Source organism: Ceratotherium simum, chromosome 2 (genome assembly GCF_057802395.1).
Source record: "Ceratotherium simum simum isolate JZ-2026a chromosome 2, ASM5780239v1, whole genome shotgun sequence".
NCBI classification, from domain to species: Eukaryota; Metazoa; Chordata; class Mammalia; order Perissodactyla; family Rhinocerotidae; genus Ceratotherium; species Ceratotherium simum.
In genome coordinates, this window is record NC_141901.1 from 29,807,284 (window position 1) to 29,879,372 (window position 72,089).

General features: G+C 38.2%; 1 protein-coding gene across 1 annotated transcript; it reads left to right on the forward strand.

The window, feature by feature from the left end:
• The first annotated feature begins 10,915 nt into the window (after positions 1–10,915).
• Positions 10,916–39,755, forward strand: LOC147917798 (flavin-containing monooxygenase 5-like). Its single transcript, XM_087436607.1, has 9 exons — positions 10,916–10,993; positions 25,611–25,751; positions 28,341–28,529; positions 28,951–29,113; positions 31,862–32,004; positions 32,829–33,028; positions 36,414–36,763; positions 38,243–38,315; positions 39,401–39,755. Exons 1-9 carry the CDS (start codon positions 10,916–10,918, stop codon positions 39,753–39,755), a joined length of 1,692 nt encoding a protein of 563 aa, XP_087292733.1.
• Positions 39,756–72,089: the final 32,334 nt, after the last annotated feature.

The window sequence follows — 72,089 nt, forward strand, 5'->3', positions numbered from 1 at the left end:
TCTTCTTGTTCCACTTCCAGTCTTTAAATCTGTTTCTGTTACTGCCTGCAATATATGGCATTGCAATGATTGCTAGTGTTTGTCTCTCAACTAGGGCTGGGGGGTCTCTAGGGTATGGACTGTGCAGGTTAATCGCTGAACCTCCAGTGATGCCTGGATAGCAGCACATAGTAGGCCTACAATAAAGGCTTGCTGATGGATGACTGAGGGGCACTACGTGGAAGAGCCACAAAGCAAGGACTGGAGTATGTTAGAACATCTGGACAAGAGTCCAAAATCTGAAGTGACAACAGTGCCGTCAGATTTGGGTCATCACTGGCATAAGAAGAAAGGAAGGCAGCAAGCATCTCCAGGATTGAAGTGAGAGAGTGAGTCCACTCTCATATATGCCCACTCTTCTGCACTTCACTCTCAAACTCATCTCTGGGACAGAGGTACGGGATTGCCTCAAGAGATGGATCGGCTCACACTGGACTCTGTAGACTCACATGCAGAGCAGCATGAGCTACCTTCCCTCAGTGTTCCACTACTTGCCATTTAAGGCTGGGGTTGGGAAATGTAATTCTGTTTATGCAGTGAGATAGTTCTGTGGAGGCAGAAGGCTGACTGGTTCAGGTCCTTGTCTATATAATTAGAAAAATAATCTGTCTACCAATTGAGGATGTTGCAAAGGATTATTTGTGTCAGAAGGGATAAGCGAAGTCTTAACTTGTTGTCTTGGCAAGTCTCATGTCCTCCCCTTGCCTCAGCCCAAAAAGGCATTCATAGGCTCACTTATACTTCCTGGGGAATTCCCCAAATTCCATGCATGTTATGGTAAGTCTGAAGCTGGCCCTTGGGTGGACTGGGTAGAGAGTGCTTTAGCAAGCAGTCTTTTTTGTTTCTTTACTTGTGTAGGCCACCGGCCAGAAATACAGGCTAACTCCACCTGTAACGAGATAAGCCTCTTTGAGAACCTAGCCTAATCGTCTCTGAATTTTGTGGGCGATTCTGTTGCCATGATACCAATGGTGCAGCTGCTAAACTAGAACTCAAATATTAGAGAACTGCTAAACTCAATAGCCTTCTTTTCAGAGGTCAGCTTCTGGATTTCCTGGGCATTATGCAGCCTCTCAATCCATGAGTGAAACCCCATTTCTATCCTCTGCCACCCTGCCCACCATCTCTCACCTGTACCAAACACACTGTCAAGGCTTGGTCTCTATTTGGACACGTGGGACAACAGTGATCACCCTGCTGAGGTGTACAAGCTGCCTTTCTTCACTTACATTCCTCTCCCCTGTGCATGTTCTGAGGGCTGGCACTTGTCTTATTTAACCATATATCCGCAGTGCTCAGTCCAGAGTTTGGCCTCCAGAATATGCTTAATCATTGCTTGTAGAATGAATGAAGAAAACTTAAAAAGAAGAGAGAGAGAGAATAAAACATGGAGACAGTGCAGGGACAGAGTTTAGGGAATTAAGGAATGCTAAAGTAAGAATGTTTATGGAAATTATTCAGTTCAAGTTAATTATACAGATGAGGGCCATGGGAAGGAGCCTCACTTACTCTTGGTGAGATGAGAAGCCACTGGGAAGCTTTGAGCAGATGAGTGACTTATGAGTTCAGCAGGGTAACTCTGACTGCTGGGTTGTGAACAGACTGCAGGGGAAAGGGTGGAGCAGGAGACTTGATTAGGAGACTATCCCACTAATCCAGGAGCAAGAAGATGGGGGCTTGGGCAGGGTGGTGTCAGTGGAGATTTGAGAAGTGGTCAGATTCTGCATATGTTTGGAAGAGCCGGGAAGATTTCCAGATGAACTGGATGTGAGGTGTAAGAGAAAGAAAGGAGTTAAAGATGATTCCAAGATTTGGGTCTGAGCAGCTGGTAGGATGAACTTTTCATTTGGTGGGACAGAAAAGACTGTAGGAAGAACAGGTTAGGGAGGGAATATCAGGAGCTCTGGATGGACATGTTAAATTTGAAATACTTATTAGAATCCACATTTAAAAGTCTAGTTTGCACTTGGATATAAAGTTTGGAGTTTGGCAGAGAGATCTGGACTAGAGATATAAATGTAAAAGTTGTCAATGTATAACAAGTACTTAAAGCTTTCAGATAAGATCACTGAGGAGTGAGAGTAGAGAGAGAAGAGGTCCAAGGGCTTGGCACTGAGGATCTCTAGCATTCAGAGGTTGGGGAAATGAAGAGGAAGCAAGGACATTGAGAAGGGGCAGACAATGTGGTAGGAGAACCAGAACAGGCTGGTGTCCTGGAGGCAAGTAAGTAAAGTACACCAAAGGGGAGACCATGATCAACTGTGTGAGGCAAATGCTGCTGACAGGTAAAGCGAGACAAGTGCTGAGAACTGTGTTTGCATTAGCAATGAGTAGGTTCCTGATGCTCCTGACAGGAGTAGTTTATGTGGAGAAGTGGGAGCAAAAGCCTGGCGGAGTGCAGTCAAGAGAGAAGGAGAGGCGAGGAATTAGAGACAGCAACAAGTATCAACAGTACTTTTAATGAATTTAGTTGAAACAGGAGCAGAGAAAAGGGGGTGGGGTGAGTTGATGGGGGAGCAACAGATGTCAACAAAGATTTTTTGCTTTTTGTTTTATGTTCTTGTTTTGATGAGCGAAACAATAGCATATTTGTTGGCTGACGGGAGTGATCCAGTAGAGTATAGAATCCTTTGGACGTGCTTGTGAGTAAGAAGTGAGAGTCAGTTGTTTCATTCAATAAAATTCAATTCATTTCAACTCACCTAGGTTCAATTCAATTCAACAAATATTTATTGTTGGACTATACCTAGGGCAAGGCACTATTCATTATGGGATACACTTGTGTACAACAAAAACAGATATTCCTGTCATTGTCTAGCAGGGGGAGTCAAATAAACAATAGACGTAATAAGAAGTAAATTATATAGCATATTAGGAGATAATAAATACTAGGCAGTGGCCAATGTAGAACAAACTGAGGGCAATTAGGAATACCAGGCATGGGTTGCAATTTTCAACAGACTATGTCTGGGTAGGCCTTATTAAAAATGTAAGGGAGTCAGCTATGCCCATCTCATTGAGAGAGCATTCCACACAACAGGATCAGCCAGTGCACTAGCAGGAGCCACATCAGGGAGCACATCAAGATGAAAAAAAATACATAGGAAAAAGGCTCTCTCTGCCCTTTGGCTGCTAGTTGTCAAGATGAGGTCAGTCAGGAGCCAAGGAAAGAAGTCAGGTGCATGGAAGTTCAGAGTTAATTTTGCTAAACAAAGATCAAGCACACTCAAGGTCAGAGTTGGGAACTGTCAGGTAAACACTCTAATTTAGGGTCACAGGTAGGCTGAGGGTGGGGCACTTATTGGAGTGAGGTTTGGAGGTTTTAAATACCAGGCCACAAATGATAGCATCTTCTATTCTTATTCACCCAGACGCAAAGATTGATTCCTGGTGCTCCATCTGCCTGCTTCTCCAGAGGCTTCTGATACTTCCAGTCAGTAAATCATCGAATACTGTTGTATACCTACTATTCCAGGCACTGTATGGGCACCAATAAGACAATGAACAAAAGAGAGACCCTGCCCTCAAAAGAAGCATTTACACACACATATACACACACAAACACACACTCACACACAGCTTCTATACCATATACACAAATGATGAACTTGCTGGGGAAGCCCCATTGGAATGTGGGGATTGAGAAGTGAGTAGTCTCCAAAATCTTTTGCTCCTGAATTTGTCACTGACTTCACTTCCTCACTAGAAGCCAAATCTGAAAGTGGATACTTCCTTCTTGAATATGATCTTTTCCCTTCTCTGGAGCTTTTTCTTTTTTAAAAATAAGCACTGTTATTAAATCTAAATGCAAGCTTTTTTTGCAAATATAGAATTATTGCTGGCGATGTGTAAAAGCTACTGGTACTTTTTTCAGTCTTTCTTGTTTTGTTTTAGTGGCTGCTCTAGGGTTTATAAAATATATTTGTAACTTATTGAACTCTCAAATATTTCTTGTACAAATATAACCCAGTGTACTTTATTTCCCTCCTTCTGTCCCTTGTGCAATTCTTGTGATACACTTTACTTCTTTATATGTTAATCCTCAAACTATGTTGCTATTAATTTTACCTTCAACCACTCGTTATATTTTAAAGGTATTGTTTAATTACAAAAACACTTTTTATATTTATCTCCATGATTATCCCTTCTGGTGCTCTTCATTCCTTTTGTACATCTAATTTTCAATCTGGTATAGTTTTTCTTCTTCCCAGAAAAGTTTGTTGAATATTTTTTTATGGTAAAGATCTGATAGCGAGGACTGACTTCAGTTTTTGTTGGTCTGATAAAGTATTTGATCGTCATTTTGATAAGTTATTTTCACTGGATTTAAAATTCTAGGTTGATCTTTTTCTATATATGTTGGTCTTTTGCTCCATTGTCCTCTGGCTTGCATAGTTTTTGATGAGCAGGCTGTTGTCAATCTTATCTTTGTTGCTTGAATACATGTGTCATTTTTCTCTGGCTACTTTTAAGATTTTTTATATATCATGGTTTTCAGCAGTTTTGTGTCATGTACCTAGACGTGGTTTCCACTAGGCTTCTTTGGCTTGGAGTTTATGAACTAGTTGGATCTATGGGCTTATAGTTCTCATTAAATTTGGAAAGTTACTGGCCATTATTTCTTTAATGATTTTTTCTGTTCACCTCTCTCTCTATTCTCCTTATGGACTCTGATTAAACTTGTGTTAGATTGCTTGATATTTTCCCACAAGTCACTAATGCTCTGTTTATTTTTTCCTGTTTTGTGTTTTTCTTTGCCTTATTTTGGATACTATCTAATGCTATGTCTTCAAATTCACTGAGCTCTCTTTCTGCAGTATCGATTCCATTCTTAAACTGAAACATGCCTTCTTTCATTTTAGTTGTTATGTTTCTCACCTCTAGGAATATCTTCGGGCTTTTTTTAGGCCTTTCTTTTCTTTCCTCATGCTTATCTTTTCCTCTGTATTTTTTTTTTTTTTTGGCATATTCAGCTTTGTTATGATAGCTGTCTTAATTCTTTTCTTTTTATCATCTCTTCCATTTATGGCAAAAAAATTATTTTTGATTTTCCTTCTGATTATGGATCTTATTTTCCTGCATCTCAGTTTTTCTGATAATTTTGTTTTCTTTTTGGATAATGTACATTTGGATTTTATGCATTAAGATATTGGATTTTAATGCATTTCTTTACCTAAATTTTTATTTTGTTCTAAAGTGCATTGCTACTTTGAATCAATTTAATTCTTTTGAAGCTAGCTTTTAAGTTTAGTTAGCACTGATCTGGAACTGGCATTAACATAGGGCTGATTTAACCCCTCTACCCAGGTAACACCATTCTAGGGAATCTATCCAGTGCCAATGTATTACAAGGTCCTTCCTCTCTAGCTATTGGGATTGTGAACTATTCTCAGCACTGCGTGAACTCCAGGAATTTTTGGCTTCTTGCTTTCTTATGTTTATTTCCCCAGCTTCATGGAGTTTCATCCATGCATGCATGCAGGTTAATATTCAGACAAGGATTCAAGGGGATACTTTCACAGATCTGCAAAGTCCTCTTTCTGCTCAGCAAACTTCTCTAATTTTCTGGCCACAAATTGTAGCTGCCTCAAGCCTTCTTGAACTCCAATCTCTGTCTCCTCACCTCAGTGAGACCACTGGGTTCTCTTTGGTTCCCCTTCCTGCCCTGTGGCCTGGAAATTACCTTTACACCATAAGTGTAAGGTTTATCTCATTTATTTCCCTTTTCTCAGTGATCTGTTGCTCAATGGTCTGAAAATAATTGTTTCATATCTTTTGTCAGGCTTTCTAACTATTTATGGTGGGAGGGCAATTCCCACAGCAGTAAATCCTTCATGGGTGGCAGCAAAAATCTCGATATTATACTTTTAGTTTTATGACTTCCAATTGATTCTATTTTATGCAATTTACTCCTCCGGTGAAATTATTTTATTAAAAATATTATGAGTATCAACCCAATCTTTGTTTATAAATATAAAATTATGACTTGCAATATGTAAAAGATATTTACTGATACTTTGATCTCTTTTAATCCAAGTTATGTATATATAAGGCAAACATTTATTACATCCCTAAATTGATTATAAACCAAAGAGCATTTGATTTAAACTATTAACATTGAACACTGAATTGTTTATGGGTTCTACCTAAACACTGATGTCTATATTTAAAATTTTTTATAAAATTGTATTTCTTCTCCTATTAGATGTTACAGTCTGTGTAATTTCCATATTACATCCCACTAGGTCCACTAATTCATTCATATTCTCATTAATTGGGTAATTCAATTATACATGTATTAACTCATAATTTTTTGACTGTGTACTGTATGCCATCAGTATTCTAGGCCCCAAAGTCATAGACATAAAAGACGAAGCATTCATGCCCTGAAGGATCTTACTGCTGAGTGCAGAAGATAGAGGAGAAAGTATTTCATATCATCACTGCCTCATAGAGGTTGACCATGGAAAGAGGAAGAGTTGGCAGTGAAGGTTTCCTGGAGTAGGTGACACCAAAGCTGCATAGTGAAGGATAAGTAGACATTATCTGGGGATCAGGAATTCCAGGCAAAGGGAGCAACAGAGAAGTTAAAGAAACATTGGCTTCCATGAGGAGAGTGGAGAAAGATGTTTCTGGGCAGGTATATGGTGATCAATTGTTCTAGTTACCATTACCATGTAAGAAGTTACCTCCAAACTTAGAAACTTCAAATACTCATTTTTTTAGTGCTCACAGATACTGTGTTCCAGAACTCAAAAAAGGCATAATGAAAATGACAGTCTGTGCTTCATGATGTCTGGGGCATCGTCTGGAAAGACTTAGCAGTTGGGGTCTAGAAATCTGGAGGCATCTTCACTCTCATGTCTGCTGGTTAAGGCTGTTGTCAGCTGAGGTCTCTCCAAGCGTCCTGGACTTCTTCATAGTGTGGTGGCTTCTGGATCATTGGACTTCCTACATGGAAGCCAGGCCTCCAAAATGAGTGTCTCAGAGAATAAGACAAGCAACATCACTTTTTATGACCTAGCTTCAGAACTCATGCGTTCACTTTCATTGCATTCTGTCGACTACAAGTGAGTCACAAACCTACTCAGATTCAAGGAGAGGAGGCCTTGTTTTCACTTCTTAATAGGAGAAATATTAAAAATGTTGGTGGCCGTTTATTTAAAACCCTAACACCCATCATGAAAGAGGCTGATAAATCAGAGTAATGAGGAGGGATTTTGAAATTAGATAGTCATGGGTTTCTATTCCAGGTCTACCATTTACTGGATAATAAATCTGAGTCTGTTTCCTTATCTACAAAATGGAAATAAAGCTTTTTGTAATTGGGTCATTGTAAGGATTAAATTAGATTATGCTTATAAAGTGCTTGTTAAAACTATTTGGCACATAGTTAATAGTCAATAATTAATAGCTCACTCCAACCTAAATTCAATCAAAGTACTTAACCATAGTAACATATATTATAGGGTACAAGTTTGAAGTCAGATTTTAAGGAAAGTAGGAAATTTTGGAGGTATCTTGAAACAAAAATAGCAAAACTTACTAGGAGGCAGAAAATGTGCTTTATAGATTGAAGGCAGAAGAGAAGACTAAAGAAGAGGTTAATGCTATGGTCAAAGCAACACCTCCCAACCAGAGCTCTGGGCAAAGGGACAGCAAGAAAAGAGCTCCCTCTCTGACCTAGTGTACATCTCAGAGACATGGCTTTTCTTGCGGAGGCTTTTCCCAGTGTCTCGTGGGCCAGACTTCCAGACGCCACCATGTGGAAGTTGCCCTGGTATAAAGAGCCAAGCAGGGCCTCATCCCACATGAGCAGAACATTCCCACTCTCGGCAGAAATGCCTTGTAAAGTATTAGTTTTTTGTGAGTGGAAAAATACTAAAAATTTAAGCTGAAATAAGGCTAAAGAGCACATATTCAATGAGGACAAAAGAAATTGTATGTTACACCTTAAGTAAGAGTTAAAGTTAGGGCAAGGAGAACTTGATCCCCCTCACAATAAAAGCTACCTGTATTAAACAATTGGAGGTATGAGGCAGTGGAAGAAGCATGGGCTGTGAGCCCTATATTGTGCTCTCAAATTTTGGTCATTGTGCAAAATCACTTTTTGTCAAAGTGCCCATACTGTTAGGGCAATGAACATCAAATAGACATCGAGAATTTTAATTTTAATAAGGCATGAAAGGCATAATGCAATAAGAAGCCAGTACCAAAGAAAGCTGATCACATGTCTAGTGGAACATGAGACGTCTACTTCATGAGAGCATGAGGGTTAGTCAGGCAGTCACATTCTGCTCCTCCAGCATCGCACCGTAGATGGCCAGCAAAGTGACACTGACCTCCTTAGAAGGGCGCTCATGCTCTAGCCATGGCTTGTTCTCAGTTTCCAGAGTCTTAATCTTTTCAAGTGTCCTGCTAGTTTTTAGGACTAGAAATTCTGCCACGAACCTGAAAGCTGAAAACCGGTGGCAACAGTTCTGGTGTCTGACAGTCCTGGATTTCTAATGAGGTTTTCACCACTTAATAACTGTGTTGTGTGACACTGGGAGCCTTGGGCATGTCATTTAATCTTCCCTCATTTGCAAATTTGGGATAATAATACCCACATCCAGAACTCTTGTGAGGTCTAAATGAATATCAAATGTGGGAAAAGTGCCTACCTTTCAAAGTGTCTATAACATAGTATGAAATAAATAGTAGCTATTGTTTTATTGTTGATATAGATCTGTAGTAGGTTGATGGTTTAGTAAAAATATTGATTTTGGATTTCTTCCTAGGGCATTCTGATTTAGTATATCTTGGGTGAAGCCCAGACATTCACCATTTGTTTTAATTTCCTTAGTGATTCTAATGCTCAACCAGGTTAGAACCCATCAAAATAGATAACCTTCTAAGTAATAAAAACTAAATTTGTAGATTATGTTCCGTGTCTTCAAATATCTTTAGTTATAGCTCTATATCTAAACTATACCATAATTCTGTAAGGTTGGTATTCATGTATTACTATTTCTGCTTCATGGATTTTTTTGAAAGGAGGCGTTGCTCAAACTCACACAAGTAATAGCAACACATACAGAAATGAGCAATTCTTCTGACCTGTAGTTTAATGGTTTTTCTAGACACAACATTTCTAAGTGCCTTATTTTGGATATTTGCTTTCTGTTGAAGCATTCAATAGATGGATTTAGGATTAAGGTAAGAAGCATAGTATGACTATCAATTATCTACAAATGATGTAGACTTTACAGTCAAAATGTGTCTATATATGTGTATGCAAATTAACTACTTAGGATATAACACAAAAGTTAGCTTCCAGTTTTTGCCTCCTACATTCACTTCAGAAGTTCTCAGAAGAATTCAAGATCTTGATCTTAGGGACTTTACCTTCTCCATATTCTACAAAATCACTAAGCCCCTAGTTCAGAGACTTGTGACCTTGTCTGTTTTTAATTAATTATAATAACCACATTACCCGTTAAATAGACTCACTGGTTTTAATTAACTGAAGAAATATTGGCAATGATTTTAAAGGGCTAATAAGATTTAACACAAAGTCATTAAGGTGTACTGTAATGTCGCAATTCCTTATCATGAAAGAGAAGGAAACACTTTATTATATAAGCTTCCAATCTATTTTTTCATCACTCATAAAGCAAGCCTTGAGTCAGCACCTGACAACATGAATACAGGAATTTGGGGTGGATTCAAATCTTAGAACATCTCCCATTCTTAGATTGACTATAAGGCATTTCATATGCTTGTGCTTCTAACTAAGGAAACAAACCAAGATGAGATGCTGGGAACAAGACAGCTGGAGAGTTTCCCACAAATTTCAACACCCTTATTAGCATTTTCAATCACCGTGTCCTCAAACTTTTGATTGCTAAACTCTATTTCTTCACCAAATGTATGATATGAAGTGGGTCTCCACTTGATTAAATCTGAAAACAACCGTAGGTCCCTACTCTGCCTACTTCTTTCTTTCCACCCAAGGATTTGCTTCCTTTGCTTTCTGTTAATGCCCATTTTATTTCCGGGGGTTCCTTGACTGTGGAGCAGGATATTGATTCCTCAAATAAGTAAATAAGTCTTTTTTGTTTGTTTTGAGATTTTTTTTTTATTTTGCACAATGGCCAGGGAGTAACGACAATAACACAGGTGCAAGGGATTAAGAAAGCTTACCCAGGTCTCATGGTCAAGATCCCTGATCCACAGCTCCTAAGCTCATGGGGAAGTCCTAAAGCCTCCTGCTCCCTCAAGAAGGTTGGAGCTTATCAAGGTACACTGTCCTTCCCTAATTACACTTTACCTTTTATCAATTTTATGTCATCCATCAATTATCAATATTGACTGAATAAATCACCAATAAATATTTATTATCAGTGCCTATGTGGTAGCACTATGATGGGCACTGCTAGGAGGTAAAAAAAACTGCACTCTAGTGCCTTCATCTTTCAGCTATTTTGTGGTAATTTAATTTGGTCTCATTTAGGGTTCCTAAGATTTTTGTGTGTTCAGTATAAACAAGAAACTTTTAACTTTTTTGTATCTCATATCCCTTTAAGAGAGATGAAAGCTTTGGGCACTTTCCCCAGAAATACGCACACTGACTTGTGCATAACCTTTGTAAACATCCTCAGGTTTGTGGGATCTTGAAGCCCATCCATGACACCTTGAATAGCCATTGGTTTCAGATTGAGAACCATGGGCACAGGCATTTCTTATATTATTTTTTGAATCCCAAAGAAGAGTTTTGGACCAGAGAACATAGAGCGAGGGACAGAGAAGGAATGTTTGCAACAAGAAGATGAAGGATAGTTTTCTATTTGAGCTTCTGCATGCTGAACATGGCCCTGGGAGTGATTTGGCTACCATGGTGGAAGCACAGGTAGAGAACGTTTCTGTCATTGCAGAAACTCCTATTAAACAGCGCTTCTCTAGGGAATCCTGGGTTGGACACAAACTCTATGTAATGACCATCCCTTGCAATTAGTGGAAACTTGATTTCATCAGAGATGAAAATGAGAATGTATCACACACAGCATTGTGTGCCAGAAGCTAGAGGGCACAAGTCAAGGTTCAGGAAGTGTGAAGACCAGTTGGGAAAGGGTTGGTGGCAATTACTGTAAGAAATTGGAAATAAGTGCTAATGGTTTGAAATGAATATGACAAGAATGTAGTCTCAAGTTTTCTCCACCATCTTAAAAATCCATTCTTTTTGACATTTATGCCATGTGACTCTACCACTCACTCTTCCTGTTCTGTGCTATCATCTATTACCTTCTAGAGTCTAGGCACTTCACTCATTCACTGCAGCCTTTGACACCTGCATATATTTTCCTTTGCATCACAAATTTGGGATGACTTCAGTACCTAAGTGGATGATCTATACAACACCAAGGCTTCTCTGTTTCTTGAGCTTCTAACGTACAATGATGCTTTATATTTCATTTCACTCTCTGATTCCCATAGTCACTCTGAATTACTCATAGCTTTCTAAATTCCAACATAATTAATTCAGACATTTCTTTTCCTCAACAGAGCACTTACTCTTTCAGTACTCTTGTTTGCCTAAACATCACTTCCACAACTTTCCTCAAGCTCTTTGGGACTTCTAGTCCATAAAATACTACTCCACTTTCCCTTTCTGCCACCCCAAGTCTGTCTTCACTCCCTCACCCATTCTAGAGTTTGTCGTGCATCTTCTATAATTTCTTACAAATACACTAACCACCTCTGCTTCTCTATTCTTTGCTACTTCAACTCAATCTCTGTCTTTTTCCAACTTGCAACTGGGCAGAAGTGTTGCTGCAGAAAGTTGCACATCAAGGTATATTAATTCTATTATAAATTCATGGTCACAAATATCAACTGTATGTTTCTTCTTTGATTACATGTTTTACCAGTGGTCAAGGAATGTAGGTCATTTACGAAAAGAGAAGCAGTTGGATGGATGTTAGAAAAATAATAGAGACAGTTTAATTAATCATTGGAAATAGGCTTCCTAGACAAAATGCAAGATACTTAATTAAATTTGCATTTCAGATAAACAGTGAATAATATTTTAGTATAAATATCTCCCAAACATAATGTGAAACATACTTACATTAGAAGATACTGTGGTAGTTAATTTTAGCTATTAACTTGGCTGGGCTACAGTATCCTGATATTTGGTCAAACATTATTCCAGATGTTTCTGTGAAGATATTTTTTTCCAAATTAACATTTGAATGAGCGAACTTGGAGCAAACCAGATCACCCTCCATAATGCAGTTGGGCCTCATTCAGTCAACTGAAGGCCTTAACAGAAAAGACTGATCTCTCATGATGAAAATCAAATTCTGCCAATGGAGGGCATTCAGACTCAAAATGTAGCTCTTCCCTTGGCCTCAAGTCTGTCAGCCCACTCTAATGATTTTGGACTTGCCAGCTTCCATAACCGTGTGAGCCAATTCCTTAAAATCTCTCTTTCTCTCTCCCTCTCTGTATCTCCTTATGTGTGTGTGTGCGTGTGTGTGTGTGTGTGTGTGTGCAAACATTCTACGGTTCTGTTTCTCTGGAGAACCCTGACTAATATAAATACTATGCATTGTTTATATGAAATTTAAATTTAATTTGGTGCCTTATATTTTTACTTACTGCATCTAGCAACCCCAAGTGCCAAGTGTAGGGAACTGAGTAGACTAGAGAAGCATAGTAAATTTGCCCTAAAATAATGAGGACCCGCACTCTTGTCCTTGTCATATGGGGCTTACAGTGTGTAGAAGGAGGAGACATGTAAGCAAATAAGTGCAGTGAAGTGATAAAGACATCTATACAGGATATAGAAGAGTCACCAAAGCATAGGCCAAATGTGACAATTCAAAACTAAAGTGGCCTTCTTGTGTCCTGATATTACAATATTGGAGTACAAATTCCAGTAAGATTAAGGCAACTGACAGAAGCCACAAAAGGTACTTTTAAAAATGATACAAGAATTTTAAATCTGTATTCTTCTCAAGGTACTATACCAAAATGGAGATAACAGAAAATTTTCTAACAGAAAGACAAAGTAGCTTTCCAGAAGAACATACATAAAAGAAACCTTAAAAAGTCTGAAAACAGAGGAACTGGGGGTTCCTATTAACAGAAACGGGTATACAGATAGTTATTGTTTTATAGCTCAGAGGTTATTTCCTGGGATGTTTTCTGAGCCTGTGCAAAGTGAAATCTCAACAAGAAGGAAAGAGTTCTAGATTGTTAGACTTTCCTCCTGAGTTGGTTTCATTTTAGATTAGCGGACATTTGGTCCCGTCCAAAACATCCAAAGACTTTCAGTCCATGCCCAAAGGTCCTGGATATTTGGTCCTGAAAACATTCATAAGACATTTGGTCCACGCCAAAAAATCCTTGAAATTTAGTCCTGCCTAAAAACTCCGTGATCATATTTGGTCCATGCCAATTGGTTTTGGGCAGGACCAAATACCAAGGACCTTTCGGCATGGACCAAATGTCTTCATGGACATTTTGGACAGGACCAGATGTCCTGCAGCTCTGTTTGAGTTGATAACCGGGGGAGGCACAGGTGACAGCACTACAGCCATAACTGCCGTGGTTGAAATTCTCACCCTTCCACTCTCCTCATTCTTCTCCCTTCTCACATTCCACTATCCTTCTAGCTGTGCTCTCTTATGCTCTGCTCTGTGTTTCCCTCAACAGTGTGATTAGGCAGGAGAGGAGGAGAAGCTTATTTTCAAAGGGAGCATGAAAACACCTAAGATTAAGGGCAATATTGGGTTAAAAGAAATTTAGTCAGCACTGGATAATTCCATAAGAGAAAACTAGACTAATTCTGATAATTGTCTGAACATTCAGGAGTATCTGTTGGAAATATAATGACATGGACTTTGATGAAGAGGGGCAAGAACCAGTGACTGACCCATAGGAAGTAATGCCATCCATTCAAGAGAGCCCAGAAGACCCCTAGCCGGGAGCACAGACAACTTGAAAGAAGCTTGAAACTCCTTCATAACCCAAAGGGAAACAACTCTCTTTTTATTGACCAGAAGACCTTGGCCTCAAACTACCAGATTAAACCACCAGATCAGGGCTCTATAGCCCTACTTGTCCCAGAGAAATTTACAGACCTACAGTTGATTTACAGACATCAGAGAGAACTATCCACATGCAGAGAGTCAGATGAGGGGTTCTGCAAAGACCTCTCTGCCATTCAGCCCTAAATGACTCATTTACTGACCACCTCTAACAGCTTTAGTCCTCTGGTGTCAGAACCTTGTTAACATGCATATTTTCCTAAGACAGCAGGCTACACACATGTACTATATGCTAACATGTTAATACATTCATCATGAAAGGCAATACACTTTCGTGTTGAGTGTGATTTCTGGAGCCAGACTTCCTGAGCTTGAATTCCAGCCCCACCATTTAATAGCTGTATAAATCTTAGCAAGATATTTAACCTCTTTATATCCCAGTCATCTCATCTATAAAATGGGAATAGTACTAGCACTCATCTCATAGTCTAGAGTAGTACCTGGAACGTACCAGGTACTTTTTAAAACCTAGCTATGATTGTTATCAATTTGTTTTCTGTGATGGGAGTTTTGATGGGGGTTAGATGGAAAGAGCAGGAGGTAAAAGGAAAGTATCATCAAGGATGTAAAAAAATTGAGGGCACCAAATTAACTTTGCCTACTCTATGGCACATAGTAAGCACTGAACATGTAGCCTGTGGTAAGGAGCTTAGATTTGCTTATTGAAGTAGCTCACACTTTTAAAAAGATAATAACCAATGGGTTGAAGGTTATGTTGTTGGTAGAAGTTTGTATTAGAATGATCCTAGCTTGTTCTTTCAGTTTGAGCATGCAAGATAGAAATCTTGTCTGAGTTTCCAGCCTGCTTCCCCTACCTATGGATTTTGAATTCAAGACTGTAACATTAACTCTTACTTGAATTTCCAGCCTGCCAGCCTGCCCTACAGATTTCAGAGTTGCCAGCCCCCACAATGACAGGAGCCAATTCCTTAAAATAAATTTCTCTCTCTCTCTACCAATGCTATGCTATTGGTTCTATTTACGTGGAGAACCCTGACAGATATAATTATATTCTATTGTGTTGTTAAGTTTTCTTAAGTGATATGCTATTGTTGATATTTTAGTTTTTTTCCAAATTATGCTACTATAAATAACATATCAGCAAACAAATTTCTGCACTTGTGCATATTTTGGATTACTCTATCTTAGAATAAATTTCTACAAATTGAATTATGGATCTTAATAGTGTGCCTATATTGTTGGCATACATATTAATTTCTGCCAACAATATAATCTTTAACCCATTGGCTATTATCTTTTACAAAACGTGGGCCACTTCAATAAGCAATCCAAACTCCTTACCATAGAGTACACATTCATTGCTTACTACATGCCAGGCTTTTTCTCAGTACAAAGAGTTTACAAAAGGAAATCTATAAAGAAAGAGAATCTGAGGGTATAGCACTCCAGGCAGAGGAAACAGGAAGTGCAAGGGAAAGATACTTAAGGGAAAAACAAGTCTGACTTGATGAAAGAAAGCCAGTGTGGCTGGTGCCTAGCGAGCAATGGGGAGAGTGCCAGGAAACTGCCTGGACAGAAAGGGTCTGGTGAGGTGTGTGGGTTATATTCCAGGGGTAATGGAGACCATTGGAGAGTTTTAAGCCGGGGGTGCTGACATGATCTGGTGTATGCTTTGAGGATGACTCTGGCTGCTGATTGACGAAGCAAGAGTAGAAGCAGAGTGGTCAGTGAGAAGGACATTTCAGTAGCCAGGTAGTGTTTGGAGTAGAGGGAGAGGTGAAGATGGCAAGAAGTGGTTGGACTAGGAAATGTTTTTGAAGGTAGAGCTGAGAGAACTTTGTTGGATTGTAAGGAAGTGGTGGTAAAGGAAAAATATGGGGTCAAATGGATAGCCCTTTCCAACCACTGGAGGCTAGAAATGCTGGTAGGATGATCAACAAGAGAAAAGTACTGCCTATAGACACTCATGCTCCAGATAATGCCCAGCCTACTATTTCCCAAATCAAACACATACTTACCAGGCCCCAAAGAAGTCTCAAACAGTTCTTTGACAAAGAGTTTACATACTTGTTTCCCAGTTGTACAGAGTTGGGAGAAGGGAAAAAGGCTTTGTTATCCACTATAGTTGACTGCTCCCTTATTCCTCACTGCCAAGGCCGTTTGCATTGGATGGGGGTGAGGAATAAGGGCAGGTTTCATGGACACTCTCCGGGTTCCTACCTCTTCATCCTTTCCTGCTGTCCCTGCAGCTTTCTCTCTTTAGTACTTTACTCCGACTTATGCTTTCCTCCAGGATCTGCTGCCCTTCTTTCGAGAAAGAATCAATTCTCAACCTCAACAAGCTGGCTCTTCCTGATGTCTTGATAATTTAACAATTAAGGCACAGACTGAATGTCAATGACTTTCTCTTCTGCCCAATTACTGCTATTCCTCAAAGGGCATGACAGTATTTGTGGGCTATTTGATGGATGGGTGAAGACAGAGGTCTGGTCTTTTGGATGTGACTAGAGGGTGAAGATATAAATAATGATGGAGATGGTAGTGATGTGTGTGTGTGTGAGACGTGAAGGTAGTTTTCTTCTAGAGGTTTCCAAAACACTTTTCACAACCCACAAAGATGAATTTCCTTTCTATCATTTCCAATCTTACCCCTAGAAGAGGTATGTATTCTGCCTATTGCATAATATTAAACCATTTTTTTTAAGGAACTAGTTTCCCTTGCCTTTTAATATTAAGGAGGCACATCTCTTCTTATTTGGAACTATATTACTAAGCTTTCTGCATTAATTGACAGTAAATGGTACCCTTCACTTCTTTTTAATTTCTTCTTTCTAATTAATTCTTTTTCATTATCAACTTTCTCCCAGGTAAGAGAAAGGATGGACAATGAAAATTTTGGACATCTTCCTATGTAGACCTAGAAATTGTTGCCTTTGTATAGATCACCAAGTGCTGTCTGCATATTGCCACAAGAGAAACACCAGGAAGGCTATTTGGTGACCTAACGTGAATGTTTCGTAAGGTGAACAAAAGTTTGCATGGCACGCATCCATCTCAAGAAAGGAACTGAATATTGCCTCTGCCTGTTCTTGGTGCAGGAGCTAGGCTAAAGCGAAAGTTTGACTTTATGAGCAGCCACTTCATGAGTGACACCAAGAAGAAAGGATGAAGAAACCAAGCTGGGACTTTCCAGTTCCAGTTTCCTTTCCACTCCATCCGAGGCAAAGGGTCACTGAAGTGATCATGTATGTTTTTTAAAATGTCTCTTTTTTCCTTCTCTTTTGGTCTGAACCTGAAGAATTCAGATCTTTTCCCTTAGAAATCTTAGGCAGAAGACATGTCAACTCCTACTTAATTATAATCTAATACTTGGTATAGCAGAGATGGCTAGTTATTAACCAAAATCCACTGACTAGTTTATCCTTTAATACTATTCCCATGTTTTAGATGAGTACATAGTTACCTAGCTAAAGATTTCATTATTTCATTTCCCAGCCTACCTGGGCAGCTAGATATAGCCATAAGATTATGTTCTGTCCAATGGGATGTCAGTGGAAGTGATAGATGCCTCTTCTTGCTTGTATTCTTAAAAACAATGAGTAAGTTGGGCTTGATCTTTCCCTTCTCATCAGCCGGGACACAAAGAAGTTCATGAGAACTATGCAAAATATCTTAGACTCAAAGATGATATCTATGTGTTGAGGGGTAGTGCTGGCCCTACTAGCACTTCGCTGCCTACTTCTTGACTGTGATATGAGAGAAATAAAACCTGACCTTATTTAAGCCACTGTATTTTGGAGTCTATTTTTAAAAGCAGGTTAGAGTGTACTCTAATTAATATACAAAGTAGTGCTAGAAATGAGGCACTTGCATTGTAGAAACCTAAAATTTGAAGGCATTGGCTAAATGATTGGGTAGGGGTCAGTGAAAACATAGGTATTGTGCCTGAAAAGCATATGATCCTTATTACACCAGGGCAAAATATTTGTTAAAAGTGTCACCTATGATACCTTGAAAGGATGATCATGTTTTTATTGTGCCTTTAGTTCCAGGACAAGTGACTGGAAAATGTCAGAGTGTATTGTCTGTTTCTTGTCATTTCTTATCAAATTTCATCAAGAGAGAACTCAGGCAAGAATTAACCATTTTTCAAGCAAAGAGGGAAAAGGATACAGCTCTGCAAAGGATGGCTGTCTCTGGCTAGGGCCAGAAATTTAAATACACTGAGATGGCAGCTTTGAAGAAAACATTCTTTCCTACCAATTTAGGATAAAAGCTTTGCCTTTCTTACGTGCTTCGCTCTGATCTTCTCTGGGAGACAAAGGGAGCCAGCCCAGAGGCACATGTCTGATTAAGGGTGTTGGCTTCCAACCCAAGCCTGTTGTTTCAAGTGGCCTCAAGATAGACAGCACTGAGTTGAGTGAGAAGGATGGGCTACACCCAAAGACCAGTAAATAACAGGAGAGTCATCAGGGTTAAGAATGCTGTCTAAGGAAGCACTTTGATTATGGTTATTTATATCTCCCTGTACATAAAATGGGCTAGAACCTAATAAACTAAAACCTATGAAGGTTTGAAGAGAGTACAATACCCAAGGAAACACAAACATCGTTTACAAAGGTCTGTGGCTGTTCAACTCTAAAGCAACACCTGGGTTCCCAAATCTGTACCTTCAAGGAAGCAAGTTGTGAAATCTGTGAAGCCTCTAAACAAGGCACACTGTTCAATGTCCATTCTAGATATAGATGCAAAGCACAGTGGAGAAGAGAGTTCCACAAATTGTAGGAGCATGGTCTAAGCAAAGCTCCTTTCCAAAGCTCCACCTAGCTTCCATTTCTAGTGTGGAGGCTCTACTTTAGGTGTGAAGCTGGGTACCTGAGGTTTACTGTAAATATTCAATTAGACTACCTTTTGACCTTGTTCCCAACACAGACAATGATGAAAAGAAGTTAATCTTGTCAATTTGCTGTTTTCTTGTTTAACCTGAGGGGCGACTCAAGGGTCATAAGGATTTATGAGCTTGTTTTACAGAAGAAAAAAGAATGCCTTAAGGAAGTCACAATCACCAGATAACCAGTCCCCAGCTGCCATTGATGCCCGGAAGTCAGATTGCCCAAGGGCTTATCTGAAGTGAAAGAAACACACATTACCTCTTTGTTTCTCCAAAACTCCTCCTGCCACGTCCCTTATCTCTACAACACCCTCTGCTTTCTTCTCTTCTTAAGGTGGGTTTGAGAGAACCTACCCTCCTGCCTTCTCATTTTGGCCAACTCTAATAAAGCTTTCTCCATCTACAAGCACCATGTCTCAGTGATTGGCTTACTGTGCATCAGGCACACAAACTTGACACTAAGAGGTTTGCTATCAGATGCACCAAGCCAAGAATACTGGGGCCCTGATTGTCCTCATTTCTGCTCACGCGGCAGAGGTTTCATGCCAGGAGGGGAGTCCAGTAAAATGGGGGCTACTATCCTCCTACAGCTCCAACTGGTAGGGAGCTGAATCCACAGGAAGAAATCAAGAATACTAGAAATTGTATATAAGATGATCAATATGAACACTTTATAAAGATATCTGTTCTTCTCTTGGTTTCTTCAAAAGACATGAGATTATATGACAACAATTATAACACTGTATTGTTGAATTTATAACACATATAGACCAAATATATATGAGAGTAATAGCACAAAGGAGGGGAGAGGGAATGGAGCTGTAGTAGAATAGATTTTCTATATTTCACTAGAATTAAGTTAGTATAAATCTGAAGTAGCTTCTAATATGTTTTTATTGTAATGCCTATAGCACCCATCAAGAAAATAATTCAAAAACATGGTTAAGGGCCGGCCCCATGGCTTAGTGGTTAAGTGTTCGCGCTCCACTACTGTTGACCCGGCTTCGGATCCTGGGTGGCACCGTCGCACCACTTCTCCGCGGCCATGCTGAGGCCGAGTCCCACATACAGCAACTAGAAGGATGTGCAACTATCACGTACAACTATCTACTGGGGCTTTGGGGGGAAAAAAAAAGGAGGAGGATTGGCAATAGATGTGAGCTCAGGGCCGGTCTTCCTCAGCAAAAAGAGGAGGATTAGCATGGATGTTAGGTTAGGGCTGATCTTCCTCACAAAAAAAAAAAAAAAAGAACACTACATCTTCAAAACAAGGTTGGGACATGGCTAACACAGTAATTAAAGAAACATTTATAACCTTAAAGAAGAATAAAAGATAATAAAAAAAATAATAATATTAAAAAAACCTAAATTCAAGAAGTTAGAAAACAAGAAGTCAAACCTAAGGAAAGCATAAAAAAAGAAATAAAAATAAGAGCAGAAATTAATGCATTAATAAATCAATAATTGTAGACTTGGTAAATCTAAGAGCTGATTCTTTAGATAGTATAAAGTAAAATAAACAAGGCTCTAGCTCTAGCTGGGTGTGGTTGTATTCTCAAATTGCTTGTTATTTATCTGCTAAAAGACAAGGAGTTTGTGCAAAAACGTAAATTGGCTAAGTCACTAAACACACTGTTAATGTTCACCAACTTTTTGCTGTTGTTGCCAGCCTCTCTTGAAGCAGTGTGTTGATTTACATCTCGGTGGAAGCTCCTTGTCTCGATGAAGGCTGGTTGGACTAGCTCTGCTATTAGTCCAAAGTAAAATTAAGTTAATTCATAATATACAAAATTAATAAAGAACGTAGGAACAGTTACAAATCAACAGAGATCAAAAGGTTATAAGATTATGTATAATACTAGATTACAATTGTGAAACTCGAATAATCCTCAAGGAAAATAACAATTAATTAAATTGATATATGAAAACGTATAAAACCTATAAAATAAAGAGTTTAAAAAATAAAAATTATCTCCAAGAAAATAACCAGACTCCGATGGTTGCCTGAGAAAATTGGTGCTAGCCTTGAATATACAGATAATTACCACACTCTGTAAACTGTCCACAGTATAAAGTACCTATTGAAGCATCTTTATAACCCTAATAACAAAGATGGCATAACCTTGACAAAGACAGCGCACGAAAAAGTAGGCAATAGACCAACCTTAGTTATTATTTTAAATACAAAAACTCTTAAAGTTCTAAGAAATAGAATCTAACATTTTTAAATGCTAGTATATCATGAGCAAGTAAGATTTAATGTCGACAAACGCAAATATGGTTCAAATGGGAAATCTATTAATATAATCCATCACTGCAATAGAGGAAATGAGAAAACCACATGGTTATCTTAATAAATTCCAGGATGCATTCAATAAAATCAATACTATTTCCTGATTAAACACACACACATACACACAGAGCTATGTAGGAAGAGAAGAATGTTTCCTGAATATGATATAGCATATGTTCCTCAGACCAAGAGCCAACATCATACTGAAGCGTAAAACACATCAAAGAACATGTTCACTCACCACTTCTGTTGGAAATTGTTCTGGAAGTTCTAGACAACTCAGTAAATGAGAAGAAAAATACAGGAATACTTATCAGAAATTAAATTATGTTATCATTTTGATTCTTTGATTCTTTATTTGGACTTCCATGAGAATCTATGAAATATTTAGAATGAATGAGAGTTTAGCCATGATTGAAATATATGTGTGTCTATAAGCTATTAAAAATATAACACATATATATAGTTTTCTCTATAACATATAAGTAAATAAAATATATACAACTATTAACTCATATGCCAGCAATAAATAAGTTAAATCATATAATAAAAATTAACATTTCCAATAGTAATAAGAAATGTAACTAGACATCAACAATAAAAATTGTGAGCCCATCTGAAGAAAACTTTAATATAGGATAGAAAAAAAGATGTGAATAAATGAGGCAGTTCCATGTTATAAACATGTCAATTACCCCATAATTAACTGATAAATTTAATAAAATTTTATTTCTGGGAACTGTGAGAAATTAATCTAAGTTTCATCTAGAAAAATAAACTTGATAGTAAAGTCAAGGAAATGTTGAAAAAAAGAAAAGTAATAACTGGAGACCACACAGGGAAATATCAAAAGTCCTTTAAAGCAGCAATACTTAAATAGTGTGGTTTTAATATCTGAATGTAAAGAAGCATTAGTGGAGCAGAAAATAGAGATCTACAATAAAACCAAACATATAAATATTGAGGACTTTATAAAGGTGGCATTTCTGATATGATAGGGAAAGGATGGCTTGTTCAAGAAAATTGGCAGAGGCACCAGTGAATTATTGAAAAAAGGATCATGTTGAAGTATTATCTCGCATCATATGTCAAAATCAAACTCTGGAAATACCAAAGAGTTAAATAAAAACATAAAACCATAAGATAAATAACTAACATAGATGAATTAATCTGGAGACAGGGAAGACTATGAGTATAACACAATAGCCAGTAACTATAAAGGAAAAAAAATACATTTCACTTGATAAAAATGGAAGAAAAATCTATATAATTTTTAAAAGCTAAAGACAAAACAAGATAAAATATTGGAAAAGTGTATAAAACTAAAAATGGTTTCTAGTTATAATATTAAAAGATTTCTTTATATTAAAACAAATAGAAAAATGTAGAAATGATGTTCATCAAATTCACCAAAGAAGAAATACAAATGGACCAAAAATATATGAACAGAGTTTAGACTTACTGATATTCAAAGAATTGCAGATTCCTTTAAGAAATGGAATATTTCTGTAATTAGCAAGGAGGAGGAAAAAGGTATCTTCAAACATTTTTAATCATGATGAAACTGCTTTACTCTGTATAGGAGATGTTGTATTGAAAATCTGAAAAATTGTTCCTCAAATGCCTTTGACTCAGCCATTGCAGTTGTGGGAATTTACCAAAAAGAAATAGCCAGAAATACACAAAATGTTTAGTACGAGGATGTTTTTGGTCAATCACTCCCATTCCCTATTCTAGCTTTGGCGATAATGTTCTATCAGTTGAAATGCATTTACATTCATTATCTATCACCCCAGGAGAAAAAACATTTCCCCATATTTTCCAAGTTTCACTATAGATCAATTCCTAAGCTGTACACTATCTTATTAGAGTTCTTCTGGGCTTCTTTATACCTTTGATTTAATTAGACTTTGTGAGACCTACACAATTACTATGTTTAGAAAAATTTGATGACCTGATAGTTTCTTTACCTGAACCCCAACTTTAAAAGTCAGGTGGAAAGGAGAGAGACAAGGGAAGGAGTTTTTGCAAATTAGCCATCACATAAAACTCACCTTAGTGGGCTACCTCAGTGCTGGAAAGAGCAAAGAAGAAACCAGTAGTTTCCTTAGGAGACAAACATTCTGAAGCCCATATCTTTACCTCAGTGCCTGGAGACTCCAAGAGCAAATCTGCTTTTATTTTTCTTCTTGCTACAGGTTAGTTTTATGCAGGCAGAAGACAGGCTGTGGACAGTGTCGGCTGTATGTATGGAGAGGGATTTGGCCCGCTGAGGTTTTGCTTGGTTTCGTTTCAGATGAGGGGATAAAAGGACAGAGGTGATTGGCAACTAGAGTTTAAGGGGACCTGCTGGAGTAGGGAGGGGATGGAAATGATCAAGGACACCTATAACACGCTAAACAGCAATTGTATGTGCTAATAGCTTTTTATTTCAGCAGTCAGGGAATTCAAATACCCTGAAGAAAAGTATTTGACTAGACATTTTTGACATTTGAAAGGTGATTTTTCAAGCAAATTTATGTATCTAATGGAAATGTAATAGCCTTGGTGTGTAAAAATGGACACTGAGTATTTGGGTCTGCTTTTCAATTAATAAATGCAATAGTCTTTACCCATGTATTTCTGATTTCATTTTCCTTGTTAATATTGACTCATTCTGCTATTGCGTAGTACAGAGTGTTGGCTGACATTTTAACCCTCCTAAGTACTTGGAACACCTACGCATTAGCTGGTGTTCTCAGGGGGATTATTTAGGTACTTGCTGTTGTCTTTCAGTAGACTCATTGCTTATAGCCTCTGGATACATTTTCAGGTGGTAGCAACACATCACCAGTACACAGTTATGCTAATAAGCCTTAAATTAAAAGAACTTACCAAGGAACTAACTCTAGATCAATAAATAGTCTCATGTGTTAATAGCTGCTCTAATCCACTATAACATAAAGTTGCTCAAATGCAGTACAGAATTCCGTTCAGTTTCTCCTTCAATTCAGGGTAAAGAACAAAGATAGAGGGAGAAAATCACCAGATGATAAATTAAGAAGACATCGCTTAAGAAAATTCTATTACCTCATGGTTCAGCTGAGTGATAAAGGATGGAACATAACCTTGTAGAGTAGACAGGATGAGGAGAGAAATAGTGTCCTCAGAGGCACTTACAGGTAAGTAGCATTTCCGAATATCTGTTGATGTTGTATAGTCCACATATTTTCTTTGCTCTATCCTTTGAAAAAGTGCACTGCCTGCTCTGACCTCTGATACTGATACTGACTCTGACACTGGTGCCTAGTGCTTCCTCTCCAACTTCATTATATCCCTTACATCCTTTTGGCACCCACTCGCAGAGCTTCTCTCATTTATCTTCAAAAACGTCCAGCTTGTACCTGCCACAGGCAATCTGTTTGGAGTTCTCTTTCAGATATTCACATGGCTTGGTCCCTCACTTCCTGCTTAAATGTCATCAGTGAGCACCCCCTGACCATATTAAATAAAATAATACCCTCCCTTCTCTATTCTCTATAGACCTTACCTGCTTCATTTTTCTCCATGGTATGTATTATCATCTGGCTTACTACTTATTTGTTAGTCTCTACATCACTAGGAACTGTGTCTGCTGTTCCCAGCTGTATCTGTCCCACTAAGGAAGTGTTTGGCACATAGATGGTACCCAGCAAATATTTACTGAATGCATGAGTGGTAGGATATTATCTCTGGTGTGAAGGCAGTTGGACTACTTTTCTAAAGACCACTTAAATTGACATAGCTCACACTCTGCCCCAAGGAGAGTGTAATGACTGATACAGGATGAAATGCTCAGTTGGGGTTTTCTTTTTTTCTCTACTTCAAACCCTATCATGGGGCAAAAGTAGAGATTCTCTGGCCTAAATAAAGTAAACTGTGGAAAAGTACCCAGTATGAGTGTTCCAACAAGCAGATAATAGTAGTGGAAGGAATTAAAAGTCAGATTGGGCAAAATCTGTGTGTGAAGAGATTTTTCAGGGCATGTGTGAGTGTGTGTGTGTGTGTGTGTATAAATATATTAGGTAGAAGAAAGCTATCAAATAAAGGTAAAACTTAAGTCATACGGGTAGGAAAATTTTAGAAGTCAAACCTTTTTTTAAAACAAGCTACTTTGTACTTGAAAATGAGACAGTCTAAGGTAGGATTTTCTGTCACTCAGAGAGCCTTTGAATGGCTTAACAGCTTTGAGTAGGATATTCCTTAAATGCATTGACTAGCAATTTTAGAAAAAAAAACTAGTCTTGCATTATAGAAAAACATTACATGGCAATAAAGATCGGATTTTATACTAATAAGTTTCCTGAGACAGGACGCAGTGCCGGGAAAAAGAATTGCAGTGATTGGTGCCGGTATCAGTGGCTTCGGTGCCATTAAGGTCTGTCTGGAGGAGGGACTGGAGCCCACCCACTTTGAAGGAAGTGATGACATTGGAGGAGTGTGGAGATATGAGGTAAGTTTGAGTAGATTTATGCTTCTATATGTGTGATGACATTTTTTCCATATCCAGGACATAGGAATGCAAGGATTACAGCACCAATTTATCCTTCAATTACCAGCATAATAGTTGTAATTTTTATTAGTACCTACACCTGTGTGTTAAATCTCACTCTTTCCTTCGCCCCAAGGATGATGTTCAGTCAGTCCTTCTTCCTTTCAGAGTCTAGCTCCTTGGAGGAGAAATGTGTGCTTGCTCTCTGTTCATGTCTCCACCATTGCTACATGATGGGAATCTCAGCACTTTCTGAAAGCAGCTCTCACTGCTGTTACCAATCAAAGTTGTCAAATCGAATGGACTTTATGCCCCGAACTTTCTTGCTTTCTCAAGGAGATCTAATAATGTTACAAACAAACTCCTTTTTAAAGCACTTGTCCCTAGCTTCTGTGATTTCATTCTCTTTTCTTTCTCAATACTTTTCCACTTGGCCTCTAAATGTGGCTGATGATAGCTCTATTCTCAGTCTTCTGGTCTTTTACCTTTTTGCAAGTTCCGTAGGATAGCTCCTTATCCTCCCTTGGCTTCAGCTACCACATGTGTGCTAATACATGACCTTTAGATTTTTATCTTCAGCCCAATAGGATACATGTGTTAGTCAGGGCAACTAACACTACCCGTCCCACAGAGAAACTTTGAAATCTCAAGAGCTTAGCACAATAACCAGTTTCTGGCCTGCATCATAGTCAGATGTGGTTAAGTGGCCCTTTTCCAATTTATAGTTATACCCCTGGACCACACGGCCTCCAAGGTTGCCATGGAGGGGAAAAGAAGGAAAGAGAAAGCATACCAACTCTTAACTGTACACGTAGCCTAGAGGTGGTGGCTGCCTGCTTTTGCTAATCTCTGGGATGTCTCACCAATAGCTCATTGGCTTTTCAGGTCTTTCATTACCTGTGTGACCAATTCCCTGCATTACATTCCCTGTTTCAAGTACTGAGAGTAGTTTCCATGTTTCTGGTTGAACCCTGACTGATACACACATGTCTCCAGGAAAGCTTCACCAGCCTTCTAGCCTGATGTCCACAGCACCCTGTGCACACATCCACTATTGCTCCGATCACTTTTGATAGGAGTGAGAGTGCAATTGTTGATTTCCTGTGTAGGGTTTTTCAAGCATTTTATGTACATTACTTGGTCTCTACAACAACGCTGTAAGGTAGGCAAGTACTTATTTACAGGTAAAGAAATAAATTTAGAAAATGATTTGATGTCAGACTCCTTGTCCAAGCCATGCAATGATACATCTCAAAGACCACATCAAATCGCTGATTTCACTAGTGATGCCCATATTTTAAGCTTTCACTTATAAAAAATGCTGATCATATGTACAGAGATTATCCTTATTAGGAGTGGTATTTTTGTGTATGAGTGTCTTAATATGATGGGCTTTATTAATAAACAATGTTGTTCATTTTGAAGAAGAAAAGACATGCTTTGATCTGTTCTTAAAGTTGATATACTTTAGCAGGAATTAAATTTCATATTTCCTGGCTTTGAGTTTAGAATATTCATAGTGAATGCATTACTGATCCTTTATTTCACTAGCATTACACATGAGATACAGAAAAAATATTAAAACTCCCCAAATTGTGTTTTATGTGTACATATATTAAAATGATTATATTTTAGGAGTTTAATAAATTCTTCTAGGAGAAAATAACATATTTTCAGTAGTGGTGTGTTTTTTTTCTTAGCTTTAAATTACTTAGATATCTAGTCTTAGTTTAAACAAAAATCGGGAACGGCTGCTAATGTACATAACAGATATTATATGTTGGACTGGCTGTTGTTATCACTTGAAAAATGAGGATAATAATGTGCTTCACAGGATTGAAATAGGTAATGTATATGAAAAACTCTTTATAAACAATAAAGTACTATAAAGTGCTGAAATACTGTATACCCATCTGTATGTGTATAGCTAAGTAGATAACATATAGAAAAATAGATACTGAAAGACTGAGAGACTAAGACTGGAAAGATATACACCAAAACTCTTAAAGTGATCATCATGAGTGATATTCTTCTCTATAGTTTTCTATAAAATTGTAATAAACGTGCTGCTTTTGTAATTAGAAAAGAATGCCAATTAAAAAAAGGGAAAAAAGAAAGTCTACTGTAATTACACTCTTTCTTCTTTTCTGTCAGTCACTACAACAGCCCAGACTTCTTGGATATCCTCCACCCAGGACTCTGTGGTCACCCCTCAGTCCAGGACTCTGACCTCACCAAGCTCTGTGGGCAGAGAGGCAGCCCCAACGCTCCTCATTTTCACTCTCTGATGTTCTACATACTTTTCTCTTTTCATGTTCTTTCCACCTTCTTTTCATGTTCTTCTGTTTGTTCCCCAACAAAATTGTTTACTCCTTTAAACAATTTACCACAAGGTGTGTCATCTCTCAGCGAAGTTAATGGAAAAGCCACTTTAGTTTCTTTGAAAGAATTTATTCCAGGAGCCTCATAATTTGACAAATAAAGGGATTTATTTTTTAACTGTTACTCCTGTATGCTAAAAGACAGTGGGTGTCCTTCTTTCCTTGGTAGGAGAAGGCTAAGGCTGGCAGGCCAAGTATGTATAAATATATCACCAGCAACACTTCGAAGGAGATGACAGCCTACAGTGATTATCCCTTCCCTGATCATTTCCCCAGCTACTTGCCCAATTCCAAAATCATGGAGTACCTCAGGATGTACGTCAAACACCTTGGCCTTATGAAGCACATCCAGTTTCTGGTAAGTAAAGCAGAGAACACTCGGCACATGTGGAACCCTCTGAGTAGAGTCGAGAGCCAGGCCAGGGCAAAGTGCAGAAAGGCATCCATTCAGTCTTAAAGGTTAGCTTTGCATACATCTCCAGTGAAGTAAGCAAGAACTCCTCTCCTCACCTCCTTCTGGAAAAAAGGATGGTGGATTGGCTGAAAGGCCAGACTGTGCACCTGCTGTTGGCTCACCACTAACCACATTCAGGACCACAGTTGGGAACAAACTGGGCTATGTCTCTACGTAAAAGAGCCTGGTAGGGAAACTAGTAATAAAGGAACTCTTTCACAAAACCTCAGAGGAGAGTAGCTATACCCAACCTTATTCACTGAGTTCTTGGACAGGAGGGCAACCAGGAAGAGTGGTCACAAGTCTGCGTTTGTCTCATTCCCAGTCGAAGGTGTGCAGTGTGAGGAAGCGCTCCAACTTCTCTTGCACAGGACAGTGGGACGTTGTGGTCGAGGCTGAAGGGAAGCAGAAATGCTATGTCTTTGATGGCGTTATGGTGTGTAGTGGCCTTTGTACAGATCCCTTCTTGCCACTTCATAACTTTCCAGGTATGTCATACTGAATGCTAAGGCATGAATGTTCTGGGGTTTTATCACTGAGGCAGTTATTATTTTTGAAGAAAGTTCATAACTCTGAAAGTTACTTTATTTGTTAAATAAATATTATCTTTTCTGTTTATAAAGTAATGCACGCTCTTTCAAGTTTCATTCAGATAATACATAATGCTATAAAATTGGGAATAAAAATTACTAATATCGTATCCCCACCAGTTCTGGGATGTTTTAGATGAGAAGTACTACATTTGCCACAATTGGAAGGTAAAATGTGAGAATTGTTTCGTGCTGGTAATAGTTTGGAGTAAATAGTAAGATCAAAGCTACAGAAAATATATTAAGATTTAACTTTGTGCCGAATGTGTATGTATAGCATGATAATATAAATAGCTATGTGCTAGTGTCACTACACATCTTGGAAGAGACCGCAATGCTATTGTTTACTATTTGGAAGCTTAAGCACCCTGCGTATAAGGAACCGTGCAGGAATAATTTACCTGCACAGGATCTCCCTGTTTATCTCTAGAAGCAGGATGTATACTCAATCTTCTCAAAGAAGGTTGAACCTGAGACTCCTTCAAGGTTCTTAGGAGATGCTGGGCTCCTCCCACTTTCATTGCTGTGAGTGTCTGTTTTCCAGTGTATGAGAAGGCAGAGAAGGTTAAAATTGGTCAAGAGAGGTCTATTAGTTAGTCAGTTAGTTCATTAGAGATTTAAGTATTCCTGGATTTATTTGTTCAACATTTGTTCAAGAAATACTTATGGAGCACCAACTATATGCCAGAAGCTCAGCAGAGAAGAAAACAGGTAAAACCTCCATCTCCAAAGAGTGTGCATGACAGTATATGGAGACAGACACAAATGGGACAAATGTGTGGCAGGTGATAACTGTGAAGAGAAACATTTAACAGGGAAGGGGGAGGTATTTTAGGCATAGAGCGTTGTGATACAATATTAGATAAGGTGGCCAGGCAAGGCTTCAGTGAGAAAGGGACATTTGAACAAATACCAAAAGAAGTTGAGGAAGTGATGCAGATATTGGGGAAAGCACACTGTGCAGAAGGAAGGGCAAGTGCAAAGGCCCTGAGGTTGAAGTGTGACTGACAGGTACAGTGTGGGAGGAGCAGAAGAAAGAGTAGGAAGGAGATGATGTCAGAGAGTGATTGGTGGGTCAGATCAAGAAGGGCCTCAAAGGCCATTGTTTGGACTCTGGCTTTGACTTTGAGTGAAATGGGAGCTGTTGGGAGATTGTGAGCAGAGGAGTGGCATGCTCCAATCACTTTAGCTACTGTGTTGAGAATAGTTGGGGAAGGAGGTGAGAAACGTGGAAGCAGGGAGACCGTAGCGGGGAGGATTTGCACTAATTCAGGTGAGAAATCTTGGTGGTTTGGATCAGGATGGTGGCAGTAGAGATATAAAGAGGTGCTTGGATCCTGAATATAGTTTGAACAAGGAGATGACAGAATTTGCTGATGGACCAGAAATGAGATGTGATAAAAAGAGAGACGTCAAGGATAACTCTCATGTTGTCAGCCCGAGCCATAAAGTTGCCATTTCCTGGGATAGGGAAGGCTGCAGGAAGAGCTGATTCTGCCCGTATGAGGGAGGAAGATTGAGGAGGCCACAAGGTGACAAGGTCGTGATGTTCATTGAAAATGGGAGAGGATGTGGGGGATTGAACACATTCAAAGAAGACCATTTAACTTATTTTTCAAGTACTTACTATGTCATAGGAAGTACTTTTAAGGGATTAAGTAGGAATTTAAGCAATTTTAAGGGATCCTTATATCATTCCTATGAGCTAGGTTAAATGATTTCCATATTTCCATTGAAATAGCTGCAGTCGGAAATTTGATGGACAATTGAATTTGGCCAGGATGGTGATTGGAAACAATTAGATCCATGCCGGGAGTTCACTAGGTGAGGATCGAAGAACAACCTCCAGGGCAAAGCTGAAGTTTTGGAGCAGATTCTGTAGAGAAAAAAGAACAGGGCAAAGACTGAACCAGAATCAGGACTGAGTAGAGCTGTCCATCGTCGGAGTAGGAGCAAACAAAGCCATATGTGCAGGCCCCTATGTGGTTTAAAAGATGAAATGTTGCAAAATCAACCAGCTTTTATAGCTTTGCCATAGAAGGTTTCTGTTTTAGTCAGAGCAAATTTTTAGGCAAAAATAGGAAGTTGCTACATCATCTCAGCTTCAGAGCCCATGGGAGATGTTGGAGCATTTGTCCCCAGTAGGAAAGCAGAGTGAATAATGCACAGCAGGAAGGGTGTACTGGGCCCAGGAAGAGATGGAAACAAGGTAGACAGAGATGCAGCTTGAGTTGGGAAAGCAAGGCAGGGAATTGGGTCCACAACAGTGGTTGTAAATAACAAGGATGACAGACAAGGAAGGTGTATGACTTAAATAGGAGCCAAGCTCCTCTTTGAAGGTTTGGCAGTGTATAGATAAGTAAAAAGGAGGAAGAAATGAGATACCGGAGTTTCTCAGAAACCTTAGGATTTTGTTTGACCGTAGTATTTATGGTCTAGAACCAAACTTTAGGAGGATTCATTTTGTCTGACAATGTTAGACAGGCATAGTCCACAGACCAGCGTCAGCAGGCCAGCAAACGAGAGGTTTAAATAGGATTTAAAATAGGCCTTTGAGTTCAGTAATAAGCTTTAGACGATGCCAGCAGTTACCAAAATAAAATAAAGTAATGGCCAAGGCTTGAGCAATTCTGTTCTTGCCCACAGGAATCAAGAGGTTCACAGGTCAATACATCCACAGTAGGGAATACAAGAGCCCAGAGAAATTCAGGGGGAAGAAGATCGCTGTGGTCGGCATTGGAAATTCTGGAGCTGATTTGGCGATCAAGCTCAGTCATGTAGCTGCACAGGTTTGGTTTCCAAAATTCTCTTTCCTGAAGCGCAAGCTGCCCACTGCCCTCTGAGATGTGGGAATCTCATGAAGTGTGTGTAGTGTGCATCCACACACGGCCTCAACACTGACTGTAATTATCTCTTCACACCAGTTTTCTCAGGAGACATCTTGGTAATCCATTCCAAAAAAAATTGAGAATGGAATAAAAATAAATATTTCAAATTGTAGTGGCTGCCATATTGTTTATTTTTACCAGAGTGTGGAGGCTTCATTAGCTCAGCCAAGAATTAAAGAAATGAACATACCAGAAAACCATTTATTGAATCCCTTCATTTTTCATTAACATGACGCTTTACTCTATCTCCCGACTCTGATTCCTTCTATATTTAGATTTCTAGAGATACAGATTAACTAAGTGTTCCAGATATTGTAATACTGTAATTAGTAGATGGATGGAATCTTATGCGTCAATTTGTTGAGCTCTAGTTTCTTGCATCATTGTGTTTTTCCAAAATTTGGAATTTAAGAGATTGCAGGCATCAAACACTACTTTGGAGAAGACTCAAAAGGGATAGTGAGTGAAATCCAGAGGAAGGCTTGGGGAGATCTCTGGGGCTATAAGCAACAAGTCAGATGTCTGACTGTGTGTGACTGTATCTGTTGGTCTACCTGTCTTTGAGAACAGAGGAACTCTTCATGGTAAAAAGGCAAGAGAGTTCTTATCCATTTCTCCTCATAAGTCAAGTGAGAGCTATCTGAAGAACTGAAAAAAGGATGCTGTGAAAGGAAACTGTTATATCGTGAGGCATGTCTTTTTCAATTATTTGCATTCTCTCCTAGGTGTTTCTCAGCACAAGGCGGGGTGCATGGATTTGGAGCCAGGTCTGGGATTATGGGATGCCTATGGACACTGTTCTCTCCACTCGTTTTAACACTGTCCTCAACAAATTTTACCCTACATTCTTAATCAACAGATTGGGAGAGAATAGATTAAACGCTCGATTTAACCATGACATTTATGGTTTGCTACCTCAACACAGGTATGTTCCAGGATTTAAAAAAAATAATTTTGCCTCTGCCTTTTGGAGTCAGCAGGTCAGCCTTGGAGCATAGGGGTGGTTTACAGTTCATGTTTTACTACCTTGAAAATAGACTTCAGCTATTTTAGGAGAATGTTAATCATCATTTCCTTTCTCATGTTTCTTTGCACCATTGTACTCACTCACTTAGAGGAAGTGATTGAATTTCAGGAGATGGTGGCGGCTTCATCTGTCCCCACCCTTCATGTTTTCAGGCTACTCTTCACCTCTTCTTTAGACTGAGAGTTTCAGATGGTGGACAAGCAGCGGGTGGTATAGTATATCATAAAAATCAACTCCATTTGTCCAGGCTAAAAGAATGAATCAGGAATCTGGTAAGATTCCAGCAATAAGATGGGGCACTTCAGGGAGAGAGGAGTCCTTTGAGATGCAACACATGCTTTCTTTGCCTTTACTAGAACTCTGGATCCAGACAGCTGAGGTTTGAATTCTGGCTTCATCACTTACTAGCTGTGTGATACTGTCAGATTTAATTAACTGTTTGTCCCTCACCTTCCTTACATATAAAATAGGGATAACATTAGCACCAACTCAGAGGAATGTTGTGAGCATTAAAGAGGAAAATACTACATGTATAGCCTATACTAGTAGCCAGCACATAGTCAACGTTCAAGAATTTGCATTGTTTTATTATACAATTAGTTTTCTGACTGTGTTAAAATTATAGTCATAGGATTTTAATTTATGGAGGTGAGTAAGTGGTGACATGGAGAGGTAATGCCATTGAAAGAAGAATTTATTACTTACATTTCCTGAGAGAAGGGGACATGCCAGACCATGCAGGGCCACATAGGAGCACCATGTTTGGTCAAAGAGAAGAGGGGCAAGGGAAAAAGCTGAGGCCAGAGCCTTTAGTGGGGTTTCCATGGTAAAGGCAAGGCAGGGTAAACAGTTTAGAATTGGCTAGTTGGAATAATTTTGGTTGGCTTGGCCTAGTGGAGTGGCCTCTAGTTGCCTGGTTCCTGGCCTGGGATGATTCAGGGCAGGGGAAATACTGGCTTGGTGTGTGAGAATTAGATAAGGAGTTGGTTGGGGCAATGGACTGGGATTGGCTGGTTTGCTCCTGGCAGAGCCCTTTGCTATCTCTAAGAATTGGCTAGCCCTGAGAGGGGCAGCCTCTCCCCAGCCAGCAAGCTTTTTAAGATGTCGAAACATCAAAAAATACAGAAAATAAAAAACATAATTATACACTGACATCCAGTTTCTAGCTTGAATGACTGAGTAGAGAGTGTACCATCCTATAAAGCTAAGGAATTCAGAAGCAAAGCAACTTTGGAAGGTATGGGGAGGCTGGTTGATGATTTAAACTTTAGAAATCTGTATTTGGGATACTTGTGAGGTATGCCAACAGAGATACACGACAGGCATTGTGATAGATGATTCTGAAACTCAAAGTAGAGGTTAGACTTGGAGTCATCAGCCGTGGGGAGGTATATCAGAGTCTCAGTGGTGGAGGGTGTGACTGTCAGAAGTGGGAGGAGGGAGACTGGTGAAGTTTGAACAGGCACTTCTGGTATTCTCCCTTGCACGCACACACACATGCCTGCATGAACTCGCTCCCCACCCCATGCTGGCTTAAGAAACAATGATCTAGGGGGAAAAAAAGAAGGTCTAGATCAGAAGCTAAGGGATCCCAAATGTTAAAGGAAAAGCTGAAGAAGAGTAGCCATTAGAAACACTGAGAAAGAAAGTACAAGCAGAGAAGTAGGAGAACTTGTAACGAGGACAGGGAAATAGGAAGGAGAACATTTCAGGAAGGGAATGGTCAACAGTGTTGAGAGTAGTAAGCCAACAAATATTATCTGAGCCCTTCTGTGTGCTCCTTTTTACATGGGTAGTAAGTATGTGAATTAAAAGAATGAATCTATCAACTCCCATGCCCCAAAACTCAAAAGTGCTAAGACTCAATAGGATGTCTGCTGGAAATAAGTACAGGAAGATTACCCAACTTTTCTATGAAAACATGATTTGTCTGCATCTGAAATGTGAGTGATCTATTCTGGACATACGTAATGGAATCAGAAATATCTGAGAAAGACAGTGAAAATGATGAAGGTGGACTGAAGGTCTGCCACTTGAAGACATAGTAGAAATCTGCAGATATCATGGGTGTGAGGAACGGACGACTGGATTTCACTGAATACTGGAATAAAAACTATCAGGAAACACCCATGAAGTGGAAGAGTAAAATATGGGACAAATATGAACATAAACATCATATGATTAATACAAACATGGTGTTAATAGAATAAAGCTTTGCTTAAAATGTTAGGAAATATAAGGAAAACTATTTTCTCTTTAGCTGAATATATATTCACCCAAGTATAAAGAATATAAATATATGTTAGTTAAAATATTTTATTAAAATCATGGATGATAAATTTATTTTGTCTTCGTTGGTAAAAAAAGATATTTTAGTTATATATATATATACATATCCACCTATACATAGAAAGAACACAGGATCTGCCATCACCAGCCCAGTCTTAGCAAATTTCTGGTATTTACCTGTCATATGGTCTTGGGGTAGTTAAGTCTTTTCTCTTTCTTTTTTTATGTTGTTAAAATGCAATCCCTATTTGCCTATCTGTTGTGAGATATAGATGGGAAACGCATAAAACAGACTATCTGTACGGCTTAGATAAATTTAATGAATATTTTTGAGTTCCTACTATGATCAAGCAGGGTTCTGATATATTATGGCAGGGGCCAGATCATACGGATTTTTAGGACTAGGGCATAGTAATAACCTTGAATTTTATTTTGGTGGAAATAGAAACCCATTGGGGAATAATTTTACGTTTTAAAAGGATCATTCAGGCTGCTGAGTATAGGAGAAATTGTAGGGAGTCAAGGGGGTAACAAGCAGGCTATTAACAGTGTTAAAGTCAAATAATGTTTACAAAATTTATAAAAATGATAGGTAGGTTCTCAAAATAAAATGCAAATCAGGTATAATCTGATTGTCCTGTTCCAATATGAACACTCTGTCAATTTCTTTTAAAAACCTCTCCCCATAAAACTATTTTTAAAAAGTTAGATATCAATATATCACTGCTATAAACTTATATACCAGATTTTAAAATCTTCTCTTTGCATATAGTAAGCATTAAATAAATATTATTGGCATTCTGATAAATACAGAATGTGTATTCAGTAAATAATTCAGAAAAAGTTATGAGGAAAAGAAATCTTTTACAAAACAAAAATGTAGATCTTTCATTTTTCTGGCTCACCTAAAAAGTATTTTAAGTATTTTCTTAGCTCAACTCCTTTCCAAAAAGATTTATATTAATTTTCCTGAATTTCAATTTTTATTCTTCAGCTATCTAAGCCATCAAGCTACTTTCGGGGATGATCTACCCAACCACATAATTTCTGGAAGAGTTCTGATAAAACCAAATGTTAGAGAGTTCACGGAGACATCGGCCATCTTTGAAGATGGCACAGAAGAGGACCTTGATGTTGTTGTCTTCGCCACAGGATATACTTTCTCTTTCCCCTTTTTGGAAAATGATTCAGCAGTTCTGGACAGCCAGTGCTCCATGTTTAAATTTGTTTTCCCTCCTCAGCTAGAGAAACCAACATTAGCTATCATTGGCATCCTCCAACCACTGGGAGCCACCATTCCCACATCAGAACTCCAGAGCCGATGGGCTGTTCGTGTCTTCAGGGGTATGTGTTGACTTTACGCACATTTAGAAAAGATGGCCATCCAGGTGGTGTGACTTCAGAGGCATTGCAAAGGTCTTCTGCTATAAAACATATTTGAAGCTAACCTGTATAGTATTTGAAATTCTGCCACCTGATTTGTTACTTCAGTGTTTGATAGCTATTTAATCTTTAAGATTCTTGTATAAAAATGGAGATTAAAAAACTACCACCTTAAGCTTTCATCAAATGACAATTTATTGGCAAATAATTCTTTAGAATACTTCATGGAGGTGTATAGTATAGGAACTGAGGGCAGTAGAGGAAAGATCTCAATCTAAAGTATAGATGGAAAATAAGTTATCTTTCTTTCTGATGTTGCAAGGATCGTTCTGGAATGAGCCTAAATTGAAGGGAGCATTTTTAGCCTGTCTCTCAGGTTCAAGATATAAAGAGGACAAGCAAAGCCACAAAACTACAAACTGTGAATTATGTGAGTTATAAGAATTATGTGAGAGTCACAGAGTAACTGAATAGTATCACAGCACAATTAAAAGAGCCAGAGCTTTGTAATCAAATAATCCTGGGATTAAAACCCAGCTCCTCCATGTACTGACTGCTTGATGTTGATATGTTACTTGACGACCACAATTTCCTCATTTATATAAATGGGAAAACTTACACGTACTTTGCAGGATGGTAAGAATTAACAATTAAGCACCTTGACTTTTGTAGGCCTTCAATAACTATTGACTGAATGAATGAAGATTAGCCACTGTTATTGTAATTCTTTATTATTATTGTCTATTGTATCATTAATTCTAAGATTGAGAATGAATTCATGAAGATAGATTCAAAACCTACCTTTAGGAAATGAGGCCAATCACTTTGTAATAATTCTGCTCATTTGTTTGCTTCTCCTTTAAAAATTTTCCCCTATTTTCCTGGAACATTCTGTGTTTCTCAAAATACAGGGTGTCACCCATCAAAGAAATGAAGGAGAATTGTAGGAAGGTGCCTTCCATGAGTTAAGATGGAAAATTAAGAACAAATCTCTGCTCAATGAAAACAATCAGGAGACATTGAGTCACCACTAGTAGCTACAATATACACTTGTAAACCAAGTCATAACATAAATGAGTAAATTTAACTTACTGTTTAAAGGAGAGCCAGGTGAACACTCTGGTGATGGGACTACACACGCACTACTTTGTGGTTTGTCAGTTGAATGTGACTGCCTTCATTCCATCTGTCTTTGTGGGCTGTGAGGTTTGCTAATCAAGACGTGATCTCATTAAAGGATATGTCTGTGCACTGTAAGGCATGTGCGCCTGATGGAGGTGCGGGGCGTTCCAGAGCAACATCTGGATCCGTCTCCCCGACTCTTGTGCTGCCTCACTCATGATGTTTTCTACCCAACTGACTCTCAGGGTGTCCATTTCTTCCTGAAACCACATCTTCTCGATAAGAAAGCCATGTTCACATTCAGAATTTGTTTCCTAGGATTGAACGAACTACCTTCGATGAGTGTCATGATGGCTGATGTAAAGAAGAAGGAAAAAAAGTTGGACAAAGAGTAAGAGACTTTCTTTTTGGTGAAAGTCAATTGAAAGTGTTTAAGAGGAGCTGCTGCTGCTCTATATTTTTCTCATCCTAGAATCTGAATCGTTTTGGCTAGAGGTGATCTCAAATTATCCACTTTTTCATTTCCTCTTAAGCATAATATCATGTATGCAATGTTTATGGGATGGAATGGATGCAGAATGCTCCAACATGGAAACTTCAGAATTTTGTTTAAAGCTCATGGAACACTAGGTATAGCATACAACTATAAATTTAGTCGTATCATAGCCTTAGGTATGTAAAGCATGTGAAAATGTAAAATGGAATGAAGAATTGTTGCACTCTTTTAAGGAGTTGGAAAGATACATCAATGTGAGACATAAGTTGGCAAATCATACAGAAGTCGATTAAAATTCTAACTTGAGGTCAGAAACTTGTAATTTGTGCCAAATCTTCTTAAAGAAAAATTATTCGCAACCATTGTGGTTGGGAATGTAATTTACTTCTATTCAACAAACATCTGTTGACAATCTACAATGTGAACGTCACAGCATGTTCTTTAAGATCAAAAAGCTTCATCCTAAGAAGAGTCAGTTATCCAGTAACTTTGGTTTTAGCCGGTGTGCCAGGAATTTCATTTCAGTAATACTTACAATCAAATTAATGTCACACATACCTAAATAACTGGCGTGTGCAACTCATATATCATATTCCTCACCACCGATTTACCCAAATGAGATTACATCCTGAGGGAGAATCAAATGCAGGGCCAAAGTACAGGATTTAGGAAAAGAATATCATTAATAACACAAAAACCTTCTGAAACACACCTGTTAGTATTTGAGATCCTTGGAAGGATTTGAGGGGGAAAAATACACTGAAAGAATATTTCATTAGAAACCACTGAGACCATGATCATTGAAAACAAGAAAACTCATTTTATCTCTCTTTTTGGAGAAATCATTAATAGCTATTAATTCTTTTCCCCATAGATTATCCCCTCATGTTAGTTCTACCAGTGTTTTAGAGGAAATTGTGCATGGAGGCACGGAGGTTGTCATCTGACTTGTTTCTGATTTTTTTTCCTTCTGGCTTCAGATTGCTGAGTAATCCTTGTAATAAGCTCAGAGTGAAGTATGTGGATTACATGGATGAAATTGCCTCTGAAATAGGAGTGAAACCCCACCTATTCTCACTCTTCCTGTGGGATCCAAAGCTGTTTATGGAAGTTTTCTTTGGACCATGCACACCTTACCAGTACCGCCTACAGGGTCCAGGGAAGTGGGCTGGGGCCCCGGGATCCACCTTGACCCAGAGACAGCGTATCATCAAGCCCCTGAGGACTCGCGTCCTCACCTATAACCAGCCTCTGTACTCGGTGCCATTTTGGCTTAAATGTGTCTATGCAGTTCTTCTCCTCTTTGCTCTCGCTTTGGTCATTGTTAAAGGATAATCCCATGATCATTACTATATTATAGGCTAACAGTGACACACACCAATTAAGAGACTGGGCCATGTGAAAGTGTTTATCCCTCAATTCAAACTAAACTAATGCAGTGAATTATCTAATAATTTCCAAATTTCTCATGCATGAGTATTTTGGCAAAATTAGAGATTATTCAACATATTTCAAATGAGGTGGTTTGTGTGAAAGTCTGCTTTGGAAGTGTATATTTAATTTATATGATATGAAAAATGTTCTCAGTTACACCAAGTTCTCCTAGGCCTCTGTCTATAGTAAACACACAATTTGTCAGCTATTTGCAATTGGCAAATTTTTTGCTTTGCATGTAAAGCACAGGCAGGAAAAATTCTCTCTTCAAATGATCTAGAAAAGTAAACAATGAACAAATGTCATCATCAGAAACCATTTCCACTAGGATCACATTCTATAGAATCATGGATAATGAGGTAACAAGTTATTTCAGGTATTATTGAGGGTATTTTTGGGATATGGAGGGTGCCATGGAGAGAAAAAGAGGGAGTAATAGAAGTTAGGAAATGTACATAATTTTGTGTTCTAGTAAAACTATCAAAAATACATGGAATAAATTCATAGCAAACAAACAAAATTCTATAAAAACACTGAGGAGAATGAGAAGCAGAAATCGGGAGAAAGAGTAGCAAATATTTGCAACATTTACAGAGACTTTTACAACTAATCAGAGAGGTGAAATCTATAGTCTCTGATTCAGGCACTCATATCACAAGCTGTGTCTGAGCTTAGTTCTGATATTCTGCATAACAGGATTTTTTCCCCCAGTGTTATCGAGGTATGACTGAAAATAAAAATTGTATATATTTCATGTGTACAATGTGATGTTTTGATAGACATACACACGATGAAATGGTTACCCCAGTCAAACTAATTAACATATTCATCACCTCACATGGTTACCCTTTTTTTTGTGGTGAGAACACTTCAGATCTACTCTCTTAGCAAATTTCAAGTATACAGTATAGTGGTATTAACTATAGTCACCATACTGTACATTAAGTCTCCAGCACTTATTCATCTTATAAATGAACATTCCATTTAACCAACATCTCTCCAAGTCCCCAACCACCAGTCCCTGGTAACCACTCTTCTACTCTCTGTTTCTAAGAGTTCAACTTTTCGAAATTCCACATATAAGTGAGATCATACAATATTTTTCTTTCTGTGTCTGTCGGTCTTATTTTACTTAGTATAATGTCCTCCAGGTTCATCCATTATGTGCCAAATGGCAGGACTTCCTTTTCTTTTAAGGCTGAATAATATCATACCACATTTTCTTTCTTCCTTCATCCACCAATGTTCACTTAGGTTGCTTCCATAGCTTGGCTTTGTTATTAACAATGCATGAACATAGGAATGCAGATATCTCTTCAAGATCCTGTTTTTATTTCCTTTCAATATATACCCAGCAGTGGGACTGCTGGATCATAAGGTAGTTCTATTTTCAATTTTTGGAGGAATCCTCATACTATTTCCCATTTACCAATTTACATTCCCACCAACGGTGCGCAAGGGCTCCTTTTCTTCGCATCCTCGCCAATACTTGTTATCTTTCGACTTTTTTATAACAGCGATCTTAACATATGTGAGGTGATATATCATTTCATATTTGCATTTTCCTAATAATTAGTGTTGTTGAAAACCTTTTCAGTACCTATGGGCCATTTATGTCTTCTTTGGAAAAATATCTATTTAAACACTTTGCCCATTTTTAAATTGGGTTATTTAGGGCTTTTTTCTATTGAGATGTATGAGTTCCTTATATATTTTGAACATTAACCACTAAGTGAGTCTATGGTTGGCAAGTATTTTTTCCCATTCCATAGGTTGCCTTTTTGTTTTGTTGATGGTTTTCTTTGCTGCACAGAAAATTTTGATGTAGTCCCGCTTGTTTATTTTTGCTTTTGTTACCTTTGCTTTTTGTGTCATATGCAAAAAATAATTGCCAATACCAATGTCAAGGAGATGTTCCCCTATGTTTTCTTCTAGGACTTTACAGTTTCAGGTCTTACATTTAAGTTTTTAATCGATTTTGAGTTGATTTTTGCATATAATAAGGATAAGCGTCCACTTTCATTCTTTTGCTTGTGGATATCCTTTTTTCCCGGAACAATTTATTGAAAAGATTATTCTTTCTCACAATCTCTTATTGTGTATTCTTGGCATCTTTGTCAAAGATTAGTTGATGATATATACTTGGGTTTATTTCTTTTTATTTATTTATTTTTTAGATCTACATTTTTTATTTTTTTTATTGCAGTAACGTTGGTTTATAACATTATATAAATTGCAGATGAACATTATTATACATTGATTTCTGCGTAGATTACATCATGTTCACCACCCAAAGACTAATTACATTCCGTCACCGCACACAAGTGCCTGATCACTCTGTTTTTTTCCCTGCCCCTTTCCCCTCTGGTAACCACCAATCCAATCTCTGTCTCTATGTGTTTGTTTGTTGTTGTTTTTATCTTCTACTTATAAGTGAGATAATATGGTATTTGACCTTCTCTCTCTGACTTATTTCACTTTGTATAATACTCTCAATGTCTATCCGTGTTGTTGCAAATGGCTGGATTTCATTGTTTCTTATGGCTGAGTAGTATTCCATTGTGTATATATATCACATCTTCTTTATCCATTCATCCCTTGATGGGCACTTAGGATGCTTCTAAGTCTTGGCTATTGTGAATAATACTGCAATGAACAGAGGGGTGCATGGAGCTTTATGCATGTGTGTTTTTATGTTCTTTAGATGAATGTCTAACAGTAGAATAGCTGGATCATATGGTAGTTCTATTCTTAATTTATTGAAGAATCTCCATATTGTTTTCCATAGTGCTGCACCAGTTTGCACTCCCACCAGCAAAGTATGAGTGTTCCCTTCTCTCCACATCCTCTCCAATGCTTGTTGTTTTCTGTCTTGTTAATTATAGCCATTCTGACAGGAGTGAGGTGGTATCTCATTGTAGTTTTCATTTGCATTTCCCTGATAGTTAATGATGTTGAGCATCTTTTCATGTGCCTGTTGGCGACCTGTCTATCTTCTTTGGAGAAATGTCTGTTCAGGTCTTTTGCCCATTTTTTAATTGGTTGTTAGGTTGTCTTTTCATGTTGTTGATGGTTTCTTTTGCTGTGCAGAAGATTTTTAATTTGGTGCAGTCCCATTTCTTTATTTTTTCTATTGTTTCCTTTGCCTGGCTGGCAGTGGTACTTGAAAATATGTTGCTAAGACTGATGTCAAAGAGCGTACTGCCTATGTTTCCTCTAGAAGTTTCATGGTTTCAGGTCTTACATTCAAGTCTTTAATCCATTTTGAGTTAATTTTTGTGTATGGTATAAGATAATGGTCTATTTTCATTCTTTTGCATGTGGCTGTCCAGTTTTCCCAATACCATTTATTGAAGAGACTTTCCTTTATCCATTGTATGTTCTTGGCTCCCTTGTTGAAAATTAGCTGTCCATAGATGTGTGGGTTTATTTCTGGGCCCACGATTCTGTTCCATTGATCTGTGTGTCAGTTTTTGTGCCAGTACCATGCTGTTTTGATTACTATAGTTTTGTAGTATATTTTGAAATCAGGGAGTGTGATACCTCCAGCTTTGTTCTTTTCTCTCAGAATTCTTTTGGCTATTCGGGGTCTTTTGTTGTTCCATATAAATTTTAGGTTTCTTTGTTCTATTTCTGTGGAAAATGTCATTGGAACTTTGATAGGGATTTCATCGAATCTATAGATTGCTTTAGGAAGTATGGACATTGTAATTATGTTAATTCTTCCAATCCAAGAGCAAGAATAGCTTTCCATTTCTTTGTGTCTTCTTCAATTTCTTTCAACAATGCTTTATAGTTTTCAGTGTACAGATCTTTCACCTCTTTGGTTAAGTTTATTCCTAGGTATTTTATTCTTTTTGTTGCAATTGTAAATGAGATTTTATTCTTAATTTCTCTTTCTGCTACTTCATTGTTAGTGTATAGAAACACAACTGATTTTTGTATGTTGATTTTGTATCTTGCAACTTTACCATATCCATTTATTATTTCTAAAAGATTTTTGGTGGATTCCTTAGGGTTTTCTATATATAAAATCATGTCATCTGCAAATAGTGACAGTTTTACTTCTTCTTTTCCAATTTGGATCCCTTTTATTTCTTTTTCTTGCCTGATTGCTCTGGCTAGGACTTCCAATACTATGTTAAATAGGAGTGGTGACAGTGGGCATCCTTGTTGAGTTCATGTTCTTAGAGGGATAGCTTTCAGTTTTTCAGTGTAGAGGATGATATTAGCTGTGGGTTTGTCATATATGGCCTTTATTATGTTGAGGTACTTTCCTTCTATACCCATTTTATTCAGAGTTTTTATCATAAATGCATGTTGTATCCTGTCAAATGCTTTCTCTGCACCTATTGAGATGATCATGTGATTTTTATTCTTCATTTTGTTAATGTGGTGTATCACATTGATTGATTTGCAGGTGTTGAACCACCCCTGCATCCCTGGCATAAATCTCACTTGGTTATGGTGTATAATCTTTGTAACGTATTGTTGTACTTGATTTGCTAGTATTTTGTTGAGGATTTCTTCATTGGTTTTCCTCAGTGATATTGGCCTGTAATTTTTTCTTTTTTTGTGTCATCCTTCTCTGGTTTTGGTACCAGGAAATGTTGGCTTTGCAGAATTAGTTAGGAAGCTTCCCCTCCTCTTGATTTTTTTGGAAGAGTGGAGAAGGATAGGTATTAAGTCTTCTTTGAATTTTTGGTAGAATTCACTTGGGAAGCCAGCTGGTCCTGGACTTTCATTAATTGGGAGGTTTTTGATTACTGTTTTGATCTCCTTAATGGTGATGGTCTAGTCAATTTCTCTATTTCTTCTTGATTCAGTTTTGGAAGGTTGTATGATTCTAATAATTTATTAATTTCTTCTAGATTATCCAATTTGCTGTCATATAGCTTTTTGTAGTATTGGCTTATAATTTTTTGTATTTCTCAGGTGTCCATTGTAATTTCTCCTCTTTAATTTCTGATTTAATTTATTTGAGCTTTCTCTCTTTTTTCCTTGTGGGTCTAGCTAAAGGTTTGTCAATTTTGTTTATCTTTTCAAAGAACCAACTCTTGGTTTCATTGATTTTTTTTCTATTGTTTTTTAGTCTCTATTTCATTTATTTCTGGTCCGATTTTTATTATTTCTCTTCTTCTACTGATTTGGGGCTTTGTTTGTTCTTCTTTTTTCACTTCCTTTAGATGCACTGTTATATTGTTTATTTGAGATTTTTCTTTTTTGTTGAGTTTGACAATACTGCTATAAACTTCCCTCTTAGAACTTCCTTTGCTGTATCCCATAAATTCTGGCATGTCGTCTTTTCATTTTCATTTGTCTCCAGGTATTTTTTGATATCTCCTTTGAGTTCTTCACTGATCCAATCGTTTTTCAGTAACATTTTGCCTAATGTCCACATATTTGTGGCTTTTCTGATTTTCTTCCTATTGTTGTTTTCTACTTTCATATCTTTGTGGTCAGAAAAGATGCTTGGTATTATTTAAATCTTCTTAAATTTATGGAGACTTATTTTGTAGCCTAATATGTGAGCAATACTGGAGAATGTTCCATATGCATTTATAAGGAAGGTGGATTCTTCAGTTTTTGGATGGAGTGTTCTGTATATATCTACTAAGTCCGTCTGGCCCCGCATGTCATTTAAGGCCAATGTTTCCTTCTTGGTCTTCTGTTTGGATGATCTATCCATTGGTGTAAGTGGAGTCTTAACGTCCCCTACTATTATTCTGTTACTGTCTATTTCTCTTTTTATGTCTGTTAATAATTGCTTTATATGTTTAGGTGCTCCTATGTTGGGGGCATAGATATATCTACAAATGTTATATCCTCTTGTTGGATTGTTCCCTTGATCATTATGTAATGCCCTTCTTTTTCTTTTGTTACAGTTTTTATTTTGAAGTCTATTTTGTCTGAGATAAGTATTGCTACCCCAGATTTCTTTTTATTGTCGTTTGCATGCAGTATCTTTTTCCATCCCTTGACTCTCAGTTTGTGAGTGTCTTTAGGTCTGAAGTGTGTCTCTTGTATGCAGCATATATATGGGTCTTGTGTTGTTATCCAATAAGCCACGCCATGCCTTTTGATTGGAGAATTCAGTCCATTGACATTTAAAGTAGCTATTGATAAGTAGGTACTTACTGCCATTATTTTTTTATCTTTTTTTCTGGGTGTTTTAGTAGTTCTTCTCTGTTCCTTTCTTCTTCTCTTGCTTTCTTCCCTTGTGGTTTGAAGACTTTCTTTAGTATTATGCTTGGGTTCCTTTCTCTCAGTTTTTGTATATATATTATAGGTTTCTGGTTTATTATTACCGTGATGTTCATGTATAATAACCTACGTATATAGCAATCTATATTAAGTTGATGGTCTCCTTAGTTTGACCTCTTTTTAAAGGCTCTACTCTTTTACTCTCTTCCTCCCACATTTTATGTTTTTTATATCATATCTAACATCTTTTTTGTGCATTTGTATCCATTACCCTCTTATCACAGAAATAGATAATTTTTTTTCCCATTTGTGGTCTTCTCTTTCCCCCTTAAATAAGTCCCTTTAGCATTTCTTGTAGGACTGGCTTCTTTGGGATAAACTCCTTTAATTTTGCTTCTCTGGGAAACTCTTTATCTCTCCTTCCATTCTGAATGATAACCTTGCCAGGTAGAGTATTCTTGGCTGTATATTTTTTCCTTTTAGCACTTTAAATATATTGTGCCACTCTCTTCTAGCCTGTAAGGTTTCCACTGAGAAGTTAGCTGATAGCCTTATGGGGTTTCCTTTATATGTAACTTGTTGCCTTTCTCTTGCGGCTTTTAGGATTCTCTCTTTATCCTTAATTCTGGACATTTTAATTATGATGTGTCTTGGTGTGGGCCTCTTTGGGTTTATCTTGGTTGGTGCTCTCTGTGCTTCCTATACCTGGATGTCTGTTTTCTTCCTAAGGTTAGGGAAGTTTTCATCTATTATTTCTTCAAATAGATTCTCTACCCCTTTGTCTCACTCTTCTCCTTCCGGGACACCTATAACACGGATGTTAGTGTGCTTGATGTTGTCCTAGAGGTCCCTTAGACTGTCCTCACTCGTTTTAATTCTTTCTTCTTTTACCTGTTCAGCTTGGGTGATTTCTTCTAGTCTTTTGTCCAGCTTGCAGATCCGTTCTTCTGTCTCCTCTACTCTGCTTTTGAGTCCCTCTAGTGAATTTTTCATTTCCAGTATTGTATTCTTCATTTCTGATTGGTTCTTTTTTATATCTTCCATTTCTTTGTTCACATACTCACTGAGTTCATCCGTGCTTCTCCCCAGATCAGTGAGCATCCTTAACACTCTTTGTTTGAACTCTCTGTCAGGTAGGTTGCTCATTTCTGTTTCACTTAGTTCCTTTTCTGGGGTTTTGTCCTGTTCCCTTACTTGGAATGTATTCCTTTGCCTCCTCATTTTGCCTCTTCCCTGTGCTTGTGTCTATGTATTAGGTAGGTCAGCTATGTCTCCTGCTCTTGGATAGGTGACCTTATATAAGTGATGCCTTATGAGGCCCACAGTGTGCTTCCCTCAGTTCTGAATGTTCCAGGAGTGACCCCTATGTGGGCTACATGTGTCCTTCTGTTGTGGTGTGGTTGCTTTCCCTGTAGGTGCCCAGGGAGGCTAAGCTATGCTCCTGGCCAGCTGTTGTAATGCTCAGCTGCTTGTAGTTGTTGTGGGGCCTTCAGTCTCTTTATCGGGTTTGGGGAGCCCTGACACAGTTGGATGCAAATTCTAATAGCACATTTTGTGTTGCAGTATTTCTTTTAAGTGAGTAGGCCCCCAGCGTGGCAGGTTGTTAGGTTCAGGGGCTTACAATTGCTATAAGCCTCCAGCCTTTAGGTCTCTTGTCAGCTCTCTGAGGATTGCAGCTGGGTGGGGCTGGCCTCAGGCACGGGAGCACCCAATTGTTCCATGCTTTGGGCAAACCCCCTATGTTGGTCTTTGAGAAACACAAGTCTTCTGCAGCTGACAAGCCGCGCCGTCCACAGGTCCACACACACAGTCAACACAGTCCTGCCCCATGTGCGTGCCCCAACCTCCTGAAGTGGACCCAGTCTCTCCACGGCGGGAGTCCACACACTCCACTGCTGCCTCACACTCTCCAACCACTCCTTGTGCACACCCTGCCCCACTGAAGTGGGACCCATCACCAGGCTGCAGAGAATCCAGTCACAAATCTATGCAGGCCCACAAGTTGCCTGAGGGCTTGTTGTTGGGTGGGGCCAGTCCCTAGGGTGGGCTGCCTGCCCTGGCTGAACTGGATCAAATCGGTTCTCTGGTGGATGGTGCAGACCCTGGGCTATCAGGCACCAGGGAGAACTCCAATGGCGTCTGCCAGTGTCTGTGTCAGCACGCCCACACCAAGCCATAACAATGGCTGCCACCAATGTCCCAGTCCCTAGAGAGGTCTCACCTCTCACTGAGATGTACTCAGAGCCTATCAGGTGAGTCTCTTTTCACCAAAGCACTGTGCACCTTTCTTTCTGGTGATTGTATGTTGCTTTCTGAAATGGTTGAATTTGTGCGTTGGCCCTTTAAGAGTCAGTTTTAATTTCTTTGTGAACCAGCTTTTCTGGGGGTACTCCCCAATGTTTTAGTAGCAGGCAAAGTCAGATATTATGCCACGCGTTTCAATTGTGTTGGGTCCACAAAATGCCCACAGTGGGGGCACTCCCCGGCTCAGGGCCCCGGTCCTCCAGGAAGGGCTGCGTACCTTTGGGCTGGTACCAGACATTCGTGAAGCTGGTGGCTTGTGATGGTGGTGTTTTTTCCTCTCCAGAAGGGAATTTCTGCCTCTTCCACCTCAATTAGGATTGGCGTTTGTTGCAAGATTTCCTCTTATCCAGTTTTCAGTTCTCTCTCAGGGTTAATTTTTCCATGAGTAGTTGTAAATTGGCTGTGTCCGAGGGAGGAGGTGAGTTCAGAGTCTGCTTATGCTGCCATCTTGACTTCTCTCGGTGTATGTGTTTCTTTTTATGCCAGTACCATCCTATTTTGATTAAGATAACTTTGTAATATATTTTGAAATCAGAAAGTATGATGCCTACAATTTTTATCTTCTAGCTTGAGATTTTTTAGCTATTCAGGGTCTTTTGTGGTTTCATACAAATTTTCAATTGTTTTTTCTATTTCTCTGTATAATGCCATTGGAATTTTGATAGAGATTGCATTTAATCTGTAGATTGCTTTGGATACTATGGATATTTTGACAACAATAATTATTTGAAACCATGGACATGGGATATCTTTCCATTTATTTGTATCTATCTTCTTCAATTTCTTTCATCAGTGTTTTGTAGTTTTCAGTGTCCAGATCTTTCATCTCCTTAGGTATGAAATTTTCTTTTCTTGTATTGTCTTTGTCTGGCTTTGGTATCAGGTTAATGCTGGCCATGTACAATAAGTTTGGAAGTGTTCCATCCTCTTCAATTTTTTTGGAAGAGTTTGAGAAAGACTGGTATTAATACTTTTCTAAACCTTTGGTACAATTCACCATTGAAATCACCTGTTCTGGGCTTTTCCTTGTTGGGAGATTTTTTTTATTACCAATTGAATCTCTTACTCATTACTAGTCTGTTCAGATTTTCTATTTTTTCATGATTTGATCTTGTTGGTTGTATGTTTCTAGGAATTTATCCATTTCTTCTATGTAATCTAATTTATAGGCATACAATTGTTAATAGTAGTCTCTTGTGATCGTTTGCATTTCTGAGGCATCAGTTGTAATGTCTCCTTTTTCATTTTTGATTTTTTAAAAATATTCCGCCTTCTTGCTTAGTCTACCTAAAGGTTTATCGATTATGTTTCTCTTTTGAAAACATCAACTCAGTTTCGTTGATCTTTTCAATTGTCTTTCTTGTCTCTATTTTATTTATTTCTATGCTGATCTTTGTTATTTCCTTTTTTTTTCCTGCTAAGTTTGGACTTTGTTTGTTTTTCTTTTTCTTCCTTGAGGTGTAAAGTTATGTTGTTTTGTTGAGATCTTCCTTTTTCCTTAATGTAGTCATTTATCTCTTTAAACTTTCCTCTTTGTACTGCTTTGCTGCATTACATAAGTTTTGGTATGTTGTGTTTACATTTTCATTTCTCTTGAGTTTTTTTTTATTTTCCTTTTGATCCATTTGGTAGTTCAGGAGTGCATTGTTTAATTTCTACATATGTGTGAATTTTTCAGCTTTCCTCCTGTTATTGATTTTTAGTTTTAGTCCACGTGTTCAGAAAAGATATTTGATTTAATTTCAATCTTCTTAAATTTGATAAGAATTATTTGTGGCCTCCCATATGATATTCTGGAGAATATTCATTTGTGCTTGAGAAGAATGTATACTCAGCTGCTGTTAGAGGGAATATTCTGTATATGTCTGTTAGGCCCGTTGGCCTAATGTGTAGTTCAAGTCAGATGTTTCCTTATCAATTTTCTGTCTGGATGATCTATCCTTTGTTGAGAGTAAGGTATTGAAACTCCCTATTATTATTGTATTGCTATATTTCTCCCTTCAGATGTCACTCACAGCAAACGTAATACATATTAACTGTTATTCTGTTATTTTTGTTTTTCTAGCTCTCTCTTCAGTGTAGCAGAGACTTACACTGTTTTGTCTAGAACTTTTCCTGGGACAAATTAGGTGCTTAAAAAATATTTGTTGAATAAATGAACAAGTAGATATTGTCTTTGTTCTCAAGATCTCAATATTTAGTAAGAAAAGTAGCAACATGAGCTGAAAAATAATTAAACATTGAAACATTTGTCTATAGCAAATATACAAACAACTACCATTGGACTACACAGACTAGAGCAAAGAACTCAGAAAAGGGGAAGTGAGGCAGGAATTACAGAGATAAAGAAAGTGGATTTAGATCTTTAAAGATGTTTAGAAGTTTTTCCTGGAAATGGGGGAGGACATGAAATATGCCATGTGTGAGTGAGTGGAACAGCTTGAAATGCTAGAATGTTCCAGGAGTGACCTTAGCACAGGGTATGTGGGAGTGGGTGACAGAGATGAACTTGAAGATGAACCTGTTCACCTGGGAACAGAATAGGAGGAACCTCTGCCCTCCACACCTACCCTACTCTCCTGAGTCATCTGAACCAGAACCAGAACTTCCCACACCCCCACCCTCCATCTCCCTGCATTCAGCCTCTCCTTCGCAACATCCCATCTCCTAAACTGCCACCAGAGTTGACTTTCTAAAAGTCTAATCTAGTCACGTCATTCCCCTGCTTAAAACCAATTTCACTCTTTATTGTCTGTGGAACCAAACTCAAACTCCTCAGCTTGCATATAAAGTCTCTTTTATAAGTTGTAAGTAAAGTAAAGTTTTCTATGTTTATTAGAAGTTTTCTTTACTTCATTAAATTTTATTTTCTTTATTAATCCAGAAATGCAATATTGGAATTCAAATTTACATCAGATACATATTTCAATTCTCCTCACATCAGATCCTTGACCATACATCTGAGGAGATTCATCACGAATATAATCACATTAGAGTAATTCCAAGCATAGAAGTTCTTTTTGGCTTGTTTTTATTTTTGTAATAGTTTTGGTCTGGCGTCTTACTTACAAATGATCCTCTTCAACAGTTGTTCTCAAATTTCAGTGTGTATGAGAATTCTCTAGAGAGCTTGCTAAAACACAGATTTCTGCACTCTATCTGCAGAATTATAATCTAGTAGGTCTGGGGTAAGGCCCAAGAAATGGCATTTCTAACAAGTTCCAAGGTGATGTTGCTGCTGCTATCTGGGGACCACACTTTGAGAACCATTGCCCTACAACAGCTATAACCATGTGGTAAAGGTTACTTCTGAACTCATTTAATATGTCCATGGGAAGTGAATTCAACCAAGAAGGCAAACTCATGGAGATTTTAGAAAAATGACAGATTCACCTTGACTATGGTGGTGGACGTATAAACCTTCTCATGTAATAAAATCACTTAGAACTAAATGCACAGATACACAAATGAATACAAGTCAAACTGGGGATAGCTGAATAAGGTCCGTGGATTATGTCAATGTCAATATCCTGGTTGTGATATTTTACTGTAGTTTTACAAGATGTTACCATTGGGGGAAACTGGGTAAAGTGTATTATTCTGTATTATTTATTACAACTGCATGTGACTCTACAATTATCTCAATATAAAACCTTTTTAATTAAAAAGAATAGTTCGATCTAAAAAAAAAAAGAAAAAAGACAGATTCTGCTCTCTCACTCTTGAGCAATTGTATAGACAGATATATAGATGGTAGATATCAGAACCTCTGGGACCCGGGGAGAACTTGCTCAGCCCCCTCTTTAACTGAGCCAATGAGGTCTTCTCCATTTTAACCTTCATCTGACAGACTTAGAGAGGGATTCTTCCTTTGTCATAGTTAGTTCTTCCCGAGGCAGTCTCTGCCAGTGGGCCCATGAGTGGCAACGAAACACTTTACTCTATCAGCTTTTACACACTCAACACCTACCACAGAGCTCATATCAGTGGAAACTGACAATAAATACTTATACCTGAATGATCAAGTTCCATTGAACCCAAATACACTGGAAGGGATTCAGGGCACTTGGAAAGTACTTTTGAAATTTGTTTCTTGCTATATGTTTATCCTGGCTTTTTGATGGTGTCAATTTCAAAGAAACAATAATTGCATTTGTATTATAAATTTTGACATCAGAAAATACTTTGTACAAAATCCTTCAGAGGTCAGACAGTTGTAATATCCTTTCCTCCTCAAGAAATGAAACAGATGTGTTAAACTGTCTGGTCTGTGGCTGCACACTGAGTCGCTGCTGTGTATGGAGACTAAAAACCCAGAAACTCTTAAGAGTTACATGTTGTGCCTGAAACAATACAGATGCCCAGTCACAGTGCCTTCACTTTTCTTGAGCAATTTACTAAAAGAATTGAAGAAAATTAAGACTGGAATTATTCTCTGAAACCAACTAAACATAGAAATGTCTAATAAATATTTCAGTTCTGAGTACAATACTGAACACAAACTTCAATGGTGTTTTCTGGAAAAACAAGTTACATAATGACCATAGTTTTAAAAAATAACAATGGGCAAAAAAGACCTGGGAATGTCAGCATTATGGCAGAGTGAGCTCTTCCCTTAGACTCTCCTCCCCTAAGATACAATGAAATGGACATTCATAAACCAACAGAGGACCTTCACACAACACAATAGACATCTGAGAGACGCGTGCAGCCATATGTCTGAAGGAGGAGGTAGTGGACCCCCAGGAGGAAGTGGAAGGAGGTAAGGGGATCTCCTCTTCCTCTCCAGAGCAATCTAGGGCATGGGACTCAGCAATCTGGGGAGTGTGGAGCTGCAGCTCTCAATTGGAATGCCTTCACTCTCAGAATTGCCTCCCAGCAGTGGGAAAGCCCCACACAGAGGAGGCCAAGCAATTGTGGGATTGTCTTCATCAAGCCAGCAAGCCAGGAGGGCAGATAGCAAGAGCAGAGAGAGAATTCCCTGGGGATCATGTACACAAAAGAAAGTGTCCCTCCCACCACCTGGCCCACCAGCTCAGCTGGTCAGCCAGAGCAAGGGACACCCATCAGAGCATATCCCCATACATTTGTAAAGTAGCAGCAGTGAACAGGCAATCACAGGTGGACTCTGTCAGCATAGATTCCAAAGGACAGGCACTGATGCCAGGGATCGTGGCAGGCTCAGAATACACAGCTCCTTCCCCCCACCCCACACACACACAGCACAGTGGCAGCAGGTAGAATCTGTGACCAGATACTTCCACTGTGTGAAGGCACAAATCCACCCCATGAAATTGTATGAAAAGGTATATTAACACTCCAGACCAGAAGGAAAATGACAAACACCCAGAAATCAATCATGATGGTACAGAAATTTGCAATCTAAATGACAGAGAATTCAAAATAGCTATCATAAAAAAACTTAGAAATGTTATGACCCCCGAACAGAGAGTTTATGCTGATAGCCATCATCAATGAAAACTGAAAGATCTGGTGTGGTGACTCCCAGTCTGTAACACCAGAGGGTCAACATTCCTAACCTCCTCCCCTATAACCCACCAGCCTACATAACTGCAGTAAGATTTTGTGCCCCCTTAAGACGGATCTTTTGGACACGAGTTGGCCATCTTCCCTCTTGCTAGCAAGCTGTAATAAAATGCCCTTTCTCTGCCACTTCTTGCCTCTTGATGACTGGCTTTTGTCTCACAGCAAGCAGATCATGCCCTTTGTGTGGTAATAGTTACTTCATCATTTGCTTTCCAAATTATCACTGGTGACCATTTAATGAAAAGTTTCAGCTCTGTACAACTTGGATCATAAACACTTGTCTAGATTTTTGGCATGGCGGCATCCCACTTCAAGGTATCAGTGTCTCTATCACTTAAGATTGAGTAGATTTTCACTGTAGTTCAAACAGCCCCCAAGTCTCATTGGCTCAGAATCACAAATGTTTATTTCTACTTGTGGTGGGTCAGCAGGAAGGTTCCACACATTATAGTCAGTCAGGGATCCAGGTCTGTCCCTCTTTGCTTATGCTTCCAAAATTGTTGAGACATGAAAAAGAAAACATAGTAAATTGTGCACTCACTCTTCAATCACCTCTTGAAAGTGACACATGTGACCACCATTCACATATCACTGGCCAAAGCAAGTCATGTGGCCACATCTAACTTCAAAGAAGAGAAGTACAATCCTACCACCATTAGATAAAATGGTTTCCCAAGAAGGCCAAGAACTGGAACATATTTGAACAGCCATGATGAATAGGACACATGGTATAGGTTACAGAATATTTCTGAAAACTTTAACCAATAAAACCAAAAAACAATACATACAACTTTCTAAATGCCAGAGAAGAGACAAGCAAAGAAAGTATTGTCCACATAGCTAAGAAAAAATATGGATACCTCAAAAAATGGAAGCCATAAAACACAATGATGGAAATAAAGTCCAAATTTTTCACTTTTGAAAATAAATGTAAATGGGTTAAACTCTCAAATTGGTTTTAATAAGACAAAGTCAACTATAGAATATAAAACAAAGTGACACAAAAGGTTAGACCAGGGGACAGAGAACTGTGTCTCACAAGCCAAATCCAGCCCAGTCACTGCCTGTTTTTGTAAATAAAGTTTTTTTGGAACACAGTCATGGCCATTCGTTTACATATTGTCTATGGCTGTTTCCTGTTTAACAGTTGCAACAGAGACCGTATAGCCCACAAAGCCTAAATTTTTTCTCTGCCTCTTTACAAAAAAAGTTTATTGACCCCTGGGTTAAACAATAAAGGATAGACTAAGATATATGATATAAATAGAAATAAATCAATGGTTATAATATTATTAATCAAGTGGAATGAAATGCCAGCCTTCATTAAATGTATAGAAAATCCCTGTGTGTTAAAGATGGAAAAATGAACTCAGAGTAGAACAACCCACACTTTTCAATTTCATTTTAAGCTATACTGATCTTCCCAAGGTAGAAGCTTACTTAATTTCCCAAATCACAATTCTTCCTTTATAGCCAATAAAGGTTAAATAGTAGTCTTTCTTTCTATCTAAACCAATTCTTTAATTCCTAATTTACCTCTTTTCAGAGAATAGTATTTGAGTTAATCCATCAGCGTAAGACTGCGGGCACAGTGTGTGGCAATGCAGAGATGACTTTTGGTTACATATATGAAAAATTTTAGGAAAATATGTATAGCATATGTTTACAACATACACGAGAAGTTAACAACTTCATTAAACCAAGATCTTTTAGATAAAATATATTTTAAATTAGGTAAATGCAATGTTTCTCTATCTTTATTCTCATGTGGGATTAAACTTTTTAAACTACAATCTGAAAACATCATGGCTCACCTATTTGCAACATGTGCTCCTTTCTTGGAATGGCTTGGAGGGCTCTATCCTAGTTTGAAGGGAATTCTCCATTGGATGAGGAGTAGGCTTACCTGCCAGAAGCCAAGCCACTCCTGTTCTAGAAGAAACCAGTTCCTTTAACACTTCTGAGACATCAAAACAAAGAGCTCATGTATCTGTTACATATCTTTTAATCCTTTTATTAGTTTTCGAACATCTATGAAAGACAATATATATATCTATGAATTCTTCAGGAAATTAATATACTGAAATGGTGTTTAATGTTGAATATCCTGCCACAACACTCCTGGGTAATTTATTTATTTGGAAAAAGCAGGACTGTGACACACACCCACTCTCCCTCCTATTTATTTGTCTCACAAATATTTACTGAATGTCCATTGTATGTATTAGTCAGGGTTCTCCAGAGAATCAGAACCAATAGGATATATATAGAGAAAGACATATATAGATACACAGATATAGATATAGATAGATAAATATCTGTACATATATGTAAAGAGAGAGACAAAGAGAGACAGAGACAGAGAGACAGAGAGAGACAGAGGGAGGGAAAAAGGGAGAAAGGGAAAGAAAGAGAGAGAAATTTATTATAAGGATTTGGCTTATGTAATTATGGAGGCTAGCAAGTCTGAAATCTTCAGGACATCTAAAAAATATCTTCACAGCAATATCCAGACTGATATTTAACCATGGACACCATTGTGTTAGTGCCTGTTGAGTTGATTCTGACTCCTAGCTACACAGTGTACAGCAGAGCAGAACCCTGCTCAGTCTTTTTGTGCCATCCTCTCACCTTCTGGTGCTATATCAGACAGTGGTCTGCTGTTATTTATAAAGTTTTTATGCCCAACTTTTTTAGAAGTGGGTGGCCACGTCCTTCTTCCTAGTCTGTCTTAGTCTGGAAGCTCTGCTGAAACCTGTCCACCAGGGGTGACCCTGCTGGTATTGAAATACCAGTGGCATAGCTTTCAGCAACACGCAGCTGCCACAGTATGACAACTGACAGACGAGTGGTGTGGTTCCCTGGTCGGGAAATGAACCTGGGATGCAACGTTGAACACACTGAATCTCATAGCTGCCAGGGCACCATAGCTGAACCAAACTGACACATAAAATTAACCATCACACTCACCATGTGCCAGGCACTAAAGATACAGAAGTGGACAAGGTTGACAGACCCATGATCTCAAGTAGCATACAAATACAGATTCATAGAATGAAACTGAATTAATACAAAATATATAGAGAAAAAACATATACACATACATTTAATGTGAAGAGAGTGGAAGGACGTGGTGAGTGCAGCAAGGCAAACTCGGCCTCATGGCCACTGATGCAGGACAGGTGTTCTGTCCTGAGGTTCATCTACTACATCTTCTCCAGTCAGTCCATTACTGTCAGACCCCGCGACATTCCCCTTGGGCCATCTTTATTGCATGCACTGCTCACTTGGATTACTGAGGCTTGGCTCTCTCACACAGTGTACACATGGACTTAGAAACATATATGGGGAAAATGCTCAGCAGAGCAGCTGTTGTATTCTTTCTGCCTCTCCTGACTGTGTCTCCACATTTCTTCCACTTCTATCTTTTTGCAAGACTCACTGAGAAAATAGACCAAAATGCACACCTCTGTGGAAGTGTCCTTCAACTTAGCTCCCAACACTTGGCCAACATTTCTCCTGGTGACAGGCCCAGTGGATTCCAGTCATTGCCCTGACTTGTATATTGTCTATTTTTCTTCACTGGAATCAGACATGTGACTGTGTGACTGCCAGCCCCTTTTACAAAGCATGTTAGTCTCCTATCACCTGAAAGTGATCTTGGTAATTACAAAAACTCCTCAAGAGTGTCCCTGATATATCATAATATATTTATAATCTAGAAAGAGACAGAAGTGCTATGGTAACCAACAGTTGAGCAACAGTTAAAGAATTACTTAAGAATCAAGAGTAATGTGCTACTATGCATTTTGAGAGAGAAAATAATTTGTCAGAATCATCCGATCCTGTCAGGACCCTGTAAGTTCTGCAAATGGGAGGAGGTGATTCCGCCAGGTGGGATCAGCTATTTTAAGTCCCAGACATTCTAATCTGGAGATTGGCTTTCTTTCTTCTGTTGTTCCTTCTGTGACCCTATGTTTCCTCTTCTCCTGCTAATGCTAGGCCCCTGGGTTCTCATCCTTAATTCACAACAACTTTGTCTACTGCTCCTCAATTCCAGTTTCTAGTCTTTCAACCTGGTAACTTCCTTCTGATTCCTAATGGTTTCTTTTGTTTCAATATTTTTTGTTCACCAGGGACCGTATCTGACTCACTTAAATGCAGTGATTCAACACAAAAGAACCCAAGCTCTCGCTCTCAACAAATATCTTTTAAGGACAAAACACTGATCCAAAACGCTGTACAAAAAAGGAAGAAATAGGTATATTTTGTATTGATTTTTAAATAACGTATCTGATTCTGTCCATACAATATGCTTGTCATTACATTAGGTAAACGCGATTTAAATCGTGAAGTTAGTTTATGTGCTTAACACCTAAAACTTTTTTCCTCCTCATATGAACATTATCTTAAAAGTATTTAATTTGCATTATGCCCTAGCACCTTTGTAAATCTGAGTCTTGCATATTATTATCCAAGTAATAAAGCATTCAGGAGAAAAGTTGTCTGTGAGTCCCTGAAGAGACCCTCATCTCACAATACAGGTGACTGCGGTAAAGGGCTCTCAACTAATGCAGTACTCAATTTACAGAAGTACTTTTAAAAGAAGAAATAAAATGTTATTAGGAGTGAAATCTAAAAAAAACTGAAGTTACACGTGCTAGTTCTATCCAAGGATCATGCTAGTGAATGATTTTGTTAGTGGATAGTTCCGCTGTATATCCCCTTGGCAAAAGTATAAATACCACTTATTTATACTTTTAAATTAAGGAGATAAAAATTTAAAGAAAGATTGCTGGACCAGAAATGCTGGGAGCATGGAATTTTGTTATTTCTTCCACAATGCAAATTCTTCAAATGTTATCGTATCTTCTGCTTTTTTTTTCTTTCACTTTGGTTGTGCTCCTTGTTATTGTACCCTTGTTCGTACTTAGTAGACTGCCATGCATCAGAAGGCTCTAGGTAAGCTTTGAATGAACTGGTTACAGAAATGAGGAGGGAGGGCAACTCCGAGGAGAAGACAGAGCTGAGTGGAGCAAACCCTCCAGCCCTGGACTGGACACAGATGACCTTGGTGATGTCTTCATCACGGGTTTTCATGTTTGCCAATGAGTCAGAGTCACCCCTAAAGAATGTTCTCAAATGCATTGTACACATAATTAAAATGAAGCAAATAGTATTGCTAGTGAACGAGAGCCAGAGAAGTAGATTAACTATTAGATCAGCTATAGTTATTGGCATGACAATACAATTGAATGTTGTGAAAGACATTGCCTATTTCTGTTTAATCTTATTGGAAAACTACTCACCTGTGTCCAGGATCCAACTCAGAGGAGAGGATTATGTGCATGACCTGCCAAGGAGTTTCCTCAGGTGGCTTTATAACTGAGTTACTGTTTCTTGAAGTAGATGTGCCAAGGCTTAGAACATTTTATCTGTATTTTGTCTTTTTTCTAGACGCTCAGAGGAACAATAAGTCTTATAGTCCATTAATTCATTTTGTAGTCTAAAACTTATCTTGGTTCATAATTCTTTTAAATTTCAGCTTTATTGAGGCGTAATTGACATATAAAAGTGTAGGATGTTTAAAGTGTACATCATGGTAAATTGATATATATATATATATTGTGAAAGGATTCCCCCCATCTAATTAATTAACACATCTCTCAGCTCACATATATACCTTTTTTTGTAAGAACACTTGACTTCTACTCTCTTAGCAAATTTCAATTAAACAATACAGTGTTATCAACTATAGTCACCATGTTTTACATTAGATCCTCAGACCTTATTCATCTTATAGCTGAAAGTTTGTACCCATTTGCTAACCTCTTTCTATTTCCCCTACTACCCAGCCCCCAGCAATACCCAGACCCTGGCATCTACCTTCCACTTCCTGTTGCCATGAGTTTGCTTGTTTGTTTGATTTTTAGATTCCACGAATAAGTGACACCACGTGGTATTTGTCTTTCTCAGTCTGGCTTTTTTCTTAGCATAATGCCCTCAAGTTCATCCACGTTGTTGCAAATGACGGAATTTCCTTCTTTCTCAGGGTTGAATAATATTCCGCATTTTCTTGTCCACTCACCTGTTGATGGACAATTAAGTTGTTTACATATCTTGTCTGTTGTGAATAATGCTGCAATAAACACGGGAGTGCAGATAACTCTTCAAGATCTGGTTTTCATTTCCTTTGGATATATATCTAGAAGTAGGATTGATGGATCATACTATTAAACTATTAAAAATAGCTCTGTTTTTAATTTTTGGAGGAAACCATACTGTTTTCCATAGTAACTGCACAAATTTACATTCCTACTAACAGTTCACAAGAGGTTCTCTTTTCTCCACATTCTTGCCACAACTTGTTATCTCTTGTCTTTTTGATGACAGCCGTTCTTTTAACAGGTGTGAGGTGACATCTCATTGTGTGTTTTTTTAATTGAGATATAAATGACATAAAAAATTATATTCGTTTCAGGTGTACAACATAATAATTCGATATTTGTATATGTTGCTCAATGATCATCACAATAAATCTAGTTAACATCCATCACTATTCATAGATATACACAAATTTTTTTTCTTCTGAAGAGAACTTTTAAGATCTCCCCTTTTAGCAACTTTCAAATATACACGACAGTATTATTAACTATAGTCACCAAGTTGTACATTATATCTCCATGACACATGTATTTTACAACTAGGATTGTGCACCTTTTTTGTTCCCTTAGGAAGATTCGCCCTGAGCTAACATCTGTTGCCAATCTTCCTCTTTTTTGTGTTTGTGTGTGTGCTGCCACCACAGCATGGCCACTGACAGACGAGCGGTGTAGGTCTGTGCCCAGGAACTGACCCCAGGCTGCTGAAGTGCAGCGTGCCAAACGTAACCACTGGGCCACCAGGGCTGGCCCCAGAATTGTATACCTTTTGACTGCCTTCACTCATTTTGTCCACCCTCACTCTCTGCCTTTGGCAACCACCTATCTGTTGTCTGCATCTATGAGTTTTTCTTTTTTTTTTTAGATTTCACATATAAATGAGATCATGTGGTATTTGTCTTTCCCTGTCTGATTTATCTCGCTTAGAATAAAGCCCTCAAAGTCCATCCATGTTGTCACAAATAGCAAGATCTCCTTCTTTGTTATGGCTGAATTATATTCCAGTGTGTATATATGTGTATATATATATATATATACCACATTTTCTTTCTCCATTCATCCATCAATGGACACTTAGGTTGCTTTCATGTCTTGGCTATTGTAAATAATCCTGCAATAAACACAGAGGTACATATATCTTTTTGAGTTCGTATTTTAATTTCTTTTGAAAAAATCCCCAGAAGTGGAATTGCTAAATCATATGGTAGTTCTATTTTTAACTTTTTGAGAAACTCTATGCTGTTTTCCATAGTGACCGTACCAATTTACATTCCCACCCACAGTGCACAAGGGTTCACTTTTCTGCACATCCTGTCCAACGCTTGTTGTTGCTCGTCTTTTTCATAATAACCATTCTAACAGGTGTGTGGTGATATATCATCACGGTTTTGATTTGCATTTTCTTGATAATTGGTGATGTTGAGAACTTTTTCACATACCCGTTGGTCATTTGTACGTCTATTTGGAAAAATGTCTATTGTGTTCCTCTGTCCATTTTTTAATCAGATTGTTTTTTTGCTCTTGAGTTGTATGAGTTCTTTATATATTTTGGATATTAACCCTTATCAGATACACGATTTGCAAATATTTTCTCCCATTTTGTAGGCTGCCATTTCATTTTGTTGATGGTTTCCTTTACTGTGCAGAAGATTTTTGGTTTGATATAGCACCACTTACTTATTTTTGCTTTAGTTCTCTTTGCTTTTTCTGTCAAATCCAAAAAGTCTTTGCCAACACCAATGTCAAGGAACTTACCACTTATGTTTTCCTCTAGGAGTTTTGTAGTCTCAGGTCATATGCTCAAGCCTTTAATCCATTTGATTTGATTTTTTGTCTGGTGTAAGGTAGGGATCCAGTTTCATTTTTCCACATGTGACTGTGCAGTTTTACCACCATCATTTATTGAAGAGACTATCCTTTCCCCCTTGTATGTTCTTGACTCCTTCGTCATAAATTAATTGGCCATGCATGTGTGGGTTTATTTCTGGGCTGTCTACTCTGTTCCATTGATCTATATGTCTTTTTTTATGTCAATACCATACTGCTTTGACTACTACAGCTTTGTAATATAGTTTGATATCAGGAACCGTGTTGTCTCCAGCTTTGTTTTTCTTTCTCAAGATTGCCTTTGCTATTTGGGGTCTTTTGTGGTTTCATGCAAATTTTAGAATTGTTTTTTCTATTTCTCTGTAAAGCACCATTGGAATTTTGACAGGGATTGCACTGAATCTATAGATTGCATTGGATAACATGGACATTTTAGTAATATTAACTTTTCCAATCCATAAGCATGGAATATCTTTCTATTTATTTGTGTCTTTTTCAATTTTTTTCATTAATGTCTTATATTTTCAAGATATAGGCCTTTTGTCTCCTCGATTAAATTTATTCTTAGGTATTTTATTCTTTTTGATGCAATTGTAAATGGAATTGTTTTCTTTTTCTGATAGTTTGTTGTTAGTATATAAAAACACAACTGATTTTTGTATGTTGATTTTGTATCCTGCAACTTTATTGAATTTTTTGATTAGTTCAAATAGTTTTGTGGTAGAGTCTTTAGGGTTTTCTACACATAATAGCATATCATCTACAAATAGAAACAGTTTTACTTCTCCTGTTCTGATTTGGATTTATTTTATTTCTTTTTCTCGTGTAATTGCTCTGGTTAGGATTTCCAGTATATTGTTGAATCAAAGTGGTGAGAGTGGGCATCCTTGCCTGGTTCCTGATCTTAGGGGAAAAACTTTCAGCTTTTTACCAATGAGTATGTTGTTAGCTGTGGGCTTGTCATATACGGACTTTATTACATTGAGCTACATTCCCTCTATACCCAGTTTGTTCAGAATTTTTATCATGAAAAGATGTTGAATTTTGTCAAATGCTTTTGCTGCATCTATTGAGATGATCATATGATTTTTATTCTTCATTTTGTTAATTTGGTGTATCTTATTGATTGATTCGTGGATGTTGAACCACCCTTGCATTGCTGGAATAAATCTCATTTTATCATGGTGTATGATCCTTTTAATGTATTGGTGAATTCAGTTTGCAATGATGTTAAAAACTCTGCATCTATGTTCAGCAGGTATAATGGCCTATAATTTTTCTTCTCTTGTAATGTCCACGTCTGGTTTTGGTATCAGGGTAATCCCGGCCTCGTAAAATGAGTTTGGAAGTGTTCACTCCTCTTCTGTATTTTGCTAGAGTTTGAGAGGGACTGGTATTAATTCTTCTTTAAATGTTTGGCATAATGCACCAGTGAAGCCATCTGGTCCTAGACATTTCTAGGTTGGGAGGGTTTTGGTTATTGATTCAATCTCTTTACTAGTAATTGGTCCATTCAGAATTTCTATTTCTTCATGATTCAGCCTTGGTAGGTAGTGCATTTCTAGGAATCTATCCATTTCTTCTAAGTTGTCCAATTTCTTAGTGTATAATTGTTCACAGTAGTCTCTTATCCTTTGTATTTCTTTTGTATCAGTAGTAATGTCTCTTTCATCATTTTCACTATCATCATTTTTTATCAGTAAAAAAACTTTATTTTTTGACCCTATCTCTTTTTTTCTTAGTAATCCAGCTATAGGTTTGCCTGTTTTGTTTACCTTTATCTTTTCAAAACCCAGCTCTTAGTTTCATTGATCTTTTCTATTGTCATTTTAGTCTCAATTTATTTATTTTTGCTCTGACCTGTGTTATTGGCTTCCTTCTACTAACATTAGGCTTAGTTTGTGTCCTTTTTCTAGTTCCTTGAGGTATAAATTTAGGTTTTTTATTTGAGATCTTTTCTTTTTCCTAATGTAGGTATTTATTGTTACGAACTTGCCTCTTAGAGTTGCTTTTGCTGCATCCCATAAGTTTGGTAGTTGTATTTCCAATTTCATTTGTCTCAAGATATTTTTTGCTTTTTCTTTTGATTTCTTCTTTGACATATTGGTTGTCCAGGAGTGTGCTGTTTAGTCTCCACATAGTTGTGAATTTTCCAGTTTTTTGTTGTAGTTGATTTCTAGTTTCATACCTTTATGGTCAGAAAAGATGCCTGATATGATTTCAATCTTATTAAATTTATTAACTCTTGTTTTGTGGCCTAACATATTATCTATTCTAGAGAATATTGCATGTACACATGAGAAGAATGTATATTCTGCTGCTGGTGGATGTAATGTTCTGTAAGCGTCCATTAGGTCCATCTGGTCTAACATGTAGTTTAAGTCCAGTGTTTCCTTAATCATTTTCTGTCTGGATGATCTATCCATTGTTGAAAGTGTGTGATTGAAATCTCCTACTATTATTGTATTGCTCTCTATTTCTCCCTTCAGTTCTATTAATATTTGCTTCATGTATCTAGGTGCTCCCAAGTGGGGTGCATTGATGTTTACAATTGTTATATCCTCTTGTTGGATTGACCCCTTTACCATCATATAGTGACCTTCTTTGTCTCTTATTCTAGTTTTTGCTTTAAAGTCTATTTTGTCTGATATAAGTATTTCTACTCCTGCTTTCTTTTGGTTTCAGCAAATAATTAAAGTAGGTGACTGATCCTGTATTTACAACAGATGTTTAGGGGCAAAAATGATAATAAATTACTAAATTTAAGGAAACAAATGAAAGAATAAGACAAGCCCACCCTCTATTCTACCAAGTGTACTCCCAATCCCGTCTACTTTTTCTTTTTTTCCAAAGCACGTATCATCTTCCAACATGATATATACTTTACTTATTTACTATATTGATTGATTATTGACAGGCTTCCCCTGCTGGAGTGTAAGCTCCATGAGGAGAGGCAACATTTTTTTTTTCACTAATGTACTCCAGGTGACTAAAACAATGCCTGCTACTTACTCATGTAATCAGTTTCACGTAATAATCCTGTAACAATAATTTTTAATAACTTATATTGAGATTTTTATTTTACATAACTGTGAAATAATAAAAATGTGTGTTGATCTCTGTGTTTGGTTTCTGGCACAAAACTCCTGAAACCCTTGTAATTTCCTAAGTGTTAAGAACACGAGGAGCATCTTTTGTTCTAATATTTGGTCTTTAACCCTGGTTTCTGACACACGGTTCCTAAAAATCTTGTAATTTTCTGGGTCATAGGAGTATCTTTTGTTCTAATGAGGAAACTTTGAGTGGGTTCCTAGATGGCTCCTGGATGAGTGCTGGTCACCAGAAAGATCAAGCCATGATTAGAAGCTTGAAATTTTCAGCCTCACCCTCCATTCTCTTGAGAAGGGAGAAGAGCTGAAAATGGAGTTAATAATCCATCATGCCTAGGTGTTGAATCCTCCATAAAATCCCAAAAGTATGGAGTTGGAGAGCTTCCAGGTTGGTGAACAGTTGGAGGTGTGGGGGGACTGGCACACTTGGAGAGGGCGTGGAAGCTCCATGCCCCTTCTTACTTACCTTATTCTATGCATCTCTTCCATCTTGCTGCTCATCTGTATTCTTTATCATATCTTTTAATACACTGGTAAGTATAAGTGTTCTCTTGAGTTCTGTGAGCTGCTCTAGCAAATTAATCAAACTTGAGGAGGGAGTCATGATTTATAGCTGATCTGTCAAAAGCACAGCTGGCAACCTAGACTTGTGATTGGCATCCAAAATGGGGGAGGCAGTCTTGTGAGACTGAACCCTTAACCTGTGGGATCTGACACTATCTCCAGGTAGATAGTTTTGGAATTAAGTCGAGTTCTCAGATACCCTGCTGGTGTCTGAGAATTGCTTGTTGGTGTGTGGAAGTCCCCCTACATGTCTTCGAATTGTGTCCAGAACCAAAAAACTGATATATGAGTTCTAAAATCTGTGTTATAAGCCAGGAGGTGTAAACTTTTTTCTGTAAGGAACCAGGGAATAAATATTTTAGGCTTTGCAGGTCATACAGTATCTTTGGCAACTATTTGACTCTGCTGTTGTAGTGTAAAAGCATCCATAGATAGTATGTAAAATATAATAATAATAATAAGCATGGCTGTGTTCCAATACAACTTCATCTATGGATATTAGAATTTGAATTTCATATAATTTTCATATGTCATGAAATATTCTTCTTTTTTCCCATCTATTTAAAATGTAAAAATCATTCTTAGGCTTGTGGGTTGGATTGGCCCATGGGCCATAGTTTGACAACCTCTGTTATAAACCACACTTCACAAACAAATCATGTTGTAAATGAAAAGGAAGGCCACTGGTGGACTTTTGGAGAACTCTGTTAAGGGTAGGGGACTCTGCCCTTCCACACTGACCAAAGAGCTTGACAAATCTGATGATATTATCATCAATTTTTACCTCTAATGGGGCAGATAAAGAGCTCAAGCTAAAAGTCAGAGAAGTATCAGCTCAGACTTTCTTGTTAACTTGTTATTAATTATTATTATATTAATAGCATTATTAATATTACCTTCAATCAAAATTTCTTGAGTAATCTTTTTTAAGCCACATGCCCTTTTCATGAAGCTTAGTTCAGTTGAACTGGAATAATGTAATCTATAAACCCATATAACCCAGCTCAGGTAACCTGGCACCAGCCACTAGATGCTGAGAGCAAACGACCAAATGAGGATGCCCTAGCCAGCCCCTCCACATCCCACAAGATCACCAAAAACGACACGTGCCTCAGGCCTTTTATTGCCACGTGCCTCAACTCGTTTATTAAATATAGTGAAGCTTAATGTATTTCTTATATTTAGAACAAAAATAAATATAGTAGAAGTATAATATTTTCTTCTTGCTCCCCAGTGGATTGTTTCACTCTGCAACTCCTTCTTGAAGATCACTAATCTGGCATATGATTCGCTCACAGAGCATATGTAAAATCATACTTTACATAAAGCTAGAGATAATTCCTTATTTCAAAGTACCCTGATTTAATATCTTAGATGTACTTTCCTGCCTCCTGCCTCTCCTCCCTGGTCAGTATTGGTCATTAAAGGATGTCACCTGCAAGTGCAGTCCTTCCAGTGTCCTCAGTTGAACCCGATGGGGTGAAGTGCATTAAGCCCCACTGCCATCAATAGGTGGTGCTGGAAGGTGTTACTTGTGTCTCTTGGACTGAGCTGAACTTCCATCATCTGCATGCTCCCCAGTCCCATTTATATCCATACCCTGCCTAGGATCAATTATCTCATGGACTTTTTCACATCCTTGCATCCTGCTCTTCTGCAACATCCACTTAGCAACATCTCCACCCTAGAGTCAGACCAATCTTCACCTTCCCTTCTTACGTACTGCTGTAGTAAAAGGACATCTCTGGAATAATGATGCCTCTGCAAAGATCTGGTTTCCACACTTGACGCTGCTCAGCAATTCATGCACTCATTTAATAAAAATGCAATTCATGCATTCATTCAATAAACATGCACCAGGCCTACTCTGTGCCATTCCTATGTACTGGGAATAAATCAGTAAACAAAACAGGCCAGCACGGAATTTACCCCATAGTGGTGGGAGACAAACACTGAACTGAATAAAATAGTACGTTATAGAGTATTTGCAAAGATGATAGGTAGTGTGGGGAAAATAGAGGGAATTAAAAGGAATCAGAAGTGACGAAGCCGGGCAGGGTGGGCAGGGAAGCTGTAACTTTAGGTGAGGCAGTGAGGATCAGCCTCCCAGGACTAGGTGCTTGTCCCTTGTCTGCTCCCTCTCGTATTCCTCTCAGCAACTCCTCCATTCTTCTATCTCTCTCCTCAGACCCCAAGCTCAGCCTTCATCCCCTGCTCCCTCAGCACAGGTCTTGCCTCCTACATCATTAATAAAATTGAGGAATCAATTATAAGCTGCCTCAAACTCTTGCCCCGTCTGCCCTTGTGCCATCCTTTCCTCTAGTCTGGGAGGGAACCCTTCTCAGAGTCAAGCTCAGCATCTCCATAGGAGCCACAAGCCCATCCTCTCCTCCTCCCTTGAGCTCCTGCATCAACTATGCCTCCCTCCTAATATCATCAACATGACTTGCTCCCTTTGGGAATCCCCCTCAGGCTGTGAACACAATCAAGTTCTTCTATCCTAAAGCCAGTCTCTCTTTACCCTGCCCACCCGTATTTCACTCTCAGTCTTTTCAAACAAGTTTCTTCATTCCAAAATCCTGTTTCACTTTCCTGTCACACTCTTAGAACAGAGTCTTATGCATGGTCAGCATTGCTGTCATCACCATTATCATCACCCTTGTCCACAAGATATTGCTCATCATCATCATCATTCCCTGGTTCTCCTACCTCTTGGACCCTTCCTTTTCAGTTTCCTTTATGGGCTCCTTCTGTCGCTTAAACATTGACCCACTGCACTTTTCTGTACGTATTCTCTCTTTAAGCAATTTTATTTGCCCTTGTGGTTTTAACTATCACAAGAGCATATGCTCATGAATCCCAAATCTACATTCCTAACTCCAATAATTCCACAGCACAGCTTCAGATCCATATATGATTTTGCCTGCTCCATACACACCCCAAAATTACCATATCTAAAACTGAATGCATTACCTTCCCTCCACAACTGCCAAAGCTACTTCCCTCCACGATCCCTCCCTCCCTGCAGGGCACCTTGCTATACCTTTATCAGGGTATATTATTTGTTTATAGATCTATATTTGCCACTAATAGAAAGCTCCTTGAGGATAAGGACTGTATCTTATTCATGCTTCTACCCCAAGCCTAACTCAATGCTTGCCTAACCCAATGTATGTTTCAAAACTGACTACTGAACTGAGTGCAATGAGAATGCTTTGATTTTCTGCTCAGTGATTCAGTTCCCCATATGAGGTAGAAGCTTGTCTAAATTTCATTCCACCTAACTGGAGTCAAAACATTCTGTCTCAGGCACAATCCAGGGGCTGGTGTCTTTTCTCTGTACCTTAGTATTGTCCCATTTGGGACAATTGTCCCTCCATGCCCTACTCATTGGACACAACCCCTAGAAGGTAAACAAGATTTGTATTATTAAATATATTTTGTCTTTTTCAGACTAAATATTTGCTTGAAACCAGAAAGCAATATTTTGGATCCATAGGATATTTCTTTAAAGAAAACTTAACGATTTCAGCTAGTCTTTATTGATTTGGCCACCTGTATATTAGCAGACAGAACTGGCCAGTATAGAGGGGTTTTTCTTTTGAGACGTAGAAAAGCTCACTGTGTAGCTATGGATACATCAAATCTAGAGCTACAGATAGAACAATTTCCTCTGAAAGAAATACGGAAACTAGCTGAATGACTCCTACACATCAGGCAAATGAGAAAATACCTACATTACTCATAACAGTATGGGTAGGAAAGGCAAAAAGACACATTTCCCATCCCAGCACAGCATCAATCAGTAGTCAAACAACTTCCAGTTTCTTCCTGAGGAGTGAAGGGTTTCGATTCCACATCTACCATCTCAACTTTTAAGACGCCCACCTTAGAGAGCCCCCCCACCCCGAAACACCTAGCTTTAAAGGCCAATGGGGCTTGCATCCAAGAAACCCACAAGACTATAGCAAACAAAATAGTTCGTAGTGGGTTAATGAGGACTCTTCATGGCTATACCCCCAGAAATCAGTGCAGAGGGAGCAGGCAACTTATCCCCACCTCCCAATCTTTCCCTGAAAGAGTTTATTTTCATACTTTAAAAGCTGCTGCCTGAGGGTAAGGCCTTTAATTTAGCAGGAATCTAGGTGCTGACTGCAATCCTTCGCAGCATCTGGGGAAACTAGCAGACAGCACCTCTGACTTTTTTCTCAAGCCTGCTCCAAATAGCCCACATCTCCTTGGAAGGAAATTTTACACATGTCTAGCGCTCCAGCTTTTGTGGCTGCCACCCAAGGGATGGGCCCTTCAATTGCCTGGCTCTAATAGCCAATGGGGCTTGCATTTAAGAGTCCCACAGGACTGTAGCAGACAAAGAGGCAGTTATTAACAGGTCTAGTAGCACTCACGTGTAGCTATACACCTAGGCCCAGCACAGAGGGAGCAGGCAAAAAAGACCACCTCCCAGTTTCTCCCTGGAAGAGGCCCAAGTACATACTTTCCCAGCTGTTGCCTGAGAGTCTGGCTTCCAATCAGCCTGCATTTGGTGCTGATGTTTACCCTCCCTTTGGGACACTGACAGGTCTTGGCACACGCTCAACTATAGGGAGCCACTAAGAAGAAAAAAATCAGGTAGGACAATCCCAAAGGTTTGAGAGACAACCAAGAGCTCAGTCTGCGCTGAATGATAGGTTCATCTCCTACGTGAGACCACTCCATCAACACTGGGAGAGGTGGCTGTTTTATCTAATGTGAAGAAACCAACAAAGAGAGTCAAGAAAAATGAAGAAACAGAAGAATAAGTTAAAAAAAAAGAAAAAGAACAACATAAAACTCCAGAAACAGACCTTAATGAAACAGAGGTGAGGGATTTACCTGATAAAAAGTTAAATACAAAGGTAGTAAAGGTGCTTATCAAGGTCAGGAGAACAATTCATGTGCAAATTCAGGGGGGTTCTATGTGTTGCATGCAGTGGATTTTTAGTCTGTGATGTCTAAAATTTATGATTCATCATTTTAGCTTCTCAATGGACCTGCATGATGTTTAGTCATCTGGGGAGTGGGGTGGGGCTGTCAGCAAGCTGCTCTCTTATCAGCTGTCTGCAAAATAGGCTCAAAAACTTTGGTTACTTTGTTTGTATGAGGCATGGTTTCCCTTGGACCGGAAAGAAGAAATCAAGATAGTGCAATAGGTTAGCTATTGTTCTAAATAGAAATCTGCACTATCAAATTAATATTTCCTTGAATACTTACAGTGAGATTAAACACTTCATTAGTAGATTATTTTTTTCAATATGAACCTTTAGCTCAATTCTGCCCTGTGAAGTCAACCATAATACTGGGTTTAGAAAATGCTGACAACATGCTAATTTCTATACATATAAACTTTTTAAAGCCAAATACAGAAGATAAACAGAAGTCTTTGTATGTGAACCATCACAAAAAGATAACCTTAAGCCAAGAGAGAGTACAGTAGACAGGGCATTCACTCTTCATATTTCAGGCATACACAAGTGCAATTTTCTGCCACACTGAGGACTTTAGAGTCAAATTTGATTTCTCTTCCTACTTAAGGTTAGTGTTACTGCATTTTGTATATTCAGAAGCAAGAGTTTTTGTGAATACTTTAGGAAAAAATGTTTATTGGTTATAAATGCATGATTATCTTTTTTTTTTTCCATATCTATACCCAAAAGAGTAGTGTTAATCAGAAAAAACCAAGGGTAAAAGATGATGTGTGGCAAATAAGATAGGAGAGAAAGGGAAGCCCATAGGAATCTTATACTTTTATATGACTCAGAAATTAAATATGGATGTGATCCATCAAAGACATGGAGAGAGTTTGATTCATGGATCTTTTTGGAAAGAGGGAAACAAAACTCAGGAAAAAAGAGGTTTCAGAGGAACAAGAAAAATTCTATTTGAAAGTTTCAGTAAATTTAATAAATCTGTGATATTCTCCACCTCCTATAATTTCTGAAGCATAGAGAAGAAATATGCAAAACGAAAGCACTAAAATAGATGCTCATAACAATGGAATGCTGAGTTTTTCGTTATTACTTGATAAAATTAGAATCTACTATATTCAAAGAACTTTTGTGTATTTGGATTTTTTTTTGTTTGCCTTTATATTTCTAATTTATCAGTTTGTTGTGTTGAGATTTTTTCCAATTAAAAGATTTTCTTTCAGCTGTTGGATGTCACAGTGTGTTTACTGATAAAAGGATATCCTATTGTAGGATATTGTTATAAAATGCTTTTACACATAATCAGTGAAGATCAGAAGAAAGGGAAAGAAGGATATTGTTATAGGCAGAATTCTAAAATTACCCTAGTGACCCATGTCCTCATATTATTCTCTTCCCTGGAGTGTGGGTAAAGTCTGTAAATATGATGGGGTATCACTTCAATGATTATGTTCCTTTATATGGCAAAAGGGATTTTGCAGATGTAATTAAAGTCCCTAATCAGTGATTTTGAGTTACTCAAAGGGAGATTATCTAGGGTGGGCCTGAGGACTT

What these genes read in the sequence shown, in the direction of transcription:
- LOC147917798 (XM_087436607.1), top strand. Translation starts at nt 10,916, where the DNA reads ATGGTGGAAGCACAGGTAGAGAACGTTTCTGTCATTGCAGAAACTCCT. An exon ending in GCTTCTCTAGGGAATCCTGG is followed by an intron (nt 10,994 to 25,610) that starts GTTGGACACAAA and finishes TTCCTGAGACAG; the next exon opens with GACGCAGTGCCGGGAAAAAG. An exon ending in TCAGTCATGTAGCTGCACAG is followed by an intron (nt 32,005 to 32,828) that starts GTTTGGTTTCCA and finishes ATTCTCTCCTAG; the next exon opens with GTGTTTCTCAGCACAAGGCG.